The following is a 72,089-nucleotide window of genomic DNA, read 5'->3' on the forward strand; positions in this document are numbered from 1 at the left end:
TAGCTGTCACCTGGGTATTACCCATGTCCCCCAGTACTCAGACACCCCCAGGACTTACAGTAGGGCCGAATAGTGTAATAACCGGACTGACACAAGAATAAAAGATATGACATACAGATCAACAAAAAATGAAAACATGAAAATACAATACTAAGGACTCTACATTAGATGACATCGGCAGAAGGAAATGGTAACCAGATGCTGAGGATGAAGGTGATGAAACTGACAGGAGATGGTATTAAACAGAAATAACCATCCTATCCCTAATGCTAGCTCTCCCTATGTCTTTCCCTAATCTTTCTCTGACACTGACCCTAGTACCAGATACCACTGTCCTCAGTTAGCTCTTAATTATTTCTCCTCAGAAGCCCTATCTGAAATACTGTCCCTGAGAAGGAAGAGTGTTAACAGTAGAAACAAGACCAAACTGACAAGAACAAAAAAAATACTGGAACTTAAACACAGAATACTGGATTAATTGCGCATTGTTACTGCTATCACCAGCAACCACATTGCAGAAGCCAAGGATACCTAAAGGAAACCTGTAACCCGGTTCATGCTGCCCAAGCCATAGAACAGGTATCAACAGTGTGCCTGTGTATGCTTTATTCCGAAAAGCTGCAGTGTTTCAGAAAACACATACTTTGATGTTTAACTCTGAAAGGGAGCTCTGAGTCATGCGGGCGGTGCCACGCCGGCCTCTCCCCACCCAGATTGCTTAGAGTGACAGCTCTCTCCTTGTCTATGTATAGGGATAGAGCTGTCACTCTACATGATCCAAGCAGGGAGTGGTTGATGTGGCCCGCCACTGTGACTCAATGCGCTATTCCAAGTCAAACTTCAAAGTATGTTTATTGTAAAATGCTGCAGAGTTTTAGAATAAAACACACATGGGCAAAGTGTTCATGTTGCCTATGATTTTGGCAGTATGAAGCTGGTGACAGGTTCCCTTTAAAAGGAGATTGGCCAATGAGAAACTTATCTTAAAGAAGGTTCGCTGTGCAGAAAGCGAGGTTATCTGATCCAATGCACTCAGCTGTGGAAACAGTTTTATAGTAGCTGCACCAGCAACAGGTTAAAAAGCAAGAGATGATGATCCAGCAGAAAAATTGTTACTGGTCATAATAGTCACATTGTAAATTGCCTTCTTGGGTGCCTCCTGCTCTGCAGAACTCTAGAACTTTTCTACTTTGACCAGACTTATTACATTGTTCATCTTGAAATCAGCTGAGAGTGGTGACCAAAACCCATCCTCACCTCACCTGATCCCTCGCTGCTCCTATCCAACTGGTGTCCATTCCGTGTAGCACTCCACTTCCGGCAGCAGCGATGGTGACAATGTTGAAATGCCTTGCAGCGACCTAGAACCAGGCCTTCAGCCGAGGAGACAGAGGATTACTGTCCCAGGAATGAATTCCAATTGACGAACACAAAGGCTAGGACATGTACATCTCCTCACCTCTGTGCCCTCCCCTCTACACCCCTTCTAGTCTATATCCTGAGGCGGTGGGGAAATCACAGACTGCCACCGCTGTTCCATTATGGACTCTGGCATAGGAAATCCACTCCGTTCAGTCCATCTAGGAGCAGCAAAATAGGGAGAATCCTTAGGGCAATCATCCCAGTCACCCCAGAACACAAAAGAAAAATTGTCCTCTCCGTATTTCATCACGAAGGGCAATAAATGTTCTGATATGGTGCGTCAGGCCTTCAAGTTATCCCTATGGATCAGTATCCATTGTGGGTAATGCAACCACACAGTTCCTGCATGCGTGGTGAACAGCTTACGGGTCCAGTCCCTTTATCTTGCAGGTGCAGAGACAAGTGCGGCATTCTCCAAGGCCACAGCCACATTACCTTGACCTGTGGTGTTTTTTTGAACACTCTGGCTCCTTATTTGTAGTCCACTGTGCTGGTGAAGATCCCTCAGGCAACGAACAGTTGGAGGCCATCAGTGCTTGTACCTCCCTCTCGTAGACAAAGTACCACTGAGGTTGGGGTGGCAGGTAACCAGCTGGCACGGCCTGTAGGGTATGCGTAGCAGTCGTGTCTGTGCTGTCTGGTCTCTCTCCACTCCTTTGAGCACACTCCTGGTACCACCATTAGCTCGATCTCAGGGCGGCTCAAAAACTCCCTCTCCTTCTAAATCCACGGTGGGGGGTTCCCCCCTATTTTTTTCTCACCAAAGGCGGGAACTTCTTGACGGCAAGAATTGGTGGGCTCCTCCTAGTCTTCCATCAATACACATACTGAGGAGTTTTCATCTTGTTCGTGACACCAAGCTCCGGTCTGTAGTAACCGAGAACCAGGTCTTCAGCTGAGGAGACAGTAGGGTACAAGATAGCAATGGTTCATGGTGGCTCTACCGTCTCCTTTACCCAAAAACTGACTTATAGCCCAGCTCGATCATTAGCAAGGGAGATAAGATTTTAGCAGACTTTGATAACTGCATGTCAGTCCTGGATTACTGTCGTGACGCCAGCGTCCCTAGATAAGTCATGCGTTACTCGCGATAAATAAATGAGTTCACAGACAAAGAGTGCTTTTTCAAAACCGAGGACACATGGTTTCCTTTTACTCACGTTCCAACTTTGATTTTCCAACACAGGCAAATTACTTGTACTTCTCAACATAAGGTTACAGGCTTCAGAACAGTTCTCTGAGCTCTAGCTTTCGGAACACATTGGACACTAGACAGTTCTTCTCCCGAAGCACACACATCCTCAGTCACTGTTATCTGAAGGACACTTTCTTGTGTAACACGGTCTCTCAAAATCCCACTCACTTCAGCTGTCGGCTGAACCCATTGATTTCAATGATTTGCCTCACATTCTGCACTTTTGCACTCAATTTTCCCACGTGTGAAAATATATGCGACATGCTCTATTTTTGTACGCATTTGCGCACCCAAGGCGCCATAGGAGTCAATGGGGGTGCACAAATGCATCCTGTCCCCACAAAATCGTGCCCTGAACTGCTCAATTTTGCGGTGTTAATCAACAACACCGGGGACTAATTAGGCTGCACAGCCCCTTCAATCACAGCGCAGGTGTTCCCCTGCACCAATGTGAACTGGGCCGGCAGTGTAAAGAAGTACAGTAGGATACGTGGATATGTACGTCACGCTCGTCTGCAGGAGCCCTTCTGTGGGTCTTGCGAACGTAAACACGCAACATATTTTTACATGCAAAAAAAATACAGAAGGGTCCATTGCCAAGCCCCGTGTGAACATGTCCTTAATGTGTAAGGGCTCCTTCACCCGGACGTATTTGGACGCGTTTTTGCGTGTGCGAAATGCAGAGAATAGAACCCATTGATTTTAACGGAGTCATTCTCATTTACTTTTTTGTGCACACAATTCTCGTACACGCAAAAAAAATAGAACCTGCTTTATTTTGCCCACATTTGAGCGCCAAAGAGTCCCATAGAAATCTAGGGGGTGCGCAAATGCACATGCAACGGCATTCGCGAAATACAGTGCAAAACCGAGTGGAAAAGAACACATCTGGACTTCATTAGGCAAATCAGCCTTTTAAATCCCACCCATGTGAACAGGTCCTGCGAGCGCAAAACCGTACAGTAAAATGTGCAAACACTTGCGCAAAAGTGCCTCGTTCAAAGCGCAAATATGTTGTGCTGAAGCGCGCGCAATTGTGTGAAGGAGCCCTGAGAGCCTGCGGAGGTCTCTAATACTCCGGCACACCAGTCTGACCGCGAACCAAAAGCTGAACAACGAGAAAGACGGAAGGAAGTGACTTTATACACGAAGCACAAACTGTAATCCGCGTTGGCGTCTCCAGCCGCCGCACGCGTTACTCCGCTCGCACTGAACGCCTGCGGGCTGCAGCATTCTAGTTCCGCCTCATTTGCTGCCGCCTTTTAATTTTATGCCATTTAATGTTTGACATTTTAAAGCCATAACCCATCTGTGACGTTCGCAGATTCTGTAGATTCGTGGATGATGAGCCGCGCCGGAGGATTTCATCGAAAGTCAAAGATTGTTCCAGAATTCGTATGTAAAAAGGCTGCGACTAAACAGCGGCGGCTCCTTCTTCGGCATCTTTCGTGGGGTCACACGGGTGTATTTCGCGTGTTTTTACACATGCAAAAATTGCGTGCGCGTTACGCAGAGAATGGAGCCCATTGAGTTCAATGGTTTAGTTCTCATTTCCATTTTTTTGCATGTGCATTTCTCGCATGCGCCAAAAAATAGAACCTGCTCTGTTTAGTGTGCATTTGAGCACCAAAGGGCCCCATAGAAGTCTATAGGGTGCGTGCAAATGGGCGCAAAATACGGAACAGGTTACATCGCAGAACTGCAGGGCAAGAAGTAGGCTAATGGCTCCTGCGCACGAGCGTATATGTATATACACTCAGAGAGAGTGACTGCGTTGTGAATGGAGCACTAACACGTGTTTTCGCGAGCGTATCCGCTCTGCTTACTATACTTTTATACGCTGCCAGGCACGTTCACATTGGCGCGGGACACAACCGCACCATTTTTGATGCAGCCTACTTAGTCCCCGGTGTTATCAATTAACACTGCAAAATCGCGCAGTTTTGTGTGTGATTTCGTGGGGACGCGGTGCGCATTTACATCCCCCATAGACTCCTGCGGTGCCTTTGGTGCACAATATAGATCATGTCACATATCACACGGGGCGGAATAGCCGTGCAATTTCCATCCGGATTTTCCGCACAGACATTCCCCCTGCAGTCTAAAGCCTGAGACTAAGCAGCAAAGTGGACGAGTATTGCAAAAATCTCGTCCACACGCTGCGGACAACCCGTTACGGCCAAACTGCGCTGAAACTGACATGCTGCGCAGAATTTAAAGTCGCGGCATCTTTATTATATCGCCGTTTCGACTGCAGGCTCTCTCCGCTCTGTGGGGAGGGATGGCCGCAGTAGAATAAGTCACTTTCAAAACCCACGCCAAACTCTCGGGATTCAGCTGCGGAAATCCCGCTGAATTTCCGTGCGGTCCCGCTGCTGGACACTTCGCAAGATTTCCGCCCTGTGTGAACCCAGCCTAAGGGCTTAAACACATGACTGTGATGTCAGCCAAGTTCCCATTGAAATGAATGGCCTGCAATACCAAGCCTGGCCACTGCAGTGGGAACGGAGCTGTCTGCTTCCTGCAGAAATCAGCCCAGTGAATCAAGTGCATCAGCCTTGGCAAACAGCTGATTGGATAGGAATTCTGTTCGGCCAGTGGGGGACGTTTTCCTGCTCCCATAACGGAGCACGCCAACAGATCCCGTGGCGCCAGTGTGAACGAATCCCAAAATAGAAAGTTATGAGATAACTAAACAAGAAAAAACTGTGCGGTCCAAAAATAGTTACAGCAAACGTTATTAACCCCTTCACCGACGTAAATATATGTCCTCCAGGGGTGGGGTTTGTACGGAGCCGATCCAACACCATACACGGCAGGTATCAGCTGACACCCACATGCAACAGCCACGATCAGCCCTCATGCTTATCGTGACTGTTAACCCTTTATATTCCACTGTCAATTTGGACAGCAGCATTTAAACGCCCCAATGGGCTTTTGGTGGTCTCAAATGGCCCCCTTGCGATTGGGGTGCAAAGTGCCATTCAGTTGTCATGGCAGAAATACTGAAGTATTGCAGTGTATGGTATGAGTGATCAAACAAGTGCAAGTTCAAGTCCCCTATGGGAACTAAAAAAAAAAAGAAATGGAAAAAAAGTTCTATTTTAATTTATTTTAAAAAATAAACGATAGTAAAAGTTTTTAAAAAATTTCCTTGCATTTATAATCAAAAGTAAAAAAAAAAAAAGCTAAAATATTTTTGGTACCACCGTGCCCATAAAAGTCTAATCTATCAAAATAATGCGTGGTTTTCCCCGTCAGAAAAACACGAGGCCAGAATGGCACTTTTTTAGCCACATTGTCTTCAAGAAAAAAATATAATAACCATCGATCAAAAAGCCGTATCTACTTCAAAATGGTATCAATAGAAACCACAAGTCGTCGCGCATAAGTGAGCCCTCGCACGACCGTATCGACGGACAGATAGAAAAACGATGGAGATAAGAATATGGCGGCTTTTCAAAGTAGTACAGAAAAAAAACTATATATATTTGGTATCATCGTCATCGTACAGACGCACTGAATAACATTATCAGGTCATTTTTGCCGCACTGTGTCGCGCCATAAAAACTAGACCCTCGAAAAGACGGTAAAATTGCATTTTTTTCCCCCTAGCAACCAATCCCTGAGCATTTTTCATTTTTCAAGCGCACTATAAGGTGGTTTTACAAAGAACGATTATCGCTAAAGAAAACCCGCTGGATCGTTCGCGTAACGATAATTTGTTCGCTTATCTTTCATTTCATACAAGCATGACTATTATCGTTGGCTTGTTTGGGTTAAATACTGACCATTCAGTCATTGTCATTCACCATGAAAGAGCATCCTAAAAAATGGAAGCTGCACAATGTTTCTTCCAGCTTTCATAAATCCCCCTTTTATACTTTTTGTAACTCTTTTGTTGCATGAGTTTAGACGCGGGAGGGCAGAACAGAGAAAGTAGTAAAAAATGTGCACAAAAAACAGTCGGGCGGGCGCAGAACACCGGTCTGTCACCTAGTTATCGAAAAGGGGCGGGGCTCTGACGCAATTCTACTACGTCCTCAAGCACCAATCAGCTTCTGGAGGCGTGGTCACGCGGGTTCCCTCTCTTCATTGTCTCTTTCCGTTCCGCTTCACGACGTCTGACTCTGTGACGTAAAGAACAGCGTGTACTTTCCTTGGGACTATACACAAGCGGACCGTACCACGTACCATGGACGATACAGAATGCCAACTGAGGTAAACTACTCTCCCCGCTGAAGACACACACATTTATAAAGACACTTTATATTTACTTCACAGTGATCGAACTGGTATTTCCTGTCAAAACGTAACAAATCCCTTTTGCCTCCCCTCTTTATAATGGTTTCGTCCTTCCAACGGGCATCTGTGCTGTTTGTTGCCTTGGGCTAAACCATAATTGTTCATAGTAGGGGGGTAAGTGCTTGTGTGTTAATACTTTTGGCGAGTTCTGCGCAGTTTGTTCGTCTTTTAACTCTTCATTAGTGCGTGTAAAGGAAAAAAATAAACTACTCAGGGCTTTGTTGTTGGCAGTTTATACCATCGTTTCCCCCGAGGCTCTGGGAGCAGGTGGTATGATCCAGTAGAGTGAGTGGGTGACTTGGTTGGGGATGTCCATGCTGCCTTAGTTCAGGGTAAGACTCCGGTAGGGAGGGAGCTGCATCCTATTTATCTCCTACAAGCTGCCTGTAAGTATATTGTCTTCTCTGTGATGTGTCTGGGGCTTCTGCTCCCGACATGGAGATGTCCTTTTAGGAACCCTCTCATTTCCTGCTATTATTGTATATATTGGCTCTGTTTGTGTTATTATACCTTTTTCTGTCCCCTAAATACCCAATAATCCATAATATAAGGAGTCTTTGTGTACATTGAGCTGTTTGCTGTGTAGTTTTGCTGTTTGTGTTACTTCTATTGTTTTATATACAAGCTCCAAGTAGTTTCCTCTTTAGTTACATTGTTTCTTTCTAGTCTTTGTTGTGTTTTGTGATGTTAATGCCCCCCATGGGGGGTCGGAGTAAAGAACTCCCGCCTGGAGGGCTGGAAATCCGTCCTTCTGTGCTTACATTGTATCTTATATCCTCTCTGAAGTTCTTTTATTTTACGCGGCGCCAACCTATTCCGCCGCGCCGTACGTAGACCGTCATCCGTCTTTGCCCCCCCCCCCACCCTAATAACAAAAGTTTTTGACATAAGTTGTGTTTCTGGTATTTTTGGATGGTGAACGGAGCTGGAAACTTCTCGGTAACTTGTGCTACTCCGGGCTCGCCTGCCGCGGCGCGCTCCTCTGAGCCGTATCTCCAAGACGTCTCCCTGAAACCTTCTAAGACTAGGAACGATTTGCCGTAAAAGTCTCGCGAGGCTCTGCGACTTCCTGATTTAGTATGTTGTGCTTTATGCTCTTGTAATGTATATGGGGGGAAATGGCGTCCGGTCGGGGCGTATTCAGACCGGCGTATCTGATATTTTTGTGAAAAGTGGCCGTATTTTAATCCGCGTGTTTGTTTGCGTCCAGTTTTATATTTCTCCTTTTAAGCGCTCCGTAACACATTTGCGCAGGGAACGGAACCCACTGATTTATATGGGTTTGTTCGCATTTGCGTATTTTTGTGCGCATATCGGTTGCGCAAAAATAAACAAAATAGCATTGCGTGCATTTTTGTGCACCAAAGGTCCTCGTAGAAGTCAATAGGGAGTGCGCAAATGCGAACGCAATAGGTAAGGAGATGGAGAAACGCATCCGCATCTGATCAGCCGTTTCAGTCGATTTACCTTATTTTCTGCGCATAAATGAACTTGCGGGCGCAAAAAGTGCAGTAAAATACGCAGAGACGTGCGCAAAAAAGCCGGGTCCATTCCACAAATATGCAGCCCGGAGGCGCGTGAAATACTTGTACGTTTGCGTGCAGAGGACCTGTGGGGGTCATTCACAGTGAATCCAATACGTTGGCTTACGCAGTTTCACCAGAGTATAGGAACTGCGTAAAACGCGAACGCAAAAAACACCCTAGCGTGTTCTATTACGTCTTGCGTGCGAGAGACGCCAGTGTTGGAAAGCGACAGCACGGAAAATATAACACACACACCCCCCCCCCCCTCCAGGAAGACTGCGCATGTGCAGTACAATATCGCTACCATACGCGGTGCGGTAGAGCGCTGCGTCTGAGGGTTTGTCCTCGCGGGCGTGTTTGTTTTTTGTTTTTTTTCCCCCCCATCTGAATTTGGATGGGTATACATTAAATATTTTCTTCTTCACTCTGACGACCCGCCGTCGTTCCGGTCCGCCGCTCGCACGCATGTCTGAACGCTCTAACTTGTATGTCCTCTTTTTCTTCTGTTTTCCTATTTCTTGTGCACAAAAAATTGCGCTGCCTTCAGCTTTATTTTCCTTTCCTCCAAGCATTTCTTAGTAATGATCCCTTTAAGACTGCGTTCACGTGGTGCCGAAAAAGTGCGTATTTTCTGCAGCGGAGAACGTTAACTATTGAAACTCCAATCTGTGTTTTGTGTCTCGGCAAAGAAAATAAAATGACCCCCACGGCGCCCTCATCCGCACGGCGGTGTTTTTGTTTTGCACGCTCATGGACTTGAACCGGTGACTGATGTCCGAGTAATCAGATCACACAGGGACAGACTGTGACTTTGTTTTTTGTTTTTTTTGAAAACCTATGTAAGAGAACACACAGGCTCCGCCCCGTTGACTAACTGGGCCGGCTGTGGGCAGTTAGCTGGAAATATACATGCCTGAAGCTATGAAGAATAGGGGGTTGAGCCACAATTACAAGTTATCCGCACGCAGAGGTATAAAGTGCTCATAGCGGGGGTCTCACTACTGAGACCCCCGCACTGGTCCAGCACTCTCGTCGGTGAAATCTCAGAAGAGTGTTCGAGCGACTGGAATTAAAGGGGGTAGGCTGGGACTTCTTTACGCTTTCCTTTTTTTCCTCTTTTGATGACCAAAGCGACCCACTGCTTGCATTCTCACTGACTTCCATTGTCACTGAGGTCAGCAGAGGATGCAGACAGTGCTGACCATAGCCCGGTGGCCTGAGTTAGTATTGCAGGCAAGCGCTCACTGAATCCAATAGCAGCTGCTCCGCTATGGTCGGCCACTTCCTGCGCTGCCCGCTGTGACAGCAATCATGGGAATAGGCTGATCAGTGGAGACTGAAGCCGCAGAGCCCTGACAAGTCATCAATAGGAAGAATCAAGTCCCGGAATGCCCCTTTAACAGTCTGAGATTTCACATTCTTTTCCAGCCTTTCCTGCTGCTGAATCAGTTTACTAAACTCTCAGAAAACTCCTTTTAAAGGGCTCGTACCCACATGAGCAGAACCTCCCAGAATGCCGTGGGAGCAGCTGACCCCCAGATCCTGCGCTCTGCCGCCCCCAGCAATCAGCTGGTTTACACAAAGAAGCATTTTCCCTACAGCGGCTGCAGGGCAAATAAACTGACAAACGCTCGCTCTGTACTACCGGGGCGGCACGAGGTTCGCCAGAAGGGGAGCGCTTACTGCATGGGGTCCGGAGCGCGGGGACCCTGCTAATCACGTACAGAGCCAGTGCTATGGGCATTATCCCTTTTTAAGGGCTCGTTCACACAAGCGTATTTGCGCAGAGTATTGCATGCACAACTTTTGCGCAATAATGCGCAGTGAATAGAACCCATTGATTTCAGTGCATTCGTTCAGATGAGCGTATTTTTAAACTTTTTTTTCTATGTGATCAATCGAATGGAAAAAATGGGCTGCGTGTCCTATTTGGTCTGTTGCGCACCGCAGTAGGCCATTGAAGAGAATGGGCCGCCGCAAATACACAGGAAACTCCCATATTTACTGCGTTTTTGTGCCAAAAATAGACGGGCACTTCTGCAGTTTTTTATTTTTTTTTGCGTGCGCAAACACCATGCATTTGCGTGCACAAAACCCCGCAGAAGTAGACTAAATATGCAAACGTAAGCGATGTTCGGTCATGTGTAAATATGCAGCGTATTGACGCGCCTGAACTGCGCTTGCGCTCATGTGCCGGAGTCCTCCGGCTGCAGCTGTGTGCGCACAAACCAGGTGCCGCTTGTGGTCACAGTGTGACTGTTTCCATTCTGGCTGGATGTTGATGACATTGTATCAGTCGGGGACAGCTGTTTCTTTCTTGCTGTTTTTAGGCCGCTGCTACATTGTAACTTTTTGCGGCTCTGCAGATTTTTACTCTCAAGTTCCAGTGATTCATTGTGTCGCGTACAAACCTACTGTAGTGCTGCAAAGTGTCTCCATGGGGCCCAAACTGAAGGGTCTGTTCACAGAGGGCCCCCCAGGGACTTTGCATTACAAGCTGTTGGTTTGTTTTGTTTTTTTTTTCCCTTAAAACTTGGTTTTAGTAATGCAAGCCTTATGTATTTGCACAGATGTAGCAGAGCTGAGTGTTATCTGTCGTAGGCGGGTGAGAAAGTACACTACACCCCCCTATACATGAGCATACGTGCATTTGTGCGTGCCTCAGTGCAACTTTTTTGCGCGCGTATCGACTGAACAGCGAATGATAAGCGAATGTATTGTCGTTTGTTCAGTCGCCACAAGCGTTTACATGGAGTGATTATTGTCTGTGCGAAGTCACGCTGTGACGTTTCCAAGTCCGGCTTCACACGGCTGTATCTTTTCTGCGCATTCGCAGCATGCTCTACTTTTCTTATGCATTTGCGCACCAGCAGTCCCACATAGAAGTCAACGGATGGGGATGTGCAAATGTGTTACGTGATGCACTGCATAATTGTGCAAGGAAAGAACACTTCTTGAGCTCATTAGACTAATTGGCCATTTCAGTGGCTGGGAGCTTCGGTGCAAAAACTGTGAAATATACGCCAACACAAGCGCAAAAAACCTGTTTATTCTACAAATACGTGACGTTCTTGCGTGCACAAATACGCATGCACCCGTGTGAAGCCGGTCCAACGCTCTGTCACTGTTGGGTGTTATATAAACCATAGTTGGCACTCAGTGCTGCGCCAATGTTGTGGCACGTGTGACGGCTCGTTCAGGATGACTTGTGCCATTAACTGCTTAGACAATGTCTCATTCTAGTTGGACTCGTCAGCGGGCCATGTTACATCATGTCGTATCTGAGTCAATCGCAGAGGCATGTGCGGCGAGTGTACAGAACGGCGTGCGGCGAGTGTACGGAACGGCGTGCGGCGAGTGACCCGCACATGTGTACAGTTAGCAGCGTGTGAGCACAACCCCCAATGTGTCTTGCGCAGCCCGAGGGGTTCAGTACCTGTTGGGAAGCAGAGGACTCGCCTCTACATGAACCCCATGGACGCCAGCGATGCTCTCCGCCCGCGGGTTGCAGTTTACCGCTGCCGACGTGTTGCAGGCTGTCTCAGCATTTCTCACATGATTTATAGGTTTGTACAGATTATATTCGCCGCTCGGATCGCGGGCCCCAACACGTATATTGTTACGTTTGGACCTGTTGTGATTCTTCCCTCTTGTACCAGATGCTTCTTCTTTGGAGCCCCGCGTCTAATAGATGTAACCTGTAGCCGGGGCTTGGAAAGCGTCCTTCAGCACTGATAAATCCTGTTATTGCCTGACTATGTAGATCTAAGGCTTGCGGCTGGTAGACATGGCTCCCCTATGTGCCACGACCTGTTGGCACTCGGCATGAGTTCTCCATGAGGCACCGTATCATGAGCGCCATGAGGGGGCAAAACTACTTGTTCCTCCATGTTAAACTGGAGATACTGCTCAGGACGCACTCGGCAGACCACCAGTGCAGCGGATCGACTGATCGTCCGACCAGCACCAGCGGCTCCAACTGTTTCATTGTCCTCTATTCAGAGACAGGGGGCGCCATCAGTACACCCCTGTGTCTGTCAGAACCATTTCCAGACTCTCTTGTTTTGAAGGACATTCAGTTTCACGTTAACCGTTACTTGTACGGCCTCTGACACCCACTGTCACCTCTACAGGGTACTAGATCCTCCGTGCCCACCTGCATCACATCTTGTATCCAAGCTAGAGGCGGTACAACAGGGTACTAGAGCCCCCATGCCTGCTTGTATCCAAGCTAGAGGCGGTACAACAGGGTACTAGAGCCTCCATGCCCACCTGCATCACATCTTGTATCCACGCTAGTGGCGATACAACAGGGTACTAGAGCCTCCATGCCCACCTGCATCACATCTTGTATCCAAGCTAGAGGCGGTACAACAGGGTACTAGAGCCCCCATGCCCGCCTATATCACATCTTGTATCTAAACTAGAGGCACTATAACGGCGTACTAGAGCCCCCATGCCCGCCTGTATCACATCTTGTATCCAAGCTAGAGGCGGTACAACAGGGTACTAGAGCCTCCATGCCTGCTTGTATCCAAGCTAGAGGCGGTACAACAGGGTACTAGAGGCTCCATGCCCGCCTGTATCACATCTTGTATCCAAGCTAGAGGCGGTGGGGGAGAACAAAATGGTGATGTATGTCAAAACTGACCGCTCATCTTCTGGTTTCCTACAATACCCCACCAGTGTTTCTCCACTATTTAACTGCCATAAGGATTTGTGGTTTAGTCGACGACTAAAGTCTGAGCCCTGTATGTGTGTTATATACAGTAAGCAGGTTTGCAGTGGGCTAGAACTGCCATGTGTACCCAGCACTCCTCTTCAGAACTAGTGACCTCACGGAAAATCCCCAAAGTATTACACCCCCGCAGTCGCCTGTGATTTCGAAATATCTAACTTCCAGCAACTTGTGGGTTTTTCATAGTTTGAGTCTGCTGTATCCCCATGGGGGGGGGCGTCCGGCCCTCTCGGCGGGGACTGCTCTGTAGCTGCATTTTCTGTTAGTTTGATAAACTACGTCCATTGTATTTCTTTGCGCCATTTTGGCTAATGGAGAGGAGGCGTCCCCCATACTGCTCTGCTGGTACACAGGACAACGGGGTCTGAAGACCCATACCGCTTGAAGGGTGACAAATGCCTAGGATACGCCATCCCTCTATCATCAGTGAGGGTCCTTCACCGTTGGTTCTGCGGCCAAAAATAAAAAAACGGAGGCAAAATGCTTTTTCACCTCCCAAAAAGAGCGCAATAAAGGTGATCAAAAAAGCCATATATACCCCAAAATGGTACCAGTAAAAACTACAGCTCGTCATGTAAAAAAACAAGCCCTCATACGGCCGTGTCAGCGGGGGAAAATAAAGTTACGGCTTTCGAAAAGTGGAGCTGAAAATTCCCCCCCAAAAAATTGTCTCGTCCTTTTGGGCCAAAATAGTCCGCGGCGCTGAGAGGTTAAGGAGAGGAATTGTATGTCATAACGCCCGTGCGGTGGATCGGCGCACCCCGTGGACCTCTTATCTGAGTAGTATGATTTTGAAGTAATGATGTAACGCCCGTGCGGTGGATCGGTGTACACAATGGGACTATTAGCCAAGTAGTATGGTCTCTATTAAGGATGTAACGCCCGTGCGGTGGATCGGCGTACACAATGGGACTATTAGCCAAGTAGTATGGTCTGTATTAAGGATGTAACGCCCGTGCGGTGGATCGGCGCACACAATGGGACTATTAGCCAAGTAGTATGGTCTGTATTAAGGATGTAACGCTCGTGCGGTGGATCGGCGTACACAATGGGACTATTAGCCAAGTAGTATGGTCTGTATTAAGGATGTAACGCCCGTGCGGTGGATCGGCGTACACAATGGGACTATTAGCCAAGTAGTATGGTCTGTATTAAGGATGTAACGCTCGTGCGGTGGATCGGCGTACACAATGGGACTATTAGCCAAGTAGTATGGTCTGTATTAAGGATGTAACGCCCGTGCGGTGGATCGGCGTACACAATGGGACTATTAGCCAAGTAGTATGGTCTGTATTAAGGATGTAACGCTCGTGCGGTGGATCGGTGTACACAATGGGACTATTAGCCAAGTAGTATGGTCTGTATTAAGGATGTAACGCCCGTGCGGTGGATCGGCGTACACAATGGGACTATTAGCCAAGTAGTATGGTCTGTATTAAGGATGTAACGCCCGTGCGGTGGATCGGCGTACACAATGGGACTATTAGCCAAGTAGTATGGTCTGTATTAAGGATGTAACGCCCGTGCGGTGGATTGGCGCACACAATGGGACTATTAGCCAAGTAGTATGGTCTGTATTAAGGATGTAACGCCCGTGCGATGGATCGGCGCACACAATGGGACTATTAGCCAAGTAGTATGGTCTGTATTAAGGATGTAACGCCCGTGCGGTGGATCGGTGCGCACAATGGGACTATTAGCCAAGTAGTATGGTCTGTATTAAGGATGTAACGCCCGTGCGGTGGATCGGCGCACGCTGTGGGCCTCTTATCCGAGTAGTATGGTCTGTATTAAGGATGTAACGCCCGTGCGGTGGATCGGCGTACACAATGGGACTATTAGCCAAGTAGTATGGTCTGTATTAAGGATGTAACGCTCGTGCGGTGGATCGGCGTACACATTGGGACTATTAGCCTAGTATGGTCTGTATTAGGGATGTAACGCCCGCGCGGTGGATCGGCGCACACAATGGGACTATTAGCCTAGTATGGTCTGTATTAAGGATGTAACGCCCGTGCGGTGGATCGGTGCACGCTGTAGGCCTCTTATCTGAGTAGTATGGTCTGTATTAATGATGTAACGCTCGTGCGGTGGATCGGCGTATACAATGGGACTATTAGCCAAGTAGTATGGTCTGTATTAAGGATGTAACGCCCGTGCGGTGGATCGGCGTACACAATGGGACTATTAGCCTAGTATGGTCTGTATTAAGGATGTAACGCCCGTGCGGTGGATCGGCGTATACAATGGGACTATTAGCCAAGTAGTATGGTCTGTATTAAGGATGTAACGCTCGTGCGGTGGATCGGCGTACACAATGGGACTATTAGCCAAGTAGTATGGTCTGTATTAAGGATGTAACGCCCGTGCGGTGGATCGGCGTACACAATGGGACTATTAGCCAAGTAGTATGGTCTGTATTAAGGATGTAACGCCCGTGCGGTGGATCGGTGTACACAATGGGACTATTAGCCAAGTAGTATGGTCTGTATTAAGGATGTAACGCCCGTGCGGTGGATCGGCGCACGCTGTAGGCCTCTTATCCGAGTAGTATGGTCTGTATTAAGGATGTAACGCCCGTGCGGTGGATCGGCGTACACAATGGGACTATTAGCCAAGTAGTATGGTCTGTATTAAGGATGTAACGCCCGTGCGGTGGATCGGTGCGCACAATGGGACTATTAGCCAAGTAGTATGGTCTGTATTAAGGATGTAACGCCCGTGCGGTGGATCGGCGTACACAATGGGACTATTAGCCAAGTAGTATGGTCTGTATTAAGGATGTAACGCCCGTGCGGTGGATCGGCGTACACAATGGGACTATTAGCCAAGTAGTATGGTCTGTATTAGGGATGTAACGCCCGCGCGGTGGATCGGCGCACACAATGGGACTATTAGCCTAGTATGGTCTGTATTAAGGATGTAACGCCCGTGCGGTGGATCGGTGCACGCTGTAGGCCTCTTATCTGAGTAGTATGGTCTGTATTAATGATGTAACGCTCGTGCGGTGGATCGGCGTATACAATGGGACTATTAGCCAAGTAGTATGGTCTGTATTAAGGATGTAACGCCCGTGCGGTGGATCGGCGCACGCTGTAGGCCTCTTATCCGAGTAGTATGGTCTGTATTAAGGATGTAACGCCCGTGCGGTGGATGGGCGTACACAATGGGACTATTAGCCAAGTAGTATGGTCTGTATTAAGGATGTAACGCTCGTGCGGTGGATCGGTGTACACAATGGGACTATTAGCCAAGTAGTATGGTCTGTATTAAGGATGTAACGCCCGTGCGATGGATCGGCGCACACAATGGGACTATTAGCCAAGTAGTATGGTCTGTATTAAGGATGTAACGCCCATGCGGTGGATCGGCGTACACAATGGGACTATTAGCCAAGTAGTATGGTCTGTATTAAGGATGTAACGCTCGTGCGGTGGATCGGTGCACGCTGTAGGCCTCTTATCCGAGTAGTATGGTCTGTATTAAGGATGTAACGCCCGTGCGGTGGATCGGTGCACGCTGTAGGCCTCTTATCCGAGTAGTATGGTCTGTATTAAGGATGTAACGCCCGTGCGGTGGATCGGCGCACGCTGTAGGCCTCTTATCCGAGTAGTACAGTTAGTATTAGCGATATAACACTCGTTACCCATCCCTCTCGCTGGACGTCCCCTGAAGTGTTTTCTTTATCCCACCTAACCTCGTATCTTGCACCATTTGACCGCCACGTTGTGCTCTGAATCTCACGTGACCGTTTTGTGTCTCAGGGGCGCCATGACTGCGGAGGAGCAGTTTGTGAACATTGACTTGAATGACGACAATGTCTGCAGTATCTGCAAGCTGGGCACGGACATCGAGACCCTGTCGTTCTGCCACGTCTGCTTCGAGATGAGCATTGAGGGTAAGATATGATATACGTTAGCGCCGCGGAGCCGCCATACTGTCCTACGTGTCACATTATAAAGGACGGGTTTTTATTCTTTCCATGCTAATTATTTCTCATGGTTTTAAAGATCACCGTTGACACAGAAGGCCACGTTATTAGAGACCCCCATCTTGTAGGGCGTTGGACCCTCAGAACCGCTGCAGTTCATTGTGGTGTAGATTCCGCTGGGTCGTTCTGTAGGAATACCGGCCCCTGTGGACAGGCAGCTTCTTGTAGTTTTAGTAGATTAGATGGCAGTGCTGACATGTTCTAATCAGCTGACAGGAAAGGTTCATCAGTTCATGCTACTTGTACCAAATTCTGACCTCCCATCAGCACGGGGCAACAGAAATCTGGACTCATCTGACCAGGAGATGTTTTTCTGCTGCTCTGTGGTACAATTTTTGGCCTTTTTTTTTTTTTTTGCCCGGCTGAGTCTCGTCTTTCTGTTTTGTTTGGGCCTATTGCCGATTCCCGACATCCTCCTCTGACCCCTTTTGTTGACAGATTCCATCCACAAGATCCCCCTTGGGTGTTTTCCTCGATCGCACCATTCTCTGTATACTCCCCACGCTGTTACATGAGAATCAGTCATGTGACTCAATGTGGCATTAAAGCAGATTATTCGATCACATACTAAACATTTCAGTCAATCGTCTCCAGCAGCGGCTGAAGTAGGCGACGGCGTACAACCGGGGGCAGCGGGCGCATCCGGGCTGGGGAATGCCGCTGCATTGTGTGATGATTGGAGGACAGGATGTTAGTACAAAACAGACGAATCCCGAGAGATCAGGATGGAAACGGAAGCGGACGAGCGCCAAAATGTAAACAAGCGAACGTGAGGAACTGTTCAAATTGTCAAGAGGCTAAAGAGGACATTTCAGAAGATGAACCTCTGTGGATCAATTCCAGCATGCATCCACAGGAGATGGGAGAATCCAGCTGAGTGACGTCCTCCAAGGGCTGATCATCCGGGCTAGACTGGCCGGGGCAGGATGTCACTGCCAACCGCGGGGGGGTTTCTTGTGTAACGGTGTGGAAAGTATACACAGAATGGTGTGACCGAGGGAAAACCTCCCAGAGAAAGGGGATCCTGTGGGTGGAAACAACGCCTCACCAAAAGGGGTCACGGGAGGATGTCAGGAATCATTCTGATTACCAGCTACTGCACAGTCAAGCAAATTTCAGTTGAATACAGAGTCTGTGTGCCAACTAACATGTCCAAGTGCATCCATAGCATGGATGGGCTATAATGGCTATAAAGTCCCAGCATCATTGTGTCAAAGATGAGGTGAGATTCCAGGGGGGGCAAAAGAGCAAAGAATTGTATCACTGAGCAGCGGAAAAACATCTCCTGGTCAGATGGACCCAGATTTCTGTTGCACCACGCTGATGGGAGTCAGAATTTGGCACAAGCAGCATGAATCGATGACCCCTTCCTGTCAGCTGGTCAGAACATGTCAGCACCTCCATCTAATCTGCTGCAACTACAAGAAACTTCCTGTCCGCAGGGGCCAATATTCCTGCAGAATGAGTTCATCAAGTGAAATCTACGCCACGGCGAACTGCTGCGGTTCTGAAGACCAGAGGAGTCTAACGCGCTGCTAGATGAGGGGTCACCGGTTTTTGTTTGCGATGTCTAATATTACTTTGTGTCCTTTTTTAAAGGTACAGTACCCTTACTTATATTCTGCCTGATCTCCAGAAATGATCAGCTTTCCTCTAGATTTTGCGTGTTTTGGGACATTTTGCTCGCCGCGCTGTAACCTTCTTGGTGGTATAGCGGCCTGTTATCTGGTTACTGAAGGCCATTGTTAAGCGGCTCAAATAGGGCAGACTAGACATATATACAACATGGGATTCATGCTGTAATACGGATCTCCGTAGACTCGGGGATAGCTTATCTGGACTTTCAGGAATTGGCATCTTTGGCACAAGTTGTTGTTTTTTTTTTTTTTTCCATACAGTAATGGTTATCTTGAGTTAAAGGGGGTTTCCAGGGAAATACTATTGATGACCTATCCTCCTCAATAGTTGATTGGCTGGGCATCCTGGCTGATCTGCTGATCCATCGCCGGACTACAGAGTGGAAGCTGCTACTCCAACCCCAGAGTACTGGCTGCCACAGCTCCCATTGATTTTAATGAGAGCCGCAGCGGCGACTACACCGAGGTCTGAGCAGCAGCTTCCGTTCCATACCCCTGTGTGTTGTGGTGCTGACAGCAGGCGCCCGATCAGCCGATCAACTATGATGACCTATCCAGAAGACTGGTCATTAATTGGATTTCCTCAAGTTTTCAATGTGCTCAACTTTTGTCATGTGGGGCGTTCCTCCTACTGAAGGGGTTGCATGAAGAGCCCGTCTTGTGTTCTTGTACCAGCTAGATCTCCCACTCGGGACCCAACTCTGTCTCCAAATGTCCCTGGTGGACCTTCTGCAGTCCTGGTGTTACAGGAAGGTCATTCATGTCTATGGCCGCCCTGTAATGCTACATTTAGTCTGCGGTGGTTGCTGCAGAGGATATATCTGGCCGGCCAGATCTTTTCCTGGTAAAACCAGCTGATTGACGGAATTGCCGAGAGCAGGACCCGGGGTGATGAACAGTCCATGCAGCACTTTTGGGGAGGCTCAACCTCTTCAATTCATAATGGATAGGAGGTCACTGTGTCCAGGATGCTGCTACCGTCATCAGCTCTCATGCATCGGCACAACTTCGTCCCTGGACTGATTTCTCCTACAGTCCCATGAGGGATCTCTTCTTGTGCTGCAGATGTTGATGATTTTGTGATCCCTGCAGTTCCAAAGTCTGTTGGGGGGGGGGGGGGGGCGAGAGAATTTACATTTCTTCCTATTTCTGACTGTTTTGCTACAGAAAGTAGACAGCTCTGTACACTGCACAGTGGCCAAGGTTGGTACTACGGGCTGAGTTTTATTGAAGTGAATGGGACTCGGCCTGCAGTACCAACCCGGGCCACTGCGCAATGTACAGAGCTGTCTGCTTCCTACAACAAAATGGAACAAAGTGGGGTAAAATACGTACATAGTAAATCTGCAGTTGTATAGTTGATGCAAGCATTGCACGTTGCTTTGTTGTTGCATTGTAAGGCCCATACGTACGATATTTAACTTTTGCGCAGGCTCTTGTTGGAGAACCATTTATGAAGTGCGTTCACTTCTGTATTAACTACGGAATGGGCTATAAGGGAACTTGTAATGTGGATTTCACAGTCGTCTGCCACAGGATCTCCGAATCTGCGCAATCAAGTTGTATAATGGGAAATCAGCGGCGGCGAGCGGGCCGTTGTGCTGAGCCGGTGTAATGATCTGCGAGAGGTTTACCCCCGTGGAGACGAGCTTTTATCTGGTGGCTGTACAGCAGCCTTGTTGTTCTGTTGGAGATAACATTTAGCATAGCACATTAACCGCGCCAATGTCCCCACCGGCGAGTCCTCGTGTTTCACTTGGCGGATGTTTGGTTTATCTTTTCCCGTTTGGGGGGGGGGGGGGGGGGGTATTTTCCATGAGCGCCGTCGGCTCTGACACACAAAGACGCAGTGTTCTGTCTGCTCCCAATGTCTACTATAATTATAGAGGTCTACGGGCCGGGTTACTGCCGAAGGAAAGAAAGGGGGGTGCACCAAAAACAACCGGATAGGTGATAAAACTGATTGGTGGGGGTCTTGGCACCGATTTCCCCAAAGCGAGAGTCCTGTGTCCTCCTTTTCTCATCGCAGCACTTGCCCAAAGTGACGCCAGATTGAATGGAGGGGCGCTCGTGGCTGTGCGGCACGGCTCCATTCGTTTCATTGGGGCTGCCGGAAATGGCCAACTACAAGCGTGCAGCAGTCCTATAGGCCGTGCATGAGCAACCGCCGCTCCATTCAATCTCCTCCTTACTGCGGGAGTCCAGTAAAGAGAAGGGACATGGGACCCACACTTTTGGGATCGGCGGGGTTTTCAGGGGCGAGACCCCCGTCAGTCAGACTTTTATTGCCTATCATGGGGGTAGGTGAGAAGTTAGGTTTTTGGTACAACCCCTTTTAAGAGCATTGGAGGTATAATGTATTCTGTAACCTTCGGGGGCCAGGGGAGCGCCTCTTGCAGGAGCAGCACTTTTTTTTGTCTTTCTAATTCTGGACGGCCCTTTTTAGGGTTGTGTTGACAATGTAGATGTTTTCCACACGGAAATCCGCATCAAGACCGCAATGAAATCCACACTTGTCTCTTTAGTACAGATTGAGCCACGAATTTCATAAATGACATTTGTAGAGGTGTTTGTGACCGATTCAGCATCTGAATATCCGCGGCAGGACGGGTGTCCTCGTGGGTTCCTTTCCCGGACAGTGGCGGTTTGTGAGAACGCCATTGATGACTGCAGCATTTCAGTACACGTGTCACAAGCAAAATCCCGCAACAAGTCCGTGATCTACAGACTCGCCCTGAAGGGGTTTTCCAACATTTGGGTGAGGAGGGGAGAAAGTAACAAACCAGGTCGTTCTCACCAGTGAGATGTAACCAAGGTCCAACAGTCGCTTCTCAACTAGGATGCTGTTCATGGCAGAATCAGCGCTGAAGCCTGTGATTGGTTCAGAGTTCAGCAGCACAGTAAGCGGCACCGGAGCGCTGCAGTAACTTCTTGGTCTGGAACCGAATTACTTGGATTATAAACTTGTACTGATTGGCCACTTTACTAGATGGGGGTCTCTAATAGAGTGTTGGACCTCCTTCGGCCTTCAGAGCTGCAGCAGTTCGTCATGGAGTAGAATCTACTGGTTGAATAAATCCTTCTGTGGGAATATTGGCCCCTGCGGACAGGAAGTTTCTTGTAGTTGTTACAAGTAGAAATGGGAAGACTTGGGGAAAAGTTTTTTTTTCTTTTTTTTCTTTTCCCTGTTTTTTTTTTTTTTTCCTAAAGCCATTTGTTTCGCACTGAAACTGATCTACAGAAAACTTATCACGTGGTGATTTTTTTTTTTTTTGGTTGCACTCTGGGGTATGGGGCTGTAATAAAGGGGTCATTCGATGTATAAAGTTTGGCAATGTGTGGAGGGGGTGTGACACTTACTGCTAGGCTGATGGTCTGTACAGAACTCTGCAGGCTCTGGCTGTACATTAGAGTCCCGTCACACAACACTCCATCATACTCCGCGGTTTATGGCCCCGCGGGGGACGTTCATCAGTAGATCTCCAACATGTGACGAACGCCCCAAGTTATCGAGTCTCCGAGACCTTTCTTGTACTCGTCACTTCTGCGTGGGCTTCGGCAGTGACACCTGCCCCCCCACAATACTGCGCCACCATTCGCTCCCTCTTCCCTAGATTAAGGCTTAATGTGAGCACAGAGGGGCGCAGTCCTGTGGAGCGGAGCCTCGGCTTCCTGACGGGGACGTTAGATTGTAGCACAGAGATAAAAGCGACTGGAGAAAGTTTTATTGCATCATAAGAGGTTTTATCGCTTCCTCTTAGGCGGCTCGGCGCTGCACAGATGCCGGCGCCTCACCTGAGTGCTCATGCGTCTCCGCTGATGACGGCGCTCGGGCTGCTCGTTTACATCAAGTGACAAGAGACTCGTAAAAACCTACATTGGATTCTGGAAGCCTAGCAATGGATTTTTACCAAAGGGGCTCAAAATGTTAGCGCGCAATTCTTTCTTTTTTTTTTCTTTTTTTTCCCTGTGATTTAAAGAGACGGTCACCATGTTTTTTGCACTTCTGAGGGCGGCACAAGGTAGTGAGTCATACTAATCACTGATATGTCCACTGCGTGGATCTGTGCAGTAGTTTGGGAGGAACTTGCATTTTATGAATGGCACCAAATGCATGGAGGACTACAGGAAGTAGTCCTGGATATTCATGAATTGGCTACACCCACCTCGCCCTCCAGCTCTGACTGCTGTCTGGCAGCTCTCTATGTACAATAATCAGTAATTATGGGGTGGATGTGGCTAGCCTGCAGCTTAGAGCATATGACTACTTCTGTGTCTGGCTGCCACAAATATAAATGCAAGTTTCCTCCAAACTACTGCACAGATGAACACAGCAGTCATATCGCTGCAATTAATGTAACATGCACTACTTTTTGATACTCTAAGGGCTGAAAAAAATGACAAGATTCCCTTTAAATTACAGAAATGTAGACAAAGTTGCTCAAAATCTAGAATGAGTCAAGGGGTTGTCCAGTTGTAAACTATTTATGGCCTATGCTCAGGACAGGTCATCAATATAAATATTGATGAGTGTCTTTTGCCGCTATCCGCCGGACTGCTGCACTTGTTCACTGAACTGGTTTCTGCAAGAAGCAGACAGCTCCGTTCCTACCGCAGTGGCAAAGCTTGGTATTGCAGGCATTGAAATGAATGGGAACTTGGCCTGCAATACAAAGTCTGGTCAGTGCATTGGAAACGGAGTTGTCAGCTTCTTGTAGAAATCAACTCAATGCACAACTACAGTGGCCTGGCGTCTAGCTAATTGGTTGGGTCCTGGGTGACGACCCCATCAATCTTCTGTTGATGACCTGCCCTCAGAATAGGCCTTAAAGAGTTTTACAACTGGACAGCCCCGTCTTAAAGGGATTTTCAGGTTATATGTAAATACAACTTAAAGGGTTTCCAGCTGACTTTACCCCATTAATGTTCTTACACGACCAACTGAATCTGCTGATTCAGAGATGTCAACCTGGGAGCGCCTTTTATAGGGTGGTACAGCTGTCGCTGCAAAATGGGAGTGGCCTTTAAGGGGGCATAGCTTGAAAAGGGGTGTGGCCAATGTACCAGGAATAGTAAGGGGGCACAGGTGAGAGAGGTGGGCGGGGAAAAAGTAAAGGAAGGAAAAGAGACAGAGCGGGTATGTTCACACACAGCAGAAAAGTTGTGGACTTTCTGGAGTGTACAATTCTGCATCAAAAACCCTGCCAAAATTAGTCCACAGACCTTAAGGGGTAACACAGGATTCACTAATAGATGTCACAGCTCACCTCCGCCTCCTCCCTGCACACTGGACACTAAGACTAATAGTCTGACACTTCCTGTTCTGTAGAGAAAACTTCTTAGCAGTCATCTCACTATCATCACTGAGAGGTGACACATGTGTATATAGATGGCACAGGATCCAGCATTCACAATAGGTGATGTCACAGCTTACCTCCTCCCCCTCCATGCACAGGTCACAGAGCATGCCCACAACACTCTCCCATAGAAGTCATTGGGGCCACTCCTCTTCATTGTGTCTGTGGCCCATGAAGCTGGTGTAAAGCATTCTCTCTAAATGCTGATAACTGCTCTTCAGACAAGATGGCCGCCCCCAATGTCAAGTACAGACAACAGAATAAAAAATCTACAATTAGAAAAATGGAAAATGTTCTGCTATCTGATTTCAGTAAAACAAAATTATAGCTGAAACCTTCCCCCTTTAACTGTCATAGTGAAGACCAGTGATCATGCCTCATCAAATGGTTTCACGTGAAGCACTAAGGATTGAGTCTTAAAAATATGCATGAAATGCTGTTTTTTTGCTTTTTTTAAAAAAATTTGTGACTTTTTAAAGGGGTTTTACAGGACACTGATATTGAGGGTCTCTCCTTTAGAAAGGCCATAAATATCAGGCTAGTGAGGTTCCAAATCCTAGCACTCCTCACTGAAGGAATTGTGGGGCTCAAGAGAATGGTATGGCCTCTTCATTGTGTACCAGGCACATCTCTGTACACTTGTAGTGGCTGTGCCCGTTACTGCGTCTCATTTGCATTAAAGATGGTGGCTAGACCAGCCTGAAATGCCATAGCAGCCGCTCGCTCTGCCTCTTCCGCTCGCTCTGCCTCTTCCGCTTTTGTCCTCCTTTGGAGGCTCAGCAGAAAAAGTGGGAAGTGGGGCTCGCGGACCCTCCAGTGTTCACAGGTGGCCTACAGTTCAAGTCGTATGTGATGGAATTGCTTTTTGCTTGTTTTGTTTTTGCCCTTTTTTCCTTTTTGCTTTTCTCTTTTTAACCTGCTACTCCGTTGGCTCCTAATACTGAACTAGACCGCACTCCGTCCCTGAGTAAACCACATCAAGCAGTTCTGTGCCGGCCGGCTAGCTGTGGGAACCTCCGTGTGATATTAAGGACGCTGCCATCTGTGCCGCGTCTACTGAATAAATGTCACCTGATGGAGCGGAAAGACTAAACCCGCTTCTAACAGCTTACAACGCGAAATGCACAAACATAATGCCGGTTAGGTGAGCGGCCGACCGCCGCTGAGTCCAACTTGTTAAAGTGACATTTGTTGGGGTAAACCAGTGTTTCTGACTCCAGTCCTCGCGGACCCCCAACAAGTCATGTGTTCAGGATTTCCTCAGTGTTCCCCAACTCCAGTCCTCGGGGCCCCCAACAGGTCATGTGTTCAGGATTTCCTCAGTGTTCCCCCAACTCCAGTCCTCGCGGACCCCCAACAGGACATGTGTTCAGGATTTCCTCAGTGTTCCCCAACTCCAGTCCTCGGGGCCCCCAACAGGTCATGTGTTCAGGATTTCCTCAGTGTTCCCCAACTCCAGTCCTCGGGGCCCCCAACAGGTCATGTGTTCAGGATTTCCTCAGTGTTCCCCAACTCCAGTCCTCATGGAGCCCCAACAGGTCATGTGTTCAGGATTTGCTCAGTATTGCACAGGTGATGTAATTATTGCCGGTGCCTCAGACATTGCCACCGGCGTTCCTACTATATCTAACCTGTTGGCGGTCCCTGAGGACTGGAGTTGAGAAACACTGGTGTAAACAATGGGGTCTTCACCTTCCGAGCCCCCGCTTTGAGACCTCGGCTAGTTATATCTGCATTATGGGATGTTTTTATGCCCCCGTTGAGCCGCGAGTCTTGTTTTTAATTTTGTATTGACTTCTGCACAAAAGGCCTATTTTGTGAGACCAAAAGTAGAATCTGCTTACTGGTCCCCTGAAATGCGTGTGGATTTATATCCGTTTAGGCTACTAAGCAGTGAAAGATGCCGTATGGGGGACTTCCTGTCTTAAAGGGGTTGTACAGGATTAGTAAAACATGGCTGCAGGGCACTGGAGTAAATTGTGCCTAATTTAAGAGGTGTACACCTCTTAAAGGGGTTGTACCAAAATTCACACATCGCCCATCCCCCTGCTCACTGCCCACCATAGTGAGGAGGAGGTTAAGTGGAGCGCTGCCATGGCTGATTGCCTATCAAGCCACACCTGTCAGATCGTGGTATAGTGTAATACAATGGTATTGCATTATACTGCAGGAGTGATCAAACAATCGCAAGTATTTTGGGGATGAGATCTGGGCACAGTTGGCAGCCTGAGTTGTGTGCAAGATTGAATGGCCGTGAGATCCATCCCTGGCAGTTGCACCCCAGACATGTGCATACTCGGCACTGCCATTTCCCTTGGCAGGACTTATGGCACCCATGACCATGAGATGCGGTTGCTTAAACTCCACTTATGGAAACCATTCTATAGTTTGCATGCAGAATTGATCTCCGCAAAAGTTGAGTAACAACACAAATTTTTAGTCTTCGGAGGTGAAAAAAAAAGTTGGAAGCTGCAGCCTGTGAGAAACTTTTTACTAGAATGTAACTGGGATGGGTTGATGAGATCTGAGAGGAAGAAGGGAAAAGCAAACATGGTTGTTAGACTTTGCCCCTTCCCGACAGGCCATGTGGTGGGAGAGGGGTACATTTTTAAAAAGTTGCAATTATTTATTTTCCTCTTTGTCAGTAGGCTTTGTCCCAAAATTTGACCCTTCCGTGCCACGTTTGTCATGCTTTATAAAGAGAAAGGGACTTTCTAATAGGGAGGCGGCGGGAGCACAGCTGGGCGCGGATCGGCCGCATTTGTCCGCTTTCCACATGAGGGTAAACTAGGCCTCCAGATGTACATTTTAGCAATATGCTATGAGATGGAGATGCACATTCCTTGCCCGAAGCGAAAATCTCCACACGGGTGAGAAATTCCTACTTTTGTTTTCTCTCTGTCCTCCAATTTGCAGTCTACGTTTTGCTCTCACAGCTCATCGGTTTTAGTGACAAATCTGCTGGCCGCCCGTCTATTACAATGTGCAGCTACAGCATTTAAAGAGCATTTCTCGTTTAACATGGAGCAAATGCTGGAACCTATAAATCCCACAGTGGTGTGATGTCTATTCGGCTGGCAAATGCTGCATGTCCAAGTGTGATGACCACTAATGAGCTTGAGGAGGATGTTCCCATCTCTATGGTCTATGTAAGCTTTGCAGTACTTCTACTAATTATGATAGTCTGAAATGACATTAATGAACCAGGTAGATCAGGATGAACAGCAGTCAGAATAAGTCGAGTAGATAGTGATTTTGCTCAGAAGGTTATATACAGTCTTGTCATTCCAGGAACCAGTTCCAGTGGTGTAGTGCCTGGGCCATAAGGACTCAAGTTATCCCCCCTGAACACTGTTGACAAAAGTACTGCCCTCCCCACCAATCCTTTGTTGTCCTGTGAAGGGGATATGCAAATTGGATGTGTGAGCATGAGGTATAAAGGAGAGGATCACACTGGAGATCCCAGAACAGAGACCATCAGATGCCCCCAGGGGTAGAGCGGACAATGGGGTCTAGTGGTGGGATGTCATCTGAGCAAGCGATTGGTACAGGACATTGAAGGCCCAAAAGTGCTGCAGACTCCACCGTTGGCCATGTCATTCGGAAACGGAAACCGTCTGTGTGCGGTGCGGCCATGTTCGCAGAGACCTCGTAAATTGACAGAATGTGGACCACAAAGCCTGGTACAAGGTGTGAGGACATCACACACATCGTCTGCCCTTGCTTAGGTCTCACAGGCCATTGGAACACCAATGGCACTAGACCCATCTGTAGGGAACTACTTGTGAAGGGTTACCATGGACGAGTGGCTGCACACAAGCCCAACATCACAGCAGTGGCTGCACAGAGGTGCCTGCGATCGGGCTTGGACTGTAAATGAGTGGAAGCAAATGTTCCAATCGGATGGCGGCACTTGGGTGTGGTGGTTGCCTGGAGAGCGGTTTCTATGCGAGTGCATCGTCCCAACAGTGAGGTTGGGTGGAGGTTCTGTTATGTTGCAGGGTAGGGGGGGGTTCTGCTGGGAAAAAATAAAGTCATTGGTTATAGTGAAGCCCACCCTCAACACCAAAGGTAACAGAGACATTCTGAACAATGGCATCACCTGACCTGTGGTAATACTTCTGGTACAGCTCCGTGTCTCCACCAACATCACCAAGCTCCACTGAACGTCTAACTCGCATGAAATCCTGGACCATGGGTATATATATATGTATGTGTGGAGTTTCACAGTATCCGGAAAGCTGCCATTCCAACCTCACAAGTACAATAAATCAAAACAAATGGTTGGCACAGGAGCTGAGGCACATGGGAATGTCACCGAATGTAGATATGGAAGATGGTACGCAACTGGCAGTGCTTACAATTAGAGGGGACCAGGAGAGGTTTCCTACCAATCCTTTAACCCTCTCTAGAGCAAAGAGAGTGTGATCACCACAGAAGTATTAGAACTGATATATTTGAGGGTCTCAACGTGTTTCTGTTTTGATTTCTAATGGCAGAACTGGGTGAAGTATCTCTCTGAAGACTACCAAATGCAAAAATCCTAGATGTCCTCAAAAATATGGTTCTGGCCACATTATACACCTGCGCTAAGCTTTTCATTCTTTGGCTTTGTTGTAGGAGACGAACCAGGGGATAAAACAGAAGCGCCTGATCTGACCCATGCCAGACCCGAAGGGCACCAGTTGTATCCAATTGACTATAATGGGGTCCGTCCAGTTCTCAAGACCTTTTCCTGGAGGAAAAAGTACAGCATGCTGTACTAATTTGTCGGAGATTTTATGCCAGATCTGTGCTGGAGGCTCCGAACGCTGCCTCTCACGTAGATGTAAACCTGCGCTAATGCTATCCCTGTATCTTAGCTCAGTGGTATTTTTTTGTTTGCGCTGAAGGACCTGAGTAATTAGGCAGTGTAATGGTACTTTTACAAGGGGCCAGTGCAAACAGTTCATTTGTGAACTGCTTGTTTACTCTGAATGGAGGCGGACGGAAGCCCTCTTTGGCACACTACACCTCCATTCAGTGAGCCATGATCGCTTCTGTGCAAAATCACAGGAGTAGTAAACTTTGCTTAAGCACCCGACAGTCGTCACCACTCTAATTGGTTGGTTGGGATTTATTGCCTGACAAAGATGAGTTGAGCAGTGTCCATAGCTACGAGTCTCAAATGACAATAGCCAAATTCATGTTGGAACTGTGCTAATAACAGAAGGGGATCGTAGAGTTGGAAGGGACCTCCAGGGTCATCGGTCCGACCCCCTGCTCGGTGCAGGATTCACTAAATCATCCCAGACAAATGTCTGTCCAGCCTCTGAAGACTTTCACTGAATAACTGTTCCACTCATTGATCACCCTCACTGTCTAATATCTAATCTGTGTCTCCTCCCTTTCAGTTTCATCCCATTGCTTCTAGTCTTTCCTTGTGCAAATGAGAATAGGGCTGACCCCTCTGCACTGTGACAACCCTTCAGCTATTAAGTCTCCTCTCAGCCTTCTCTTCTGCAAGCTAAACATTCCCAGATCCTTTAACCGTTCCTCATAGGACATGATTTGGAGACCGCTCACCATCCTGGTAGCTCTTCTCTGAACTTGCTCCAGTTTGTCTATGTAGTTTTTTTTTTTTTTTTCTTTGTTTGTTTATTAAGTGGGGTGCCCAGAACTGGACACAATATTCCAGATGAGGTCTGACTAAGGAAACGTAGAGAGGGATAATGACCTCACATGACCTAGACTCTATGCTTCTCTTAATACATCCCGGAATTGTTTGCCCTTTTGGCTGCTGCATCACATTGTTGACTCATGTTCAGTCGATGATCTATTAGTATACCCAAGTCTTTTTCACATGTGCTGCTGCTTAGCCCAATTCCTCCCATTGTGTATGGGCTTTTTTTTTTTTTTTTTTCTTTCATTTTTTACTTGCCCAGATGTAGGACTTAGCATTTCGTCCTGTTAAAGATCATTGTTAGTCGCTGCCCACTGTTAGAGCTCTTTTGAATCCTCTCTCTTTTCTGTAGCGTTGGCTAACCCTCCTTGCTTTGTGTCGGCACATTTGACCATTTTCCCCTTTTAATTCCCTAATCTAGACCACTTATAAAAATGTCGATCCATTGGATCCTTCCTAACCTTTCCATTAAAAATCTTCCTTTCTCAAATCCAACCTTTAAAGTTTGAGTCCTCAGGTTTCCCCCCACCCTCCTCTTGTTATCCAAAATTCAAGGATCGCATGATCGCTGCCTCCGAAGGTCCCAGCCACCCATACTTTCTCCACCATTTCCTTGCTGTTGGTAAGAATTAGATAGCAGATCCCCTTGTTTTCTTTGCTTGAGATTCCCAACAAACGTCTGGAATCTGCCTTTTTTTTTTTTTTTTGCTATGCCATACTTTTTTGAGAGCTTAGCCATCTGATGCTGAAAGAGTTCATCCATCTCTTCTGCTTGTCCAGGTGGCCTATAGTGAATGCCTACAATGGTGTCCTTTTTTGAATTCTTACCCAAACAGTTTCTACAGAACTCCCATGCTCTGAAGCTTGAATCTCTGTGGAGATGAATACTTTCCTAACATACAACGCAATACGTTGCTCCCCCCCCCCCCCCCCCCCCTCTGTTTCTTTTATAAAAAAATGTTGTATCCTTCAACTTTTGTATTCCAATCATGTGTATCATTCCACCAAGTTTCCGTGATGTCTAGGACATCATATTTCTCTTCCTGTGTTAGGAGCTCCAGTTCTCCTTTGTCCCCCATGCTTTGGGCATTTGTGTAGAAACATTTTAGTTTGTGATCGTTGTCTCTTGCTCCTCTACTTTCCTTTCTGAACTTTTTTTTCCCCTAGTTCTTTTCCCTCAATTGTATTCTTCAGCTGTATATTTTTACCTGGCCTTTCACTTCCCTTCCCATATTGTTCTAGTTTAAAGCTCTCCTGATGAGTGCAGCAAGGTGCCCACCAAATATATGCTTTTCTGTCTTTGTAAGGTGCAGTCCGTCATATAGGTAAATCACTCCATAGTCTAGGAATCCAGATCATTGCTGATGGCACCATCAATGTCGCCAGCTGTTCACCTCTAGAATCCTGTTCTATCTCCATATTCCACGGCCAGCCATTGGGAGGATGGATGAGAAGACCACCTGTGCTCTTAGGTCCTTCACTTTCCTGCTTAGGTCTTCAAAGTGTCTGCAGATGGTTGCAAGGCCCTCTTTCAGTGTAATTTGACCCTCTTTGTAGTAGTCTGTAAAATCGGTTACCCCATTCCATTCCTCATCTTAGACTGTCGATGTTGTGATACTTTAAATAAAATGTTAGATTAAAAAAATCTATTTTTGCAGTCCCTCCCCCTCAGGGACTCAAACCCCTGATCAAGCTTAATTTGCTCCATATAACATTTCAGTACGTTATAATGCCTATCAGTGTTACCCTATTAAGCCCTAATGGGGCAACGGGGGGCCTATCGACATCCTGCCTGAACCCCTTCCCTATAACTTAGATGCCATGGTCAACATTGACCACAGCATCTAGGAGGTTACATGGCCAGGAATGCATGGAACTCTAATCCCATCCATTGCTGCTGAGTATCGGCCGTGGCATAAAGGGAATGTCTCAAGAGAAGCCGCAGATGGGCAGGCATTACGGTTGCCTGGGAAATGTATTTAATGCATGGACAGAACGAATCTGCCAGAGCGGCTGTATTCTGGCTCTGAGTCCCAAGAGGGAGCCCCCCTGTGACATCTATATATACTAACAAGAGGAATGTGGACAGTGGTTGTCATTATGAACCACCCCTTTTTAGTTGTTCGGGCTTTCTCTAAAGCAGCAGAAGCAACAGAAGTATTCGCCTGCTGCCACTTTAAGATGGGACAATGCTGAGCGTCCTATTAGGATGATGAGTTTAGTACACAGCCGCGTTCACTCGTACTGACCTAATTTTCACTCTCTTCCTCCCCGTCAGATGTTTCATGTCCATAGTCCCTGTCAAGAATTTCAGCTCCTTTGCAAAATCTGCTAATAAGCATGAAATTAAAACATCCTCAATCCTATCTCGGCTCCACAGTCCTACCTGCTTTCGGAACGAGCCAGTTGCTCAGGGAAAAAGTCTTTCAAGATGTTCAAATATTCTCACGTTAAGTCCCAAAACTCAAGCTTTTCATTTGCAGGCGGGCGATCGGCGGCCAGAAGTCTCAATGTTGTTTTTATAAGAACATTTTACCTCTAATCTTCGGGAAGAATGAGGCTTGGAAGTTAAGCTTCAAAAGTTTAGTCGCTTTATGGAAATGTGTAACGTCAAACGTGTCATGTCCTCCGTAAGAGCTTCAATGATACGTCCCTGCACATCGCCGTATATCAAAGGAGGAACCGTACATCTTCTATAGAATATAAGACTTCAAAATGATCACTACGGACAAGAACGGTGATGAGACCCAAGTAATCTTAATATAAAGTTTACTCATTGTCTTGTGTAACCCCCTCCCAATCACCGCAGCTCTGATCCGGGAAGAAGTGGCCATGTGGTGGTCACTGTGCACAAGACCACTTAGCCCGTCATAGGCTTCTGTACATGACCACTGGAGCTTCTACCGAGAGTGGCAGGGACTTGATTGGTGGCCATTGAATAAAGTGGGGACTGCTTATATCTTCATTTTACACCATTCCCTGACCCATTTTTAATTTGGAGTGATAGGGGTTGCAGCCCCCCCCCCCCCCTTTTTTTTTTTTAAATTTTTAAAAAGGTTTCTCTAGAGATGAGTGAGCATACTCGCTAAGGCAAACTACTTGAGCCTTATTCGAGTACCTGCCTGCTCGTCTCTAAAGATTCGGCTGTCGGCGCCGGTGACAGGTGAGTTGCGGCGGTGAGCGGGTGGAAGAGAGGGAGAGAGAGGGATCTCCCCTCCGTTCCTCGCCGCTCCCCTGCCGGCAGCCGAATCTTTAGAGGCGAGCTGGCAGGTACTCGAATAAGGCACTACTCGCTCGAGTAGTTTGCCTTAGCGAGTATGCTCGCTCATCTCTAGTTGTCTCGACAAAAAAAAAAAAACATTTTTAGTATGAAAGCCAAGGCAAACCTTTTTTAAGCAAAGTTGCAATCCACTTAATTTCCAGCCGTTGCAGGGGATGTGTTGTAGTACAGAACAGTCGTCCATGTAACTCATGGAGGGACATTGTCCGTCAGAGGAAGAGCTGCTGCATGATAGCGGGTGAAAACTGCGGCTCATAAAGGACGCTCTACATAGGAAATCCCACGTTATAATGTAATTGGAGAGCGGATTGTATCCTTATCAGGACTGAAGGTAGAGCCCCACCGACCTTGTATTTCAGGTTTAGTCTCTTCAAGTTCAGTAGAATTATGTTAATTACGACACTGAATACCTGCATAACATGACACCTATTGCAGAGGTGTGACTGTACCTGCCGAGACGAGACTCTACCTGCTCCTTTATGTTTTAGATACTTCCACAATGCAATAAAGGCGTTAGCAGCCTTACGGACTGGATTTCACGCCTGCACTGGGTATCCTGCTTTCCGGCTCTGTTCGGCGAGCAGGAAAGGGGGAATTCCCACGGCCAAAGGATCTACGATTCACGATATGGGATGTCACAGCTCTCCTCCTTCCCCGTCCCTGCTTAGGTGACAAAGCATGCCCACAACACACTCCAATATAAGTTAATGGGTCCTCTCCTATCAGTTGTCATGGACCTGTGAGATTGCTGTGAAGCATATCATCTAATTAACTGCAGTTCTGACAAGATGGCCACCCACCGCCCCTTCATAGTCATGTACAAACTATAGAATGAAATAGATCTACATTTAGAAAATTGATAAAGGATCCCCAAATTCCCATCCTCCTGATCATCAGACCCCAGCAATCAGCTTATTATTCTCTAGGATAGGGAAAACCCAAAGGGGTTGCCCTGCAACTTAAAATTGCTTCACAACCCCTCTGTCCTCCCTGGTTGCTGCTGACCATCACGTGATATGTGACTTACTGGCTATAGTAGGTCAGTGATTGGCAGTCACATGTCACATGTTCTAGTCACCAGGAAGGGCCGAGTGGTTGTGAAGTTGCAGGACAACCCCTGTCTCCATAGGAACGGTGCTCTGTTACATTTGTATCTCTAAGAAACATTGTTTTATGCATAAATAACCATTTTTTATTTTTGTGTCTTTTTAGGCATAGCAAAGTCCGATCTTCTCCACACCAGATCCCTACGAGGTCACAAGGACTGTTTTGAGAAATACCACCAGATTGCAAACCAAGACTGTTCCCGCTCCAAGCTTACCAAGAGCCCCTACGAGGAAGTCAAAACCATTCTCGGCAAAAAAATAAACTGGATTGTCCAATATGCACAAAATAAAGACTTATATTCCGATTCGGAGTGTTCCAAACCCGCACAACACAAGCCTTACCGATTCAGACACCTGACCGACAGGAGTCTGATTCCCCAGAATGACTCACAGGTTCCCAGGTACTCTGAAAAGTGGTTGGACGCTGGAGCTGGCGGTCTATCCGCATGTGGAAAGGGGATTCTAGAAAGAAGCAGGCGAGAGTTCAACATCGGCATGCTACAGAATGGCAACTCCACATTCTGCCATAGTCAGTTGTGGCCAAATCCCAGCAAAGAACAAAAGCCTGATGACCACTCCAACCAGCCGTCTGGACCTCATGGTCGGAGAAGACACCAGCATTACAACAAAGAAGATTGTAAGTGTTCATCATTTCCTATTTTCATCGTAATAGGGGGCAGTAATGTACATGGTGGGGCTTTACTTGATTTTATACAGCAGTCTAAGTAAAGACTGATCTGGACTGAAGAGCGCCAAACTAAGTCCCAAACAGTCACATTAAGTTTGGGGAAAGTCTCATGAAAATGTCACACTTTTGTTGATTTTATAAATTTGTTTCATATGAAGTTATTCGGCGCAGAACTTAGTTGACTGTTGTCTAGTTGTAAACTATAGGATAGGTCATCAATGGTAGCTCTGTGGAGGTCCACCATCTGGGACCCCCACCGATCAGCTGTTGTCTGGGCCAGTGCACTCATGCACTGGGCTGATTTCTGCAAGAGGCAGACTGCTCCGTTTACACTGCAGTAGCAAGGCTTGATATTCCCAAAGTTCCCATTCCCTTCAATGCCTGCAATACCAAACCTGGCCACTGCAGTTGGAACATGGATGTGTGCTTCCTGCGGAAATCAGCTCCGCGTGCGAACACCCCAGCCTGGAGAACCACTTACTGGTAAGGGTGCCAATTTACTATTGATGACCTGTCCTGGGTATAGACCATCAATAGTTTTCAACTGGAGAACCCTTTTTAAGTGCATTTTTAACCATTTAATGACACAAATAATTTAAGCCTTAAATGGGTTCTCCAGGGAAATACTATTGATAACCTATCCTCAGGATTAGTTCATCAATAGTTGATTGGCTGGGGTCTGTCGCTCGGGACCCCGACCAATCAGTTGAGCGGGTGCATGCTGTCAGCGCCACAAATACAGAGATCGGAGCTGAAGCCTCCGCGCTGACCTCCGAGGAGTGGCCGGCGCTTGTAACTGCAGGCACAGCTCTCACTGAAATCAATGGGAGCCTGATGATGGGTTATCAATAGTATTTTCCTGGATGACCCCTTTAAGAACCAGTAAGTTATTTCCCTTTTTTGTGTTCCAGCGGTCATAACTTTTATTTTTGTCGCCAGTGTAGTTGTATGAGGACTTGTAATTTGTGGGGCGAGTTCTAGTTTTTAGAAGAACTGTCAGTTGTGGTGGCAGCCTTTGGCCTTTAAGATATGGCTGTAGTATGTCTTGATAGACTGAATGTCAGAATGCGGTATGATGTAATACCATGGTATTGCGTTGTAATTATTTGTATCGCTCATACAGTATAAGTTCAAGTCCCTAAACGTTGCCAGTGAAACAAAATGCACAACGCCAGAATTGTGCTTTTTAGTCACCCCATCTTCAAGAAAAAATGTAATAAGTGATCAAAAAGTCCTGTGTACTCCAAAATAATACCAATAGAAGTTACAGGACGTCCTGAAAAAAATTAACCCCTTGCTCAACTATGTCAGTGGAAATATAACGTTACAGCTGTCAGAAGGCAGCAAATTATTATTATTTTTTTTTTTGCTGTACTACTATTAAAAAAGATGGAAATTTGGAATCCTTATTATTTGGGTCAGAACGATGACATCATTTTCTTTCTGAAATATGTGCGCGGTGAAAACAAGACGAGGGGCTGCTTTGTTAAGGGGTTAATGTGGTCCCCTCTTTAGCACTGTAGAAATTGGGGTAATAAAAGGACTCTCCCCCTAAAAAGATTATTTACGGTCTGGAAATTCAGGTTCATCTTCTGCAAAGATGGAGTTTCTTTCTCACAGAGTTGGTAGAAGGATACTGAAAAGTCTATTCCGGCTAATGACCTTGTAAGAAAGTGACAACCGCATAGAATGATGGCCGGGGTGTTTCTTCTGTACCCCCAGGATAACCCCGAGGTCCTGTCTGTGGTGCGTCTACAAAATACCGTATTGCACAACGTAAAGCCTAAAATCTCTCCTGTTGAGATGGGAGTCTTACTTTGTATCTGGCGGGGGCAGCTAAAGCATTGTCATTCCGTCTTCGTCCTTGTGGGTCGTTCTGCAGAGGACGCCCCAAGGTCACGGCTGCTGTGAAGCTTTGCAAACTTATGAGCCGCCTGCGGGATGTTTGCTTTAGAAAACGTCTCTCTTGATTGACAGGAAGACAAATAGGCAGCGACTCGTGTGCCGAGAGGTCTACATCTTGTATATAATACGCTCATGGATTTAGGCTAGTAGATCGCTTACTTTCAATGCAGGAGGTTAGTATAGGACATCTCGCCTATATTTACTATATTGTCCTAATCCCAATACATGCTGTGCTGAGGGTACGCCTCTTAGTTTCCTGCTTGCCTTCAGTCTCAAAAACTTGAACTTTCTGCACGGTATGCAAGTCGCTGAACGGTCCAATGTACGACTCAACAGTCGTCTCTATGCTCTCTTCCCTTCCGTACTTCCGTACCCCCCAACCCCTACCAAGGTGATTGACCTCACTTTGCATCTGTGCTGGTACCGTACTTCCGGCTTTGGTGCATGTCCAATGACATCCGGTCATCTTTCCACAGCCCCAACGACGTTACACGTATGAGCCAAAGCTGGAATTGCAACACAAATGCAAAGTCACGTCTATCATCGGCGTAGAGGTGTGTGCTTGCAAGAACGGAAAAGGAAAGAGCTTGGACTATTTCAGCTGTAGAGCCGCCCATTGGCCAGTTGTGCAATGATTTGCATACCATGCCAAAATCGGCAAAAGTCCAATTCTCCATGACTTGAAGAGCAAAATCTACAATTACTTTCACCTGTAGTTAGTGCAAAGTATATTGGGATTCGTTTCATATAGTAGATATAAGTGACGGACCTCCTTTGCTGTGTAGAGCTATGGTGTTTAATCCATTGGTCTCCTGGCGACAACTGGAGTCCCACAGTTTGGGAAAGACTGGCATAGATGGTGGTTGTATTATGCTTATGTGACTTCAGTGTGATTGAGCTGATGGGGTTGGATTGGCTCACTCCACATTGTAGACCGGTTTTGTCTTTGCGTTTTCTGCTGACGAGGGCGGCACATTCACAGTTTATACTAAAGTGGAAGCTTTTTAAAGGGGTTTTCCAAAAGATAAAAAGAAATGTATGTGGAGATATTCTGTGAAACAACTAAACATAAACCCCTGTACTAACCTTTCCAATGGACTCCCATCCCCACCGCAGCGCTGCCAGTTCGATCCCTCAAGAGACTGGAGTGGTCATGTGCCATTCATCACTCGTGACTGGTCAGCCAATCATTGGGCTTAATGGGTATCTGTGTGACCAGTGATCGATGTGATCAAGAGAACACTACCACTTTACTCTTGTCTAAGAGACCATTGCTGCGGTGTCGCACCCCGGGGTCCATCAGAGGGGAGTATATTGGTGTTTTTGTTTGTTTTAACCCATTGTTTCTCCATTTGTAACATTATTTATTTTACACTTGGAAACCCCCTTTAAATAAGACTACTTATTGCCACTCCTGACTTGTACCCTATAAAATCACCTGTTTCTGCACTGGGATGTGTCTGCATCCTCTCCTTTTATACCTCATGCTCACACTTCAGATTTGCATATCCCCTTCGCTTGACGGCACAACCTTGTGGTCAACATAACTTCTTCTTACCAGAAAACCTTTTCATGAAGTCCATCTTAAAGCCCTGGTTGTACTATTGACCTGGCAGTATAATATTCGCTCCTGTAGCGTCACACTAGCGATCCAACCAACTGATCGGTTTTAGTTCCTGCCCCACTAGGTAGAGGCTATAGCGGTACATTATTGTGAGCAGATCCCAACCGGTGATTTTATTAACTTCTTGCTATATGTTTTCAATTACTGGGATGACTGCGGTGATGGTAATTGATTTTTGTATGTTTTCTCCCTCGTTTCTAGTGAGCTCGATGAGCAGAGAAGAACTGGGACGTTTAAATGAACATCTCCTCCGGCAACTCAAGGGTAAGGCTCGATATCAAATGGCTGGCGCGTCCTCCGGAGATCAGGAGGCTCTTTGCTGGCTGCCGTGTAACATTGCTTCTACTTATATGCTTCCACTTTCCAGAGAGCATAAACCTAATACCGATACGTGATGGGTTTTTTGTTTCGTAGCACTTCTCTCCCCTGACTATTGCCTTGGCATTAAATCAATATGTCAGCGGGTCCGGCCCTTCCTCTGTGGCAGCTGCAGATGTGCTGTAATCTAAGCTGCCGGCTAAGTATAGGTTACAGTAGAGCTTATCACCGCCTGATGGTATTAGAGCCTTATTTTTAGACTCCGCTTTACAAGCTAGAATGGGTTTAACAGCATTACTGGAAGTGGTGAAGGTTCTCGGCCCCCCACCGCTCCATGAAACCCACCGCCATTCACAAATGTAGTTGGTCACGTGCTCCTAAAACGGCCTCGACTCCGGTCTGAAGGCCGTGTGTTAGGGAGGAAGCGGCATCCTTATACCATCGTGGCAGAAGAAAAAGTGTAGCCCGTTGGCAAAATGAGGACTGCAGTGCATGCTTATGTAGCTAAGTAATCCCTGCACACGTACTTAGAGGACTTATACCGTATGTCCCCTATAACTGAGCTGCCATGTGCCACGTATGGACAGGTTTCTTTGTGTCATGATATAAACACCCAAACATTTTGTATGTTTTTTGCAGCCTTGTTAGATCAAATGGATGTTTCTACGTGGTTCATTAATTTTGTAGAGGCAGGCTCGATTCGAGTTGGGCCGAATGCCGGTGACCCCAGCATACCTGTCCAGCCGGCACATGCACAATGCAGATGATGCTGCAGACGGGTCGCGGATTGGACGGCTTCCATTGACTTCAGTGGAGTTCGGGTCGAAATAAAACCCGCTGTGAATTTTTTTTTTTTTATTTCTCCCCCCTTCCCGAGGAGGAAATGGCAATTGATTTTTCGCTCCTAGTCAGAAAAAAGCTATTTTTCTATAGCCTGTCTATGCGGGGCATTTGCTGCGGAATCCGGAGACAGACACCCGATCCAGATCCCGCAATGCAAATACGCTCGTGTGCATTGGGCCTTGGGTTTTACCATTTGATACTATTTTTTTAGGTTTTTGGTATTAAAATCCAATGAAGGCAAAAATTTGCTAATTGTAATTTTTTTTCTTTTTTTCTCTAGATGTGTTTGAAGATCTCAGTTGTGTTCTACAGGAAAAAGATACACTGTCCTCGGAGCTCCATGTCCGTCACGTCGCCATCGAACAGCTGCTAAAAAACTGCTCAAAACTGCCGTGTCTCCAGATGGGACGGGCAGGCATGAAAGTCAACATGACAATCAATAACAAGATGGTGTGACTCCAACCTGCACAAAGAACAATCTAGAAGATCTCACGCCGCTGTCTTTTTACGTTCTTCAGGATGATTTTTATCCGGTGAGGAGCTTGTTGGTTGATTTTTTGCTCTTCCTTTTTGTATTGGGGAAAAAAAAGCCATCCCAGTGGGATTGAATGAAAATCGGTGTCGTTCGGCACTAGTAAACAATTCGGCTTGGGGTGACTTCAAACTGTGGCTCCATGCACACTATGAGGAAGACCAACAGCACAGGTATCTTATTTCGTCGAGGAGGGCTGTGCCCGTCTTCACACCAGCTAGTGTTATCAACAGAGGTTCTCTTTTGGGTCCACCGTCTAAGTAGACCACTTGTCTTACCAAATCCTGTACATCAAGGCAATAATTCCATCTTTTGCTTTTTTTGAAAAAAAGGAAAAAGACATTTTTTGTAAAACTGGTCAGCATTGTGACGAATCATGAAGCTATCGTGCCTATTTGTAAAATTCTTGGACTAAGGACCGGAACAGACGGGATGATGTGTTACTTCTATAGGCATTTATAGTCTTATATTGATCTTCCAAGAAGCCGCCTTTGTGTGTTACCTTTTTAAGGCAAAAGAATCTTGCAGACGATGGACTGCTTTTTGTATTTTTTTTTTTAGAATGTTCTAAGAAAAAAGAAAAACGAACAAAAAGAAACCAAAAGTCACCATTGCTTGAAATAGCTTAAATTGTATTGCTAGAAACTGTTTACAAGAAGCCTTTTTATGACCTACTGTTTTTTTACGAAGAAATATTTTGGGTACTTTTTAATAGTTCTATATAAGAGTTTTGCTTTATGTGTATATATACGCTTCGCACATATTAGTGTCTGGTAGCGGGGGAGGTATTTGTATTTTTTTTGCATAATATTGGACATTTTAAAGGTAAGCTTTCGCCAGTTTTGTGCCCTACCAGACCACCACTTGTACCTAAGAGGCCGTGCGCTGTCTTCTGCACCGTATGTTTTAACGTATGGAGTTCAGAAGTGTTTCCCAGCCTGACCACGGGTCTACAGACCTGAACTCGAAGCATTATACTTGCATATGGTCCGGAGACCTGTGGTCGGAACGGTACACCTTTCGGAACTCCGTACATTAAACATATGGTGCAGTAGACCGTGTGGACAGCCTCTTGCACTTCTCCACTCTCTAAAGGGGTCAATAGTAGCCCGACCACAAAAATAAACTCTTAATATCGTAGTTCTGTATGCAAATGAACACTTGGCAGCTTCTCCACCTTCAAAACCGTAAAGAGAAGTCAAGCTCTCACCAACCTAATCTCTCTTAATTTGCCTTGATTGACATCTCTGAGGACGCAACCGCATGGGTGTAAGGTTTCTGCCTGGCTCAAGCTTAACGTTCCCCGTCCTCAGCGACGTCCATCAATGCAGCGTAGGAAGAATTGGGTCTGGGAGATCCTTGCTTCCCTTGGCATATGCAGATTAACACCTTGGAGAAGTATTGGGGTACGTCTACCAAGGAATTCCCTGCACAAAATTTGCAGTGTCTTCCAGTGTGAGCAATGTGGATGAGCTTTCAAGCAATTTCATTAACCTTTTGTGCTAGTTCCAAATTCACAACATGCCAATTTATGCTGTGGGTTTTGACCCCCTTCAAATCTGCCTCCTAATCCATGTGTAACCTATGGACCCTGACGCACACCAGTGTCAGAAACTACAGCGGAATTTCCATTACGGAAATTACATCCCATGTGCACGGACACTTGGTAACCCACTTATCCTGGCAGCTAAGGACCCCTTAGGAGGAACAGACATGTTAGGTACTGGTTGGCAGTTTGGGGGGCAAAAAACTGACCGGTTCCCTTTAATCCTTTTTGAAGGTGTTTAATGCACTAGTGACTCGAGAACTCAAATCAAAATGGTCAACTGGGAAGATGTAGCATTAAAGGAGTTTTTTTGGGTTTTGACGTTAAAAGGGGTTGTACTGGAGTTTCAAGTAATCCCCCTATTCAAAGGATAACTTGCTGATTGGTGGGGATCTCACCGCTGAGTCCCATGTTGATCTCAGGAATGGGGATCCCGTGTCCCTTGTTGTCCTCACTGCGAGCTTACTGCACCCCCCACAGGCTATCCATGTTATAGTCCTAAAAAAATCCCTTTAATAAGGCCTTACATGGGAAGCTTTTTGATTTCAAGGACATGATTGGACTTTACGGAAGAACACGAAGGAAATTCTGTGTGAGTTACTCAATTTCCCTCTTCTACCAAGAGAAGGAAGGATCGCAGTCCTTTGTGCCTATATCATGCAAGGGGGGTGATGGGAATGGTCCCATGTCTCACCGATAACGTTTGGTGAGACACCTACCCATGTAAGGCTCAAGCCACACAGATGACTTCTAGTAGCTTAATCAACCTTCCAAAATCACCAATGACCGGCCATTTTCTTGGAGCCCATGTCCTAATTCGTAGAGGACCCATCATCGCTGTAGAGTTTTGACACAATCTACGCAATCACAAGCGTAATTTGGGAGTCTGTCATGGTAGCTAATGGCGTTCAATGGACAATTGAACATGGGAGATTTTGGTAGCATGGTCCTGTTACAGGAAAATCAATACAAGACAATAACTGTACATAAGCAAGTCCTCGTATTCAATGTTCCTTATCATAGTTATCGAGGAGGAAATGTCTGACTCTGTTTAGCCTATGATTTAAAAAAAACAATGCAGAGAGATGCTCTAATTATGCATCGGTGTTTTAGCTATGAATTGTGATGAGATCATCATGATATATTCTATTTATGATAAGTAACTGTTGCTATGCAATACCCGGTGGATCGCTCGACGTAGACTGTCGGATGCAGTGTTGGGGTGCTCATACACATTAGACTAAAGTTGATGGAAATGGATGATTTCAACTTTAAACTATTTGTTCATTGAGTGATATTTAGAGTTGGAGTCCTGAACGACTAACGAGAAATTTGTTTGTCTAGTTTCTATAAGCATAAAAACTGAACGGATTGGTACGTATAAAGAGGCAGTCATTCATCTATGATCAGCTGCCTGTTAAGTGTGAATGGAGACAGGCGGGCTGGAACAATCCCCGACTCACTTCCTTTCCATTCACTAGCGATGATCTTTCCTGTGTCTGTCATTCCCGGGACAGACTGTCAAGGCATTTGGAAGCAATCTGCCCATCATGAGCCACGTTTTCGGCAGTCCAAAATAATTACCTAATACACACTGTGCACTGCTCTCAAATTGGGTCATTGTTGATCACATGAGCAGCTCTGGCCAATCGGAGAGCAAATATAATGCATCAGTAGTCTAGCACAGACCATGCGCTGTAGGGATTAGGTAGTCTGAAGATTGCATCAGCCATCTACGATGGCTAAAAATGGGTCAACCGTGCTTGAATTTTTTCTTCTTGTAGTCGAAAGGTCATTTGCTTTCATGAAGGATCTTTCATCTACGAATTATGTTCCCTTTTAAGAGAACGTTCCTCAGAAAGCTCGTTTGTCACTCGGTGTCATTAAACTGGTCATACATGTTCTAACAACTATAAACTGTGTGACTGCGAAGGCAGACAAGTGTTTTATTCAATGGTTCACCCATCAACCTACTTCTATCTAATGTGTATGGCCAGCCTTGGGGCCGGTTCACATCTCGTTTCCATTTGCATCCACGTTTGACCTCCTAAATACCGAAAACCTCATAAAACGGAACTCTTGGACTTAAGCCACCTCTGCCATTGTAGACATCAAAATAATGTGGTAGACCATGTTCTTTCCAGCACAGAATGCCAAACATGAATGGAAACCTGCTGAAACTCGGACCTTAATGATCTCCATTTCAGCATAGATGGCTTAAATCCAGGGATTCTGTTTGGATCTCCTTTTCGGGATTTAGGATGTAAACCATGACGGGACCCTTGGACGTAAGAAGAAACGCAATGTGAACCGATCCTTACCAAAATATTTTGAAGAAAATTCTGGTGTTATTTATTTTTATTTTTTTTTGTCGTGGAAAAGAAATTGCTGCTGGTATGTTCTAGTACAAACAGCATGTATGAGGAATTGTTGCAACGCTACAATACTTAACCACAGAGGAGCCAGATGGTTTATAGTGAAGCTCCAGAACCAATGTAATACATTTGACACAATCATTTCATTTCCTTCTAGATATTTTCGTCACTGCCAAAGGAAAAGAATTTGTCAATGTGGTTATGATTTTGTATTACTTTTTTATGTTTTTTTTTCTTAGTTTTTTTTGGTGTGAAGCTTCAGTAGATTTGCTTTTGCTTTTTTTATGTTTAAGTATTAAACAATATTTATTTTGAAAACTTTGTGTATGAAGCTAATTGCAAGGATTTTCTGGGACCTACAGGCCTCTACTCATAAGGCCGCCTGCAGACGAGCGGAAATCCCGCCGCTGAAAGTCTGCATAGGAGTGCATTACAATACGCACTCCTATGCAGACGGCCGCGGTTTGGCCGCGCGAAATCTCGCGCGGCAAACAAACCGCGGCATGTTCTAATTTTCTGCGGGGCACGCACTTACCTGGCCGCCGGCTCCGGTCTGCGCATGCGCCGGCTGCGCGGCAGCCGGCACATCAAAGAGCCGGGGCCGCCAGGCGCGGGTGAGTACGCGCTCGTCCCTGCAGGCTCTGGGGTCGGATCGCGCGGCGAGATTTCTCGCTGCCGGATACGACCCGCTCGTCTGCAGGCGGCCTAAGTGTAGGATCACGCGGGTCAGAAATGCTGTGAATTTTCTGTAGTGGAATTACAGTAGCTTCAGAAAATCCACCGCATTTACAGTGCAAACAATGTGGATCGGATTTTAAGAAACCCATCCAGAGAAAATCCTCAGCGTAAGATGATCTTGATATATGGATCTTAAAGTCACAGTATCTCCATTTTAGGGCTTATTCCCACGAGCGTATATCGGCCGGCGTTTTTGGGGTCGATACACGCTTCCATCTAAGCAATCCCCCCTTCCCTCCCACTCACCGGCTCTCTGACTCTCTCCTCCAATCCTGCGTTTGCAATGGGAGAGGGCGGGGAAGGGGCGGAGCTAATCTCCGCTGTCCCGCCCGCTCCGATTGCTGGCTATGGGCAAGGGGTGGGAGCTTAGCTCCACCCCCATCCCGCCCACTCCCATTGCAAACCGCTTGGATGGGAGGAGAGAAGCAGAGAGTCGGTGGGACAACGTGTATCCGCTGGGCGTAAAAACCCGGCGTCTGAATAAGCCCCTTAGGCTGAGGAATTTCGCCATGGATTTCACGCCTTCAAACAAGTGCGCATCAAAATCCACACTATTTTGGTGTGGATTTTCTGCTGTAGATAATCCACAGGCAATCCACAATATCTGAACATACCTTAAGGCTACATTCATATGCGTGGAAAATACACTTCAGATTTTGGTATAGAACCATGTGACATGAATGATCTCTCGCTCACGACCTGAAGGTTGCGGGTTCAATCCCCACTTGGTTCAGGTAGCCAGCTCAAGGTTGACTCAGCCTTCCATCCTTCCGAGGTCAGTAAAATGAGTATCTAGCTTGCTGGAGGGGCAATAAAGATGATTGGGGAAGGCAATGGCAAACCATCCTGCAAAAACAGTCTGCCAAGAAAACGTCACGATGTGACGTCACCCTAGGAGCCAGTCATGACTCGGTGCTTGCACCAGGGGACTTTTACCTTTATCATGTAACATGCATTTCATCTAATTTGAAAGAGTGAATTCTGCACTGATTGGTGCAGATTTGCTGCTGTGGATTTTCTATTGCAGTAAATCCCAGCATTCTGCCACATGTGAACAGAGCCTTAAAGGTGTTGTACCAATTCTAAAGGCTTTGGAACAGCTCCGTACATTGCGCAGTGGCCCCGGGTTGGTACTGCAGGCTGAGTTCCATTCACTTCAATAGGATTCAGCCTGCAGTAGCAACCTGAGCCATTGTGCAATGTACGAAGCTTTCTAAAAATGTCTAGAAGTGAGGAAACCCCCTTTTAAGCTGCATTTGCATATAGTGGATTCTCTGCTGAGGATTTTAATGCGGATCTGTACCAAAATTGAAACACATCTTAATGTGGAATTAATCCCCTCATTCAAAAAAGTGATATCCATAGGGAATTTGCACCAAAATCCCCACCATTTGGAACACCTTTGCTGCTGTGGAAAACCTGCTACGTGTGAACAGACCCCAAAGAAACCTTTTTAGAATCTACTATCTCTACCTTCTTGCCACGGATGGGTGTTTTCTCATGCAGGTGACGTGATCCCACTCACGGGTATTTATTTTTTTAAGTCTTCCACCAACATCCTGTCCATGGTCTTGCTTGAGCCATCTGCCATTCCTGGCCGTATGTGGTGAAATCAGGTGGGTATGTAAACTATATGGGAAGACGGGCAGCACCAAATACCACAGTGTTTCCTGAGTATGAGCCGTTCCACCTCCAGAACGTGGAGATGTGCATGTTCAAATGGCAAGTCACTAAGCTCCTATTTCACTAGCTCGTATCTGGTGCTCTGATTGCTGCCGAACAGACTAATTGGAACACCTTTTTTTTTTTTTCTCTTTTTTTTTTTAATGAGGTCATTTTGTATTTTTTCATTTTTTATTTTTTTTATTTCTAATGCATGTACAGCAATTTTTTTCTTTTCACATGATTTTTGTTTTGTTTTCCACACATTGAGCTCACCATCTGTATTTAGGGCTGGGGGAATGGGTGTAACAGGATGGCACTGGAGACGTGCGGGTTTCAAATGGGGGGGGGGGGGGGGGGGGATTGAGCATTTCTTGCACTGGCAGAGAAGATAATGTGGATACTAGAAGCTAGCGTGACCAGGCATATGTGGTGGTGGATAGCGGAGCGGTGCTGGGATTATTGATAAGTGATCTGGGAGAAGAAGGGGGGGTGTAATGCGTGGGAACAATCTTTTAAAAAAAAAAAAATCTTAATTTCGGCATCAGAAAGCCTCTTTAAGAAGCCACAATTTTGGCATAAATTTCTGCTAGTCAAGCTTTTATATCGGCCAGTTCAACTTGTACAAAGGTGGTATGACGGGACATTGCGGGTGTCGTTTAGGAAAAGCGGGGGTGTTGCCCGTTGTAACCAGCTGTGGTGTAACTGGTTGCCCCGGGCCCTGCGGTCTCTTACTCTGCACTAGTTCTTGTATATACTATTTTTGTAAGATCTGGACACTGGTAAAAGCTATGCTTTTTAGAAAGACCAATATTCTTAGACTTATTTCAGTTTAGGAAAGTGAAGCTTCATTAACTTTTTTATTTTTCCAGCTTTTGGGGTGTATTTAAGTTTTTCTGTTTTGTATATGCCTTTTTTTTATTTTCAGTTTTTGGAATAAAAAAAAAATATTTTAATGTACAAGTGACTAACTTCTTTTTTTTTTTTTTTTTTCAAATGCATATATTTACAGGGTGTTCACACTATGCTCTGGAGTACTTCTCCCAACTCCTAAAAAAGGGTTTCGGATGAAAGCTTTGGACAGAACCGTGGGCTTTGTTGCTCAAACATTGACCAATAGGGTCTCCATTTGAGCAACTTTCCTTCTTAGCTTCCATCATTTGGAATATTGTGGTTGACGGACCACCGGGCTGTACACCAAACCATGCCATCAACAGCCGGTGTCGCCTGTGACTCTGATGTTCACTTCAACATGCAGAACTCTTCTGGGCTCATAGCAGAATCCTAAATAGAGGGGGGGGTGTCCTGTAAAGGAAGCACGGCTTATGGCCCCAAATCTTTGCCCGGGGCACACGGCATATATATGGGATTTGGAGCATATGTCCATACTGAAATCTGCTGTTGAGTTAAGCAGCGCACATCTGTGAAGATACATTAGTCACTGCTTAAGATTTTCTCCCATTCCGGCTCCAATATTCAGCCGCTTTACCCAAAGCCTTTCTCTGTATGATAATTAGCTAATGCAGTCTATTCTAATCCGTGATGGGTTTAACATGTAATTAGGGCGATGCCGTCCTCTTCTTGCTGCTTCCTGTATTTTATTCTTCCTCTCATCCTAATTATTAGTCGTTTTTCTCCGAATTTCAGGTTTGTTCTCTCACAAAAGTGAAGTTTATTTTGTGGATCGAGTTCAAACATTTTTTTGGAGCCGGTTCCCAACATGAGTCAGCTCGCAGCGTCTGTCATCTGACGGCTCGGATTAGGTTGCTTTCGGCTTCATTTAGTTTTAACCACTGAAGATCATCTTGCAGAAGAAAGTTGGGATTGCTTACATGGCGCAATCGGCCCGGTTTTGGTTCAGAATTCACATTGGGATTAGTAACGGAAGATTACAGCCGCGCATAGAAGAAGTTCTCGTGTTTAATAAAAAAATATGTAAGTGTGTGCGTGCGACCGCGGAGAACCGGCGCGAGCGCAGAGGGAACTCGCATCCTTGGGAATGTCCTAAAATTGTCAAAAATCACCTTGTTAACATCTTAAGAACCAGAGTGTTCGGTCTCAAAGGACCAGACCCCTTTTTAGTGATTTCATACATTTGGTGGTTTTATAGCCCTATTTTTTTTTTTTTTTTTTTTCCTTCCTTGGCCTGCCAAATTTTTATTTTTAAGGTGACCTACAGTATAGGGCTGTTTTGTTTTTTTTTGTCTATTTTCTATGAAGTTTTTCTAGTTTTTTGAGGGGTTAGGCCGCTTTTGTAATTGCACACACCTTAGTGCAACATTTTTTCACTATGAACAAGGATTTTTTGGAGTACAGATCGGCGTATTTTATTGTACTTTTTCTGTCCACAGGGAATGTGTTTTTGCATGCAGCAGACAGACCCACATTGATTTCAAATTGCTAATTGGTCTGATTAGTTCCAAATGTGTTCTTTTTCCAGCAGAATCTTGCAGTGCTTCACGCATCTCCTTGCACATTTGCGCACCCTCATTGATTTCTTTGGGAACCTATGGTGTGCAAATAGAAAAACAGAACATGGGCGCGCCAAAATATGGGACTGTGAACAAGCAATTGACATCAGTGTGTTTTAATCTCTCCATATTACGCATGCAAATACATCAGTGTGAAGCTGGCCTAAGGCCACCTGCAGGCGGGCGGGATTTCCTGCGGAATTTCCGCCCCTGGAAGCTGCCATAGGATTGCGCTAACAAATGCAATCCTATGCAGACGGCCGCACGAAAACTCGAGCGGAAAACAAACCGCGGCATGCTCTAATGCGAGCCCCGCACAGAAACGTCACTCACCGGCCGCTGGCTCCGCTCTGCGCATGCATCGGCTGCCCGGCAGCCGACACACGAAAGAGTCGGGGTCGCTGGAGCAGGTGAGTGACATGCTGCTCTCTGCAGACGCTCGGGTCCCGCTGCAAGAATTCTCGCACCTGGATCTGACCCGGCCGTCTGCAGACAGCCTGAAGTGTACAAAAAGTAAATAAATAAAATAGCTTTGTTTTTAAAATTAGTGCATTAACACTTTTTTGTTTGTTTTGCTTTTAAAGGAAGGGGTCATCCTTGGAGTCCTGGGAGCTATTTCTTATACTTTACCCGTCACCCACGAAAGTCATCGCGGACCATGTAGTCGGGTCACTGGCTGCATGCTGTGCGCGCACTTCCTTTCATAGAACCCTACCACCACCAAATCTAGGACTTATCCATTGATGGTGGGGAACGACGAATATACCTTTTGCTGAACGTTTCAGCAACTTCTAAGCCCCGTAATCGCTTTCATTTATTTTTTTTTTAGTCCATGCGCTGTATGCAAGTTAGGACTAAACCATCCGATGAGCCGTTGAGTCCTTGGCTCTGCCCGGGCCTTGGTCTGCTCCTCCTGTGCTAACCCTGCCTGTTATCAATTGATTGGGGACACACTGGGTTCTCCCTGTGTCTTGATTGACTACTCAAGGGGAAACTAGTAGACAAGCAAGAGCCAGGCCAAGGGGTTGACTATCCAGGACTACTTCTGGCAATGAACCAACCATCGGACTACTCTAGCGTGATTTGCATATAGCACATTGCGACTTGAAAAGTGTTTTTTGGCTCTCCTAAAGAAGACTGAACAGTGTGGGAGGTACGTAAAACCTGACCGCCATGTCAGCGTCTGTTGTGCTACCAGATTAGTAGGTGCGGGGACGATGACCTGTCCTTTAAATGACTCCTTGCTGACATCTAACATACAGGGTCATCTGATGTGCACAGGGTTTGTATGTAGCAGGCTCTAGCACTGACCCTGCTCCTCAGGCGGCGGGTGTCGGTTGTCTAGAGTTGCACTTTTTTGACTGCCTTATCAACAGAAAAATTAATTTAGACGGGCCACAAGATGGCGACAGTCTTTTTTTTTTTTTTCTCCAGATTTTTTTCTTTTTAAGTTGTACAATATAAAAAAAACTCTATAAAAAAATCACCCTATTCATACTGACCTCCAGCAAAAAAAAAAACAAAAAAACACCCGTCATTTTTGCCACACTGTGCATATTGTATAAGTAAGACCCCTCAAAATAGCACAGCTACAATTTTTTTCTATTTCACCCCACTTAGATATTTCTAAAAGAGACATTTTTAAAGGGTATCTTCTTATGTAGCAGAAAATGGACATGTCGCACCCCAACGGCAATCTTGTCAAAATCTGCACTATAGGTGCCTATTGTGCCGCGGCTTTTGCTGCGGATCTGTAGCAGAATTCACCCTTTCAGTTAGCCATGGTGCTTAATTTGGTGCGGAATGTCCTTGAATATTTTCCGCTATGTGGGAACGTACCCTAAAGATTTAACCGTATATTAAATGGTACTTGCAAAATACAACTTATCCTGCTGGAAGGAAAAAAACAGAACTGAAAAAATGTAAAATATGGCCATGTCTTCAGTTTAAAAAAATAAAATTTTATATATATATATATATATATATATATATATATATATATATATATATATATATATATATATATATAGTATTTATTTATATAATGACCTGGATCCTGCAAGAGGGGGCTATGAAGATTCTTACAGCAGGCAGAAATCCTGAAAATATTTACTGAAATGCAAAACTCATTAGAAAGTTCCAGATTTTTATTGGTGGGATGAATGTCTTAAAGGGAATCTGCCCACCACTTTGAGCCCTATAAGCTAAGCCAAGAAGGTGACCCAACAAGTCCATTGATGTAAGACTTATCCTTACCTTCCCCAACGCTCCCCTGGCTGCTGTAATGCATTGAGCGACATGATATGTAGTCCTCCCAAGTCTAGAATTAGAGGACTGGTTGGCGTACCCCTAAAGTGCTGCCACCAAGGGAATGGCGAGGGAGGCGAGTAAGTACGTCCCCAGACTCAGTGGGTCAGCTACTTTGAGTCCATAAGCTTACAAGGCCCAAACTAGCTGACAGTCTCTTTAACCAGCTCACCTCCAATATATAGTCTCCGGGTGGAAGGGCTCTTTAATAAACCCTCCAGTGTATAGATGACATTTGGACTACGTATCGTTGGTCAGATCCCGCTGTCTGTTTTTCTCTCCTTGACTTCTTGGTAAATAACATTTTACTTGTGTACTTGGATTGGGATTGACTTGAAGCTTTCCCTCTGCTCGTCTCTTTTCCCCACAGGTCACTATGTGAGTCATCAGCAGTGACAGGAGTCATGATAATTGGGTAGAAGGTCGGTGTCCTCGAATTGCTGCCAGACATTTCCAGATTGATTACTGTAAAGGATTCTCTCCGAGTTGTGCTACGGCCACTAACGGTCATCAATGAAACTCGATCATCACAGATGGAAGTATTAAAATGACAGCTTATTCCAGTTCTCTACCTGAAGGAATTAAAGGCCATGGACACCTCCCCTTGGAAGTTTTGTTTCTTAATAAATCAGTGTGTTAATGGATATAAAACATTTCTTTAATTGGTTTTCGTTAAAAACTTTCAACCATTTCCTTGCTGTGCTTACAGTATGTTCTAACAAATTGTAAGCTGGAGGACCAAGATTCTTCTAAAAGTCAACGGCCAAACAAAAGGACTGTTCTTCAGCACTGAATGTGGGGATAGGATGGAGGGCCGGAGGAGATGTGAAACTAGCAGCTTATTGCAAGGGAAGGAGGCGACTATTACAGTGATGGGAGAAGGAGATGAATGATTACTTTATAGCTGGGGGAGAAGGAGGAAGAGATGAATGATTACTTTATAGCTGGGGGAGAAGCTGTTCAGTGCCTGCAGTTACATCACACTGTTGGCTGTTTGTAGCCAGGAGGGAAGGCTTACAGTGCAATGTGTAATGGGCCTTCAGGTGTTGTAGGAGCCACTGTGATGGGAGGCCCACAAGGTCGAGTCCCATCCATAAATGTCCTTTATGTAAGGGGGGGGGGGGGGGTACATTGCAGAGTGCTTCCTATCACAAGAAAGTTGCCTATCAGCTGGAGGTCCTCAGCTAGTAAAGTATTCTGAAGCCATCCATAGACTTAACGCTCTGAAGCTTTACTAAAACAGTCTCTAATGGCAGGAAGACTCTGGGATCTCAGACAAGACGGATACCATCTCAGCTTCTGGTGACTGGCTGCATCCCAAACCTTTGCAAGACTCGAACACCATAATGGCAACCATCGTTCCGCATCACGGGCCTGGGACTGCTTGGTGACGCAGCTCTGTGAAGACCGGGCCTGGGAGAGGGCATGTGATCTCACACAACTCTATCAATGGAAAAATCTAAACTACTATATAAAGCTGGTATTGCTGTAATCGTACTGACCCACAGAATAAAGTTGGCATGTACTTTGTCACCCCGTATACGCCGTACCCCTCACCCCCACAAAACGTCGCAATTTCATTCTTTTCCATTTCACCACAGTTAGAAATTTCTACAAGTTTTCCAGTACATCATATGATACATTAAAGGGGGTGTCCAGCTTTGGGACAACATATACTGTCCCACTATAGGACCCACTGTGCTAAAATAACAAGAGGGGCAGTACTTGCCCCTCCTCTGCTGCTACAGTCCAACGCTGCAGCCCGCTGTGGTCCTAGTTTTTGTTATGGCAGATGATGTCACTGGAAGTCACCTGACCACTGCAGCCAATCAGAGGCTGCAGTGGCAGCAGAAAGGGGGGAAAGTTCTGTTCCTTTTAATATTTTAGTACAGTGTCACTACAGGCAGAATTATAAAATTGGAACTAGCGGACTACTTAGCGCACTGCAGCGGTGGAGGCGGCTTCCAGGGGGTGATGCCAGGAGGAACGCTGGGGAAAGTAAGTGTAACACATCCTCGGACTCAGCGGGTCACCTACTTTCAGCATGTAAGCTTCGCTCATAGGGTTAAAAGTAGATTATAGACTCCATTTAAGAGAACAGGACGTAAACTTACATCCTATGTGTGGCAGGGGCTTAAAAGGGAGCTCGAGCCATCTGCATTGGGAGCCGGCAACAGCAGGGATTGTTGAGAACACTGATCCCCGCTGTTATCCCCTTGCATGCTGTGATCAATGACGATCGCGGCATGTAAAGGGTTCACAGAGGGAATGCGCTCCAACTGTGACGTCATCGGCCCGCCGCTATGTTAACGCAGGAAGCTGATGGGTTACTATGGCAACTGGATGACATTGCCTGGAGTCTGGGTCTGCCATGGCATATGATCACTAGCAATGGCGACAACACAATTCAGTGCAGATGTATCGCAATATATTGTCATAGCGATTATATGATTGTGAGTTCAATTCCTCTATAGGAGCATAAAAGTGTTTAAGAAATAAAAAGTGATCAAAAATGCTATATGTACCCCAACGGGGTACCAATAAAAACTATAGCTTGTCACACAAAAGACAAGCCCCCAGAGAGCTCCGTCCATCGAAAAATAAGAAAGTTATGAGACTGAATGCAGCCATGACAAAAAAAAACACGTTTTGTGCAAAAGTGGGAAAATGTTAAAAAAATACAATTTTGGTGTTGTCGTAACCGTACCGACACGCTGAAGAAATTTATCATGTCCTTCACGCGGTATGATTAACACTGTAAGAAAAAAAACAGTGTCAGAATGTAACAAAAGTTATACATTGTATTATATACACCCACAAAATGGTGCCCCTAAAAACTGCAGCTCGTCATGTGAAGCACAAACCCCGTAGAGCCGCGCCGGCAAAAAAATTAAAAAAGTTATGGCTTTTAAAAGTGAAGCTGAAAATCCCCCCCAAAAACTGTCCTTAAGCCATGTCACTAAGGGGTTAAATAGCACAGATGGAGAATACCGCTCGTCCCGCAAACATCCTGCCTTCATGTAGCGACGGCGGCGGAGAAATAAAATCGTTAGTTTTTTGAACGCAGCGAGTAGAAAACAAGAATGACAAAACAAAACTGTCTGCGCCCTCAAGGGGTTAATGGGCTCAGCCTTCTCCCCCCGCAGTGATGGAAACCCATAAATACAATCACCCCGTGAGACAGGCTGCCGGAGACGACTAAGAGGGGCGCAGCGGTCCCTAAGTTATAAACAAGAGGCGCGCCACGAGCATCAGTGCGGAGGGAAGCCATTAATGCGCGATCTGATGGGACGCCGGCGCCGAAGAGACAGATGGTGAATAACATGCAAATCACCTCCAACAATGTCGTCTCCGCTGGATACTAATTTATTCCACTTCCAAACATTTTTTTTCTGACTTTTACTGTAAATTCCACTGCCCCCCCCCCACCCACCCCCGGCCCTCGCCGCCAACATATGTCTGCCACTTGATTGTTGGCATCTAAGGAGTATCGGTGTGCCCCCCCCCCCCCCCCCCCCCCAATGTCTCTTCTCTTACGTCTCCCATTCATCTTCAGTACATACAGAAGCGCCCTCACACCTCTTCTAAGACGTAAAGAACTACGCCAGCTCTGCTTTTTTAACCCCTTAATGACGCAGCCTATTTGGGCGCTAAGGACATAAGGATTTTTGAGGGGATTTCTCCACTTTTCAAAACCCATGACTTTTTTTCGTTTTCCGTGACGCAGCCGCATGAGGGATGTTTTTTGCGTAACAGGTTGTTTTTATTGCTACCACTTTTGGGCACCTATAATGTATTGTAAAACTTCTACTAACTTCTTTGGGAGGGCAGAGAGGAAAAAAAAAACACATTACTTCTGCCGTTGTCTGTAGGACCCATCATGCAGCATAAATGACATGGTAATTGTTTCCTGCAGGTTGGTACGATGAGGACAGCGCCAAAATTCTAAATATATATATATTTTTTAGGTTCTTCCACTTTTGTACAATAAAACACCGTTTTTTGGGGGGATCACCTTTTTATTGTTCCGTGGTCTTGTTTTTATTGTTACCATTTTGGGTTACATATTTTGATCACATTTATAGCTTTTTTTTTTAGGCAAAATGAACAGAAAAAGCAATTTCATTCCTTTTTTTATTCTATAGTATTTGCCATGTAGGATAAAAAGTCTGTTCAATGTATTGTACGGGTCATTACAGTTGTGATTTTTGTAAACGAGGGTAAAGTGCACTAAAAAGTTTTTTTTGTTTGTTTTTTTTCTATTTTTTAACAATCTTTTTAAACCTGTGAAGACATGGTCGCTCTGATAATACACTGCAGTACTTCAATGTATTATCGCTTTTCATAGGCCATAGCAGACCTGGAAGCCATTGGCTGGAGTCTATTAGACTACAGCAACATATCAGCCCTTCGATGATGTCACAGAGGGAGGAGTTATCAGCTTCCAATTACTACTACAATAATAAGCGCAGCCACCCTTGATTTCAATGAGAGCTGCAGCTGCAATTATGAGCACTGGCCACTAGTAGTGTTGTGGGCAATAGAGCCGCTGGTTGCACATACGCAACTGCTGTCTCCACCACTTCTGCTGGCTCTCTGTTCTTGCTGTCCTTTCTCCTGCATTCCCACTGAACAAAGCTGTGTCCTCCACTGAGTTACATAGGACTACTCACCCAATCAGAGCCCTTTTTTTTTTAAAGTTTCCCAATATTCTCTAATAGCTCCATAGACTTCTATGAGCAATAACCTCTGCTTGTGTTGGAACTCCCTCTTGTGGCCAACTTTGACAGCACAGTCTGTAACTTAAAGCGACCCTCCGAGTCTGGACAAAGATGGCTGCGTTAACTTCTCTGACTACCTGATGCAAACTGTGTATTAATATGCATCATTGGTCTAAGGCACCACACCTGCTTTGGTTGACCTGTGCTGCCCCCATGAGCAATGCTGACCGGTCAGAGCAGCATGTCGGGGCTGAGCGATCACTTGCAGACTGAATGGCATGTGACCGCCCACTGCTCCTTTCGCGTACCGTACAGCGGATACTGGAGCTGCACTAGACGGGGAGCCGCTGGGATAGCTGAACATTCAATTTTTATTAATTTTAAGCCCTTTAATTTTTTTAAGGCCCAGAAAACCCCTTTAAGGTACCTTTACCCCAGACAACTGTCGGGCACATAAGCCCCCGATAGCTATCCCATGGATAACCACCAAACTATCTCACCTCTACTTTATGCAGAGTGGAGGTGGAGGGGGCCGGGGATCGTTCTGGCCGACTGCCTTCATTCCCAGTAAACAGGAGTTGCTCAAAGATTACATGTACTGTCCCTTTAAGAAAAAAAGTTTGAGCCCTTCAAGTAAAGTTTCCATGAACTTTTACTGAGAACATAAACCGTGATCCCATCATCTTCTATATCATAAAGTCTTCAGTATGCGCCGTGGGAAGATCTCTGGGGCTTCTTGGCGGCTGAGGATCTTAATCTGATTGGTATAATTCGTGCGCTGTCGTCTTATAATTGATGCGAAGCATCTTGCGTCGGGCTGACTGTTGTATCTCCCCATTATTCCCACAACGCCCATTCTCCAACTTGTTTTGACAATTATTCTTTAGGCGACATACTGAGCAATTATCAGGGATTATACTAAGCCTAATGATACGTTGGCCTGGATATTTATTACACCCGCGTCTTTCTTCCGCGGACTTGTTGAGGAATAAGGAAGGGGGGCGGATTCATACCGGAGACAGATTATTATGGCCGTCTCCTGCCATCAATTCCCCGTCGATAATAAAATGCGCAACGGTTGATAGATGATATCCTTTTAACGCTGATGTTTGGCAATTAGCATCCAATTAATCAACAACCCCCTCTTGTGGTAAATTGTGCTAATGACAGATAACACTGCAGTCGTATAATTAAGGATCATTTAATCAGCCGGATCCCGAGTGGATTAGTGCTCTTGTTTTTGCTGAGAAAGATATTTTGTCTGATTCTTCCACTTAATATTTATTCAAATCCCAGATTACGAAAAAGGCGAAACCGAGATGTCACCGGCGAACGCTGCAGCTTCCGCAGGAGGATATTTGGGTGTTCAATATTTGGCGCTTTTAGAGTCTTTAGTCTTCTGTAAAAAAGGTTTATAAGGAAAAGTTCTTTATTAACTTTCTAACAAAAGTTGAACTACAAAGTGTTTTTTCCCCCCGAAAGTAAGCCCTACCCTGGTTTTCGGGGGAGGCTTGAAATATAAGACATCACTTGAAAATAAGCCCTAGCTACAGTCCATGAAAAGAAAACAGCAATACTCACCTGGCCCGTGGCGTCTGAGTCCCTCGCGATAGTCCTTGGCGCTGCGGCAAGCTGCCGTGTCCTCCCTACTGAGATATCCTCTATCCTCTGGTAACAGGGCTTTGAATACCCCGCCTCCAGTGGTGTGATTGGATCAAATGTCAGCAATCAGAGCCGGCGGTCGATCATTCACAGCCATTCAGTGAATGACATTACTGAATGGCTGTGATTGGTTCATCGAGCGCCGACACTGATTGGCTGGTGCTCAACCCAATCACAGCACTCGTTTTGCTGGAGTTGGGGTATTCAAAGCTCCGTCACTACAAAGAAGATGATATCTCAGCGCGGAGGACACTGCAGACTGCTGCATCGCCACCAGGTGCGAGGCACCGGGACGGCACGGGGAAGGTAAGTATAAGCACCCCCCCCAAATTAAGACACTGTACCTCTTTTTGGCAAAAATCAATATAAGACAGTGTCTTATTTTTGGGAAAACACGGTATATCTATTTTCAAGATCTCTACTTGCTGTCAGTGAATGGAAACAGTCTTTTTTAACCTCTTGACGCTAAATGACATACACGTTGTTCGCCCTCCAGTGGTGAGGTTTATATGAAGCGGGATCGAAAGCTGGACTCGGTCACATGCAGTAGGTGCTGACTGTCTTTGATAGCCGCGATCAGTGTTCACGCTGATTGTGTCTGTTAACCTTTTAAATGCCCTGATGGTAGCTTAGGGGCCCTAAAAGACCCTCCCGTGTTAAGTTCGTGAGGTGCTATTCGGTTGTCGTGACAGCCCAGGCCCTTCTGAAGGCCCGTAGGGATGCCATGTATGTCCTCCTATAAGGATGTGCCTGCTGCCTGTTTTAATAGAATTCTAGCCGAAATACCATATACTGCAATAATGAAGTAGTGCAGTATATGGAATAAACGATCAAACGACTGCAAGTTCAGGTCCCCTATGGGGACTAAAATCAGTGGAAATGTTTTATTATTGTAAATAATAAAGGATACTAAAAGCTAAAAAAAAACCCTTTCAAGTATTTATAACAACAATTAAAAAAAACATATTTGATATAAATGCGTCTTTCAAAATAAAACATTTATCTGGTAAGGTGAAGGTCGTCAGAAAGAAAAAAAAAATGCCAAATTTTAGCTTTTTTTTGTTTTTCAGTTTTTAAGAAAAAATGTAATAAAAAAAAACAAAAAGCAGTATGCACTCCAAAATGCTACCAATAGAGGTCACAGGTTGTCCTGCAAACAATGAGCCCTCACATAGCCCTATCAATAGAAAGATAAAGTTATGGTGGTCACAAGATGGTGGTGGAAATTTTAATGTTTTTAAAAGAAATGCAGCAAAATAAATAATTAAACAAATTTGGTATCGTAATTTTTGCTGCGGAATGTATGTCACAAAAACAAGGACTCCTGAAGATGGCAAAATTGCAGGTTTTTTTCCCATTTCACTTCACTTTTTTAAAAAGTTTTTTCAGTACATTAACTAGTACCACTGAAAAATACAACTCGTCCCGCAAAACACAAGCCCTCAACTACGTCAACAAACAAAAGTTATGATTTTTGAAAAAGGGGAGGAGAAAATAAAAAAATATATATAAATACTCTGTCCAAACACTAGAAGAAGTTGTCGTTTTGCTGTAAAACTCGTCCTGCAGTCCCATCTCAGGCAGATCTGTAAATGATGAGAGTTGTGGTGATTACATGAACGGTCTTGTCACCGAACGCCCTAAAAGTGCTTCCCCCCTTGTCCTATAAGAGGCTCTCAGAGGCTCCTTGTGTGTAGTGACCTCTTATTCTGCTTGTGTAGAGCTTGTTGACGACTAGACTCTTCTATGACGCAGAAAAGAGATTTCACCCAATTAACAGAGTCTGAGAGGGGCACATTATTGGGATGTGAGAGGCTGGATGGTCGAATGAAATGTGCCCCATCAGGCCGTTCTGACGCCCCTACAGACCACCGGTAGAAAGGAGCATCTGACCAGACTGTTAGGAGGTGTTGGACCAGTGGATGTGTGAGGGCGCACAAGGTGACCGGGCTCAGGACGCCCCCAATAAACTACTAGTAGAGAGGAGCAACTGACCAGAATGTTAGGGGGTGATGGCACTAGTGGATGTATAAGGGCACACAAGGAAACCAGGCTCAGGACGCCCCCTACAGACCACCACTAGAGATGAGCGCCTGACCAGACTGTTAGGAGGTGTTGGGACCAGTGGATGTGTGAGGGAACACAAGGTGACCAGACTCAGGACCTCCCGATAGACCGCCATTAGAGAGGAGCGTCTGACCAGACTGTGAGGGGGTTTTGGGACCAGTGGATGTGTGAGGGCACACAAGGTGACCGGGCTCAGGACACCCCCTACAGACCACCAGCAGAAAGGAGTATCTGACCAGACTGTTAGGGGGTGTTGGACCAGTGGATGTGTGAGGGCACACAAGGTGACCGGGCTCAGGACGACCCCAATAGACTATCAGTGGAGAGGAGCATCTGAGCAGACTGTTAGGGGGTGATGGGACTAGTGGATGTATAAGGGCACACAAGGCCACCAGGCTCAGGATGCCCCCTACAGACCACCAGTAGAAAGGAGTATCTGACCAGACTGTTAGGGGGTGTTGTGACCAGTGGATGTGTGAGGGCACACAAGGTGACCGGACTCAGGATGCCCTCTACAGGCCACCAGTAGAGAGGAGTGTGAGACCAGACTGTTAGGAGGTGTTGGGATGAGTGGATGTGTGAGGGCACGCAAGGTGACCAGGCTAAGGGCCCCCAATAGAACACCATTAGAGAGGAGCGTCTGACCAGACTGTTAGGAGGTGTATGGACCAGTGGATGTGTGAGGGCACACAAGGTGACCAGGCTCAGGATGCCCTCTACAGACCACCAGCAGAGAGGAGCATCTGACCAGACTGTTAGGAGGTGTTGGGACCAGTGGATGTGTGAGGGCACACAAGGTGAACGGGCTTAGGACGCCCCCTACAGACCATCAGTAGAGAGGAACGTCTGACCAGACTGTTAGAAGGTGTTGGGACCAGTGGATGGGGGCACACAAGGCGACCGGGCTCAGGACGCCCCCCACAGACCACCAGTAGAGAGGAGTGTCTAACCAGACTGTTAGGGGGTATTGGGACAATTGGATGTGTGAGGGCACACAGGGTGACCAGGCTCAGGACGCCCTCTACAGACCACCAGTAGAGAGGAGTGTGAGACCAGACTGTTAGGAGTGTGTTGGGATCAGTGGATGTGTGAGGGCACACAAGGCGACCGGGCTCAGGGCACCCCCTACAGACCACCAGTAGAAAGGAGTATCTGACCAGACTGTTAGGGGGTGTTGAGACCAGTGGATGTGTGAGGGCACACAAGGTGACCAGGCTCAGGACCCCCCCGTCAGACCACCATTAGAGAGATGTGTCTGACCAGACTGTTAGGAGGTGTTGGGAATAGTGAATGTGTGAGGGCACACAAGGTGACCAGGCTCAGGATGCCCTCTACAGACCACCAGCAGAGAGGAGCATCTGACCAGACTGTTAGGAGGTGTTGGGACCAGTGGATGTGTGAGGGCACACAAGGTGAACGGGCTTAGGACGCCCCCTACAGACCATCAGTAGAGAGGAACGTCTGACCAGACTGTTAGAAGGTGTTGGGACCAGTGGATGGGGGCACACAAGGCGACCGGGCTCAGGACGCCCCCCACAGACCACCAGTAGAGAGGAGTGTCTAACCAGACTGTTAGGGGGTATTGGGACAATTGGATGTGTGAGGGCACACAGGGTGACCAGGCTCAGGACGCCCTCTACAGACCACCAGTAGAGAGGAGTGTGAGACCAGACTGTTAGGAGTGTGTTGGGATCAGTGGATGTGTGAGGGCACACAAGGCGACCGGGCTCAGGGCACCCCCTACAGACCACCAGTAGAAAGGAGTATCTGACCAGACTGTTAGGGGGTGTTGAGACCAGTGGATGTGTGAGGGCACACAAGGTGACCAGGCTCAGGACCCCCCCGTCAGACCACCATTAGAGAGATGTGTCTGACCAGACTGTTAGGAGGTGTTGGGAATAGTGAATGTGTGAGGGCACACAAGGTGACCAGGCTCAGGATGCCCTCTACAGACCACCAGCAGAGAGGAGCATCTGACCAGACTGTTAGGAGGTGTTGGGACCAGTGGATGTGTGAGGGCACACAAGGTGAACGGGCTTAGGACGCCCCCTACAGACCATCAGTAGAGAGGAATGTCTGACCAGACTGTTAGAAGGTGTTGGGACCAGTGGATGGGGGCACACAAGGCGACCGGGCTCAGGACGCCCCCCACAGACCACCAGTAGAGAGGAGTGTCTAACCAGACTGTTAGGGGGTATTGGGACAATTGGATGTGTGAGGGCACACAGGGTGACCAGGCTCAGGACGCCCTCTACAGACCACCAGTAGAGAGGAGTGTGAGACCAGACTGTTAGGAGTGTGTTGGGATCAGTGGATGTGTGAGGGCACACAAGGCGACCGGGCTCAGGGCACCCCCTACAGACCACCAGTAGAAAGGAGTATCTGACCAGACTGTTAGGGGGTGTTGAGACCAGTGGATGTGTGAGGGCACACAAGGTGACCAGGCTCAGGACCCCCCCGTCAGACTACCATTAGAGAGATGTGTCTGACAAGACTGTTAGGAGGTGTTGGGACCAGTGAATGTGTGAGGGCACACAAGGTGACCAGGCTCAGGATGCCCTCTACAGACCACCAGTAGAGAGGAGCATCTGACCAAACTGTTAGGTGGTGTTGGGACCAGTGGATGTGTAAGGGCACACAAGGCGATCAGGCTCAGGATGCCCCCTACAGACCACAAGTAGAGAGAAGCGTTTGGCCAGACTGTTAGGAGGTGTTGGGACCAGTGGATGTGTGAGGGCACACAAGGTGAACGGGCTTAGGACGCACCCAATAGAGAGGAGCGTCTGAAAAGATTGCTAGGGGTGATGGGACTAGTGGATATGGGAGGGCAAACAAGGCGACCAAGCTCAGGATGCCCCCTACAGACCACTGGTAGAGAGGAGCGTCTGACCAGACTGTTAGGGGGTGTTGGGACCAGTGGATGTGTGAGGGCATATAAGGCGACTGGACTCAGGACCTCCCGATAGACCGCTATTAGAGAGCAGCGTCTGACCAGACTGTTAGGGGGTAATGGAAGTAGTGTATGTGTGAGGGCACACAAGGCGACCAGGCTCAAGACACCCCCTACAGATCACCAGTAGAGAGGAGCATATGACCAGACTGTTAGGTGGTGTTGGGACCAGTAGATGTGTAAGGGCACACAAGGCGACCAGGCCCAGGATGCCCCCTACTGACTACCTGTAGAGAGGAGCGTCTGACCAAACTGTTAGGGGGTGATGGGAGTAGTGGATGTGTGAGGGCACACAAGGCGACCAGTGTCAGGACGCCCCCTACAGATCACCAGTAGAGAGGAGGGTCTGACCAGACTGTTAGGAGATGTTGGGACCAGTGGATGTGTGCGGGCAAACAAGGCGACCGGGCTCAGGACCTCCTGATAGACCGCCATTAGAGAGGAGCGTCTGACCAAACTGTTAGGGGTATTGGGACCAGTGGATGTGTGAGGGCAAACAAGGCGACCGGGATCAGGACGCCCCCTACAGACCACCAGTAGAGAGGAGCGTCTGACCAGACTGTTAGGAGGTGTTGGGACCAGTGGTTGTGTGAGGGCAAACAAGGTGACCGGGCTTAGGACCTCCCGATAGACCGCCATTAGAGAGGAGCGTCTGACCAAACTGTTAGGGGTGTTGGGACCAGTGGATGTGTGAGGGCAAACAAGGCGACCGGGATCAGGACGCCCTCAACAGACCACCAGTAGAGAGGAGCGTCTGACCAGACTGTTAGGAGGTGTTGGGACCAGTGGTTGTGTGAGGGCAAACAAGGTGACCGGGCTTAGGACCTCCCGATAGACCGCCATTAGAGAGGAGCGTCTGACTAGACTGTTAGGGGGTGTTTGGACCAGTGGATGTGTGAGGGCAAACAAGGCGACCGGGCTCAGGACCTCCTGATAGACCGCCATTAGAGAGGAGCGTCTGACCAAACTGTTAGCGGTGATGGGACCAGTGGATGTGTGAGGGCAAACAAGGCGACCGGGATCAGGACGCCCCCTACAGACCACCAGTAGAGAGGAGCGTCTGACCAGACTGTTAGGAGGTGTTGGGACCAGTGGATGTGTGAGGGCACACTATGTGACCGGGCTCAGGATCTCCCGATAGACCGCCATTAGAGAGGAGCGTCTGACCAGACTGTAAGGGGGTAATGGTAGTAGTGGATGTGTAAGGGCACACAAGGCGACCAGGCTCAGGACGCCCCCTACAGATCACCGTAGAGAGGAGCATCTGACCAGACTGTTAGGTGGTGTTGGGACCAGTAGATGTGTTAGGGCACACAAGGCGACCAGGCCCAGGATGCCCCCTACAGGCCACTAGTAGAGAGGAGCGTCTGACCAAACTGTTAGGCGGTGATGGGAGTAGTGGATGTGTGAGGGCACACAAGGCGACCAGGCTCAGGACACCCTCTACAGACCACCAGTAGAGAGGAGCATCTGACCAGACTGTTAGGAGGTGTTGGGACCAGGGGATGTGTGAGGGCACACAATGTGACCGGGCTCAGGATCTCGTGTTAGACCGCCATTAGAGAGGAGTGTCTGACCAGACTGTTAAGGGGTGTTGGGACCAGTGGATGTGTAAGGGCACACAAGGTGACTGGGCTCAGGACGCCCCGACAGACCACCAGTAGAGTGGGGCATCTGACCAAACTGTTAGGGGGTGTTGGGACCAGTGGATGTGTAAGGGCACACAAGGTGACTTGGCTCAGGATCCCCAACAGACCACCAGTAGAGAGAAGCATCTGACCAGACAATAGTGGTAACAGATGTAACGGAACCAAATGACAGCAACTTCAGGAAGAAGTATGAGAAGCTGAGACGAACCCTGGCCTGAAAGAACTAGAGAGGATTTGGAAAGTGAAGGCCAAAGTGGTCCTAGTGGTGGCTTGAAAAAAGCCACTATAGGCCGAAATGTAGCTTGCCTTTTTAAGAACATGGAGGAATAAAAGTTTGTTTTATTTGAAATTCACCATTTCTGCTTTTTTTGAGTACTTGGGGTTGTGACTCCTAAGCTGGGGAATGGCTCCCACCAGTCCCCGGAACAACATTAAATCACAATATCCAGAAGAGTGTAATACTAGGAACAGTCGGGATTGCATGCAGTACCCTCAAACCCCCAGGCCCCTAAAAACGTACCCGAGGACAAGGATAGTCCTAGGATTTAAAGCCCATTTACACGCAAAGATAATCGTTCAAAAGATTTTGAGCGATTGTTTTGCATAAACTGCTAATAAACACTAATGTCCATTAGCAGCTTATCACCTTCATTTGCATGTTAACGAGCCTCCAGGACCTTTATGCAGAGAACAGCAGGTGGTCTGTTCTCTGCATTCAGCTCCTTTGTTCTGCTGTGGGGCTGAAAGCTGCATACAATGTAATCAGTGCTCCCTTGGAGAATACAGCACTATGGGCAGCAAACACAGCATGCGGTCTGTGTTATCTTCTCTCCGGATGAATGATGGATTTTATGCTCACCTAAAAATCATTGTTCAGCCGAAGAGTGAAAGATGGGAGCATTTACACACAACGATTATTAATCAAACAATGGCTTTTGAGCAAAATTTGAGCGATAATCGTTGGGTGTAAATGGGCCTTAAAGGGGTTGTCCCGCGGTGAAATGCAATTTTTTTTTTCAACCTACCCCCGCATTCTGCCCCGTTAAAATCAATACCGTTTGTAATTTAAAAAAAAAAAAATCTCTTACCTCCTTCCCAGTTCGTGCAGCATCTTCTTTTCTTCTTTTAAAGATGGCCGCCGGTCCTTTCCCAATGATGCATTGCGGTTTTCTCCCATGGTGCACCGCGGGTCTTCTCCCATGGTGCACCATGGATTGTCTTCTCCTTCCTTGCGTTCCACTGCCGATACAGCCACCTAATTGGCTGATCGGCACCACGTGACGGGGCGGAGCTACGATGACGACGCGCAGACCAGCTCTCCGGCGCGAGCACACAGCAGAAGACCAGACTGCACAAGCGCGTCTAAAGAAGCAAGAAGACACCGAAATTAGACGGCTCCATGGAGACGGGGACGCCAGCAACGGAGTGGGTAAGTGAATAACTTCTGTATGGCTCATATTTAATGCACGATGTATATTACAAAGTGCATTAATATGGCCATACAGAAGTGCTTAACCCCACTTGCTTTCGCGAGACAACCCCTTTAAGGCTGCAGTTTCTATATACAGCGATATGTAGAAGCTGCAGAAGAGAAATTATGCGGAATTTTTAGTAAACTTCTACTGCAAAAATGATTGTCAGCCCAAAATACACGCATCCAAATGAACAGAAAAAATTCCCCCAAAGTTGTCCATAATGTGAAACGCACTGCTGTTTTTTATATAGATTTCTGTTGCTAAAATTCTTTCCCAACAACAATTTTTTTTGTGCAACCACCTCACCCCGGCCAGCATCAGACACAGCTAGTTCCAATTGCAACCAGTGAACTGCTTAAATGCTGTGGTCAGTGATGACAAAGGCAACAAAGCCATTAGACATTGGGGACAATACAAGTGAATGGGACTGAGCTGCAATACCAGGCACAGCCATTATAAAATGTACAGCACTATACCTGATGTACAATTAAAAGGCTACAGTGCTCACCATGGCCTTTTTAAACAATTAATTGGTTGAGAGTCAGCTTCCTACTGATATAATACTAATAAACTAAGACTAAACCATCAATAGCTGGAAAAATCGCTTTAAATATACACGGGATGGCCATTTTATTAGAGACCCCAATCTAGTAGTGCGTTGGATCTCCTTTGGCCTTCAGAACTGCAGCAATTCATCGTAGTGTAGATTCTACTAGGTGGTGAAATCCTTCTGCAGGAATATCGGCCCCTGCGGACAGGAAGCCTCTTGTAGTTGATGAAGATTAGATGGAGGGGCTGACATGTTCTGACCAGCTGACAGGGAGGGGTCATCGATTCATGCTGCCTGTACCAAATTCTGAGCTCCCATCAGTAGGATGCAAAAGATTCATCTGACCAGGGGATGTTTTTCTGCTGCTCAGTGATACAATTTTTGTGCTCTTTTGCTCCACTGGAGTTTTACTTTTTTGCTTCTCTTAGACTGAGCAGTGTGTTCTTAAAGGGAATAAGAGTAGAGCACTTAAGATGGCCTGACTCCGGATGTATACACTCTGTTTTGTAGGCGTCGGGGGCGGCTTATTTTTAAGTAGGGGGGAACTGTAGTGACACAGAATATCATCCCGGTCCCTTCCATAAATGTCATACATGTTTGTCTTATGTGGATGCACTGTGCAAAGCCTGTCTTGTCACTTCCAGTGTGTGTGTTGCACAGCTGCAGGGCTTGAGAAGTTACCACTAATAAAATCATTGCCTGCCTGTAAATGTATCTGTTTGTCATGTCATGTGGTCAAAGTGAGGGTATAAATAGGAGTGCTTGAGAGTGGGAAACGGGGTCTTCATCTTCAGTCTGAAAATGTCATCTTGCCTGACACAAGAGAGAGTGCTAACACAAAGCCACATGGAAGCACCTTCAGCTTCCTTGAGGTAAAGATGGAGGAGAAATAGATATATCCCGTAGCGACTGCATTCTGAATGAGAGTGGAGTGAGCCCAAGCCAAAGATAGAGCTTTGTAAGTAATCACCTTCCCTGACCAGGCCAGTGCAGAGGTACTAAAGCAAGTCTTGATTGTCTGATTTTCAGACACAGCCGTCCAGATTCAGGATCACCGTGTAGAGGCACACCCACGCGTCTAGTCTATAAGAGCGGGGTGGAGGTACTGCCATTCTGTGGCTTCATTTACACACGTGCGTCTTTCAGTCTAATAGAGTTGTGTGTGGCGCAGAGTGTTAACCTCTCGCTCACGACGTGAAAGTTGTAAGTTCAGTCCCCACACAGTTCAGGTAACCAGCTTAAGGTTGACTCAGCCTTCCATCCTTCCGAGGTCGGTAAAATGAGTATCCAGCTTGCTGGGGAGTAATAAATAAATCACCTGAAAGCGCTGTGGAATAAGTTGGCGCTATACAAATAACAAGTCCCTTCCCCTTTCCCATGTTAAAGTCTAATTTATGCACTGCATACATTTTACCTGCACTGTAAAGCTGAAAGTCTAAATTGCCTTATACCATTGTTTGCTCATCCAAGTAAAGTTTATACCGGGCCCTAACTGTATCTGGGGACCCGAGGTACTATACACCTTTGTCAGTGTTTATTCTCCGCCGTGTGATACATCGGTGTGTGGGAACGGTGGCGTCACCTGTGACAACAACTACTACCCCCCTCATTCTGTTTATTGGAATTCCGTATCCTAGGGGTGTCGAAGGTGTCCTGCAATCCTGCTCTGTCCTTGGCTATGTGTCATCCCTCAGGGAAAAAGTAGTCGGTAAGTGCCGCCGTGACAAGCCAGCACTTATCCCTCCCAGCTCCTCACGTTAGTCAAGTGTCCAGGGTACCCCTCTGGGGTGCTGCAATTGTGAAAGGGCTGGAGTCTAATAATGTGCTAGAGGCGCTAATAAGGGGGCATTTAGTGTATATTGTCATACCATATGGTATTGAAGGTCCATGAAGAAATGAACTTTTTGTAAACTCTTTCCAGTCTGGTTTAATTCACTGTCCCCATATTATCTTGAATATCCAACCAAGTTGTACCAAGTTCTAAACTTCCCCTGTGTCTGATTGGTGGAGGCGTTCCCGCTGACCTCTGTGGTCGGACCCCCGCTGACCAGACACTCCCCTATCCTGCAGATATGTTTACAACTTGCTACCCCCCTTTAAGGCGCCGCGTATCGTATCTTTCTTGTCCCTTTCTCTTCTCACACTGAATCTTGACTTTATCATGTAGATTCCCGGTCTTCCTGATCCGTAAATCTCCCTCGGATGAATCACCGGCGCTCGCACCCCCACATAGGATACCGCTCATTATTAATGAACGATTGTTCGCCGCGAGCTCTCAGTATACAGGTGGCCCCCGCTGCCTTCTGCACAGAATAATAAATATGCTAAATTTGGGATTTTGGAAGAAGATTGTCAGCATTGTCGTGCTTAATTCAGCCACTTATTGCATTGTTCGGCTTAGAGAGGTGAACTATTCAGCTCCTCGCACACAATGCACTTATAGCTACATCCACGGGGGCTACATTTCTGGTAACTTGCTCCTTTCTCCCCCTAATGAATTCTGTAAATATGATAATGCAGAGGGGGATTATTTCTCCATATTGGAGTGCAAAAAGATATCCACCGCTGAACAAAGGTGCCATCTAGTGGTTGAAAATGAGTTAACACATGAGATCGGTACAAATTCCTGCTTACTACACTGGTACGACTGAAAGGGGGCAACTTCAGTAGTGGCATGAAAGGGGTTTTCCAGGACTTTTACTATTGACGACCTATCCTCGGGATAGGTCATCAATAGATGATCGGTGGGGGATTGCCCCTCAGAATCTGTGCCGATCAGCTAATGGATGGGCCTGCTAGAAGCACATAGTGTTGTCCCACTGCAGAGGCCTGGTTTGGTACTGCAGGCACAGCTCCGACTGAATTTAATGGGAGCCGTGCCTGCTGTACTAAAGCTAGACACTGCAGTACGCACAGCGCTATCTGCTTCCAGCACTGTCTGCTGTGACAGCAGGCCCATCCATTAGCTGATCGGCAGACATCCCGGGAGGTAATCTCCCAGTTATCAACTACTGATGACCAATCCTGACAACTGGTCTGAAGTTGTCAGGTTCAGACGATCGTTGTCTAATGTATATGGGGGCCTTAAAAGGGTTTTCCAGAACTCAAAAAAATAAATACTACTGTTCTGGAATGGTGTGAAATGTAGAAATAAGTTATGCTCACATCCTTTAGTGGTCCCTGTGCAATGCAGGAGCCCGGGAGGTGTCAGCCATAGTGTGTAAAAGGAACTGCAGGCTATTGGATATATGGGTTATGCCGCTGCAAACAACCCATCCATTTTGAACCCCAATAAGCCCATCTACAATGCTGCAAGGAGCGTCGTCATTGGACAGTTGAGCAATGGAAGAACGTTCTGTGGAGTGATGAATCACACTACTCCAACTTCACAACAGACGGATGTACCTGGGTGTGGGGGATCCTGAGGAACGTCTTCTGCCTGAGTCTGTTGTGACAGCAGTTAAGTATGGCGGAGGGCCTGTTATGGTCTGAGGATGTGTTACGTGGCATGGTCTTGGTCCGTTGGTTGTAGTGACAAGAACCATGAACACGGAGGTGTACGCTGACATTCCAGACAATAATGTGCTGCCGACAATGTGGTAATACTCTGGGAATGGTCGGCCATACTTACAACAAGACAACGCACCTTGTCACAGATCCAACGCAGTTTTACTTTGGTTTAAGGATATGGATGTTCCACGATTGGACCGGCTGCACAGAGTCCCGACCTGAACCTACTGAACCTCATTGGGACGAATTGGAGTGTTGGGTCAGGAAATATGAACAGCGATCATATTCTCTGAGAGAACTTGCTAGATGTTTGCAGGATGAATGGAGGGAAATACCAGCTGAAGTGTATCAGATGTTAGTAGAATTATGCCACAGAGAGTATCCCATGTCATTAGAGCCAAAGGAGCCCCACTAAGTATTAACAAATAAATACTACTTCTGGTTCTTGCTCTTGGTGTACCTTTTGGCTTGCACAGATAAAGAGAGAGGAAAGTCGTGTCTTACTGTACGATCGCCAAAAGCTTGTGCCTATACTCAGCTCTTTACATATTCTCTTAACCCCTTAAGGACCAAGCGCGCTAGATATATGGCACTTGGTCCTGAGCTTTAATCCTGGCCTATAACAAAACTATGTCGTGGGATTAAAGCCTCTGTTGCTGCAATCAAGCAGGAGCAGGTCAGGTCCTCGGGTGTTGGTCACAGCCGAGAACCCGAAGGAGAAAGGAGAAGAGTTTTTTAACCACTTCTGCCTTCTCCTTTCCCGGGTACATAGTGATCAATAAACGCCATGTATTAAGAAGTGAAAGTGGAAGTGTTTCTTCCACTATGTGACCCGACAATCACGTGACCACCAGTATCCCCTGGTACAGCTGAGCTGCAGGGTCCTAGCAGACCCTGATCAGCTCTGCCAGTGACTATTGTCACTACAGGGGATGCTTTCCCCGTACCTGGGACTTCTATGCATGCGGCTCCTATTGATGCCCCAGCTACAGTGGAAAAGTGTGTAATAAAAAAAGAAAAAAGACAATCTGAATGTCCCCCAGAGGTCTTATATGACGTTATGGGGGTCATAGATCTTCAAAAAATAGTTACAAAAATAAATTTTAAAATACTACAGAATAAAATAAAAGTATATACATAAAAGAAAAATGACCGACCAACCAAAACCGTCGCCGTCTGCGCCCTGTAATTTAAAATGATACATATTATTTATCAGAATGTCCAAAACAAAATGAGGAACCCATATATACTTTATTTTAGTGTAAATTTACTAAATAAGAAAAAAAACAAAAAACTATAAATGTTAAAAAAATTGTTAGCTTTTTACCCCCAATAAAACTAAAAAAAAGTAAAAATAAAAAGTCAGTGACAAAGATATAAAAAAAAAAAATCGCCCTGTATGTCACGGAAAAAAATGCTGAAAAAATCTTTTTGGTAGCTAAAGGAAAAAAATAAAGCAGTAAAACCACAACATGGGTAAAATCCCTAAAACGTAAGGCCACTTTTCTACATGCGGTGTCCTCTGAGCCAGCTAATAGGCAATACCAGGCATAGACTGCTTGGCGTTCATGCCATGATCACGGAGCACGACACTGATTCTACCTCTAATTGTCACCCGTGACCGCAGTCGGCTTCTTCTGTGCTTGTGGTGGCGAAGACCACGGCTCCTGCGCCGGACGGGGGACCACTGAGGGATGTTGTTGTAAGCAATAAAGCACTGCAGTACAGAAGTACTGCAATACGTTATCATAGCGATTGTAGCTTTTATCATTCAAGCCCCTTACAGGGACATAAAAAATTCTTTAAAAAAAAATAAGGATGAGTGTAAAAAAAAATGTTCAAAAATTAAAAAAAAAAACACTTTTGCGCACTTCCCCAGTTTGTATCCTTCACGACTTGTTCAATAAATTCAACACACTATTTATCCTGCGCGGCAAAAACCCCTAAAACACAGAGGTAACGTGCTTATTGTGTTCATTTTGCCCCCTGAAAAAATATAATAATATTATAATAAAAGTGATCAAAAAAGTCATAAGTACCCCAAAACGGAACCAATAAAAACAACTCATCACACAAAGAACACACCCCTACAGAGCTCCGCCCATAGAGAAATAACAAGCCACTGAGGTACAGGCCTAGCCTGAATTTTTTCTGGAGTCCATATTGTGGAGCTCTATTCATCTTTGTGCGTAATACTCACCACACTTTCTTCCTCTCTGACCCCCCTACACAAAGGGAAGAGCCTACCTATTAGCAGGACTATAGCAAACTGCTGAA

The 72,089-nt window shown here is 46.5% G+C and overlaps 1 protein-coding gene across 2 annotated transcripts; it reads left to right on the forward strand.

Annotated features, from left to right (window-relative positions):
• The first annotated feature begins 6,744 nt into the window (after positions 1–6,744).
• C4H21orf91 (chromosome 4 C21orf91 homolog) lies at positions 6,745–44,368 on the forward strand. 2 transcript variants are annotated; one of them, XM_066599103.1, is made up of 5 exons: positions 6,745–6,838; positions 16,951–17,084; positions 34,326–34,856; positions 38,638–38,700; positions 39,878–44,368. In XM_066599103.1, exons 1-5 carry the CDS (start codon positions 6,813–6,815, stop codon positions 40,051–40,053), a joined length of 930 nt encoding a protein of 309 aa, XP_066455200.1. In that variant the 5' UTR covers positions 6,745–6,812; the 3' UTR covers positions 40,054–44,368. The 2 variants fall into 2 exon arrangements, with proteins under 2 accessions (XP_066455200.1, XP_066455201.1); XM_066599104.1 differs by lacking the exon at positions 6,745–6,838 and adding an exon at positions 7,220–7,308.
• The last annotated feature ends 27,721 nt before the right edge of the window (positions 44,369–72,089 follow it).

Source organism: Eleutherodactylus coqui, chromosome 4 (assembly GCF_035609145.1).
Source record: "Eleutherodactylus coqui strain aEleCoq1 chromosome 4, aEleCoq1.hap1, whole genome shotgun sequence".
Classification (NCBI taxonomy): Eukaryota; Metazoa; Chordata; class Amphibia; order Anura; family Eleutherodactylidae; genus Eleutherodactylus; species Eleutherodactylus coqui.

Excerpts from the sequence above, each read along its gene's own strand:
- C4H21orf91 (XM_066599103.1), top strand. The coding sequence starts at position 6,813 with ATGGACGATACAGAATGCCAACTGAG. Across the intron at positions 17,085-34,325 it reads CTTCGAGATGAGCATTGAGG|GCATAGCAAAGTCCGATCTT; the intron begins GTAAGATATGAT and ends GTGTCTTTTTAG. Across the intron at positions 38,701-39,877 it reads TCTCCTCCGGCAACTCAAGG|ATGTGTTTGAAGATCTCAGT; the intron begins GTAAGGCTCGAT and ends TTTTTTCTCTAG.